This window comes from Hemitrygon akajei, chromosome 6 (genome assembly GCF_048418815.1).
Source record: "Hemitrygon akajei chromosome 6, sHemAka1.3, whole genome shotgun sequence".
Taxonomy (NCBI): Eukaryota; Metazoa; Chordata; class Chondrichthyes; order Myliobatiformes; family Dasyatidae; genus Hemitrygon; species Hemitrygon akajei.
Genome location: NC_133129.1, coordinates 12,686,901 through 12,758,989, shown reverse-complemented (window position 1 = coordinate 12,758,989; position 72,089 = coordinate 12,686,901). Strand labels below are relative to the sequence as shown.

Genomic DNA, 72,089 nt, shown 5'->3' with positions numbered 1-72,089 from the left:
GAATGGCGGAGCAGGCTTGATGGGCCGGATGGCCTCCTCCTGCTCCTATTTCTTATTTCTCATGTTCTTAAACAAGCTACAAGCCCATGGTACTATGGGAAAGACTCTAGCATGGATAAAGAAGTGGTTGATTGGCAGGAAGCAAAGGGTGTGAATAAAGGGACCCTTTCCTGGTTGGCTGTCCGTGACTAGTGGTGTTCCACAGGGCCTGTATTGGGACCAATTCTTTTTATGTTATGTCAATGATTTGGATGATGGAATTGATGGCTTTGTTGCCAAATTTGTGGACGATATGAAGATAGGTGGAGGGGCAGGTAGTTCTGAGGAAGTAGGGAGGCTACAGAAGGAATTAGAATTGAAGAATGGGCAAAGAAGTGGCAGATAGAACAGTGTCAGGAAGTGTATGGTCAAGCACTTTGGCAGAAGAAATTAAAGGGTTGACTATTTTCTAAATGGCAATAAAATACAAAAATCTGAGATGCAAATGCACTTGGGAGTCCTTGTGCAAGATTCCCTAAAGGTTAATTTGCAGGTTGAGTCTGTGGTGAGGAAGGCAAATATAATGTTAGCTTTCATTTCAAGAGGACTAAAATATAAAAGCAAGGATGTAATGTTGAGACTTTATAAAGCACTGGTGAGGTCTCACTTGGAGTATTGTGAGCAGCTTTGGGCCCCTTAGAAAGGATGTGCTGAAACTGGAGAGGGTTCAAAGGAAGTTTACCAAAATGATTCCAGGATTGAACAGTTTGTCACACGAAGACCATTTGATGGCTCTGGGCATGAATTCAGAAGAATGAGGGGTGACCTCATTGAAACCTATTGAATGGTGAAAGGCTTTGATAGAGTGGATGTGGTGAGGAGGAGGTCAGCAGCCAGACGGTGTTCGGGCCTGGGTTGGTGGTCAGTCTTTACGGAAGGAGAGAGTTCGTACGGCTGCTCTCCTTGTATGCAGATGAATAAGTTTCTGATATTCTGAGATTTGCGTAGTTATTGGACTGTAGTTTATATTGGTTTCCTTCAGCTGACTGGGGGGGGGTGATCTGTTAATGTTTTGTGAGTAAGGGGGGGGTTTGGGGCTTTGGTGCTACTGTCGCTGTTCTTTTCTGCGAGTGAGGGCGTTGGGGATGGTTACTTCCACTGCGTGGGAGGGGGGTATTTTTGGGGTTTGCGAGTTTTGTTTCTTTTCTTTTTCGAGCTGGTGGGGGGGGGGGGGTTTGATGTCTTTTCTTTCATCAACACCAAAGTCTTTCTGTATTTCGTGGCCGTCTAGAGAAGACAATTATTGGATTTGTATTGTACATGTGTACTTCGACAATAAAATGAATCTTTCAACTTTTTTTTGTTTCCTATGGTGGGAGAATCTAAGACCAGAGGACACAGTCCCAGGATGGAGGGCTGTCCTTTTAGAATGGAGACAAGGAGGAATTTCGAGTGGTGAATCTGTGGGATTTGTTGCCACTGGTAGCTGTGCAGGAAGAGTCTTCATATATATTTAAGGCAGAGGTTGCCGGGGCAGGAAGGAATACAGGAAAAGGGGAGGAGATTGGGGCTGAGAGGAAAAAATGGATCAGCCAAGATGAAATGGCGGAGCAGACTTGATGGGCCAGATGGGCTAATTCTGCTCCTATATCTTATGGTTTTATGTACAAATGGGACTTATACAATGTTAGACAGGCCCTTTGGCCCAAACTCATCCATGCCAACCTACTTGAGCTAGTCCCATTTTGAAGTTCAAGTTTGTTCATCACGTGTGCATCGAAACAGACCATGAAATGCGTCATTTGTGTTAACAACCAACACACCTAATGATGAGAAGGGGGCAGCCCACAATTATCGCCACACATTCCGGCACCAACCTGCAGCAGCATCCAGCCAATGTTCAACAGACCAAACTAGAACACAACAAGCAACGAAACAACAACAGCAAAACAATTTTCAAAGCACATATATGTTACCATATGCTAGCCTGAGATTCATTTTCTTATGGGCACTTACAAGAAAAAAGACATACATTAGAATTTACGAAAAAGCTGTGCATAAACAGTCAAACAACCAATGTGCAAAAGAAGACAAACTGACTGAAAAAATACTGGGAACCTGAGTCGTAAAGAGTCCTTGAAAGTGAACCTTGGACTCTGTTCTAATCTCTCTCTTTCAAGCTTGCACTAAGGTCATTATGTTTATATTAAATGCAAGAGATTCTGTTGAAGCCAGAAACCTGATCAACACTAACAAAATGCTGGCCAATCTCAGCAATGGCATTGCTCCCTTCCTGTTTCTGGCTTCCATCCACACTAATTTGGTGGACAATGTCTCTGATTTTATATACCTCAAGAACATCGCCCCTCAATCCTTTACACTCCAAGGAATAAAGTCCTAGCCCTATAAGTCAAAGTTAATTCAGAGTGAATTTATTATCAAGTTGTATGTATGTTACCATATACAACCCTGAGATTCATTTTCTTGTGGGCTTTCACAGTGATTACAAGGAAACACGACAGGATCAATGAAAAGCTGCACTCAGTAAGACAGACAAACAACCAATGTGAAAAAGGCAACAAACTGTGCAAATACAAAAAGGGGGAAAAAGCAGACAAAATAATAGTAATGAATAGATAAACATTAACTATCAAAAACATGAGACGAAGAGTCCTTGAACGTGAGTCCGTAGTTTGTGTTAGGGTGAGTGAAGACGTCACCAGCCTGCTGGTTGAGAGGTATTAATTGTTGCTGAACCTGGTGGACTGGGTCTTGAGGCTCCTGTACCTCCTTTCTGATGGCAGCAGAGAGCATGGCTTGGTTGGTGAGGGTCCTCGATGATGTTTTAACTCAGTCCTACATGTCCCGGAAACACCCTTGCAAATTTTTTTTTGCGCCCTTTAATTTTAACTGCACCTCAGGACACGTGACAATAACTAACCAGTTTATAATTTACAATATGAGCCAGGACCATAGATCCAAGGAAATTTCCCTCCAGTGGTGACCCAGAATTGTAATTTGAACCAAGAGCAAGGAAGAATTCGTTTTGCATCGTTCATGTCCATGGATTGTGCTGGGGTTTCGTTGCCACCAATAAGATTCCTGCAAAGCTATGTTGCCATAGTTACCATGGGCACTTCCTCCACACAAAGGAACCATAACTGAAACAATGATGAATATATACTCAGTGGCCACGTTATTGGGAAATATTGCACCGAATAAAGTAGCCAATGAGTGTATGTTTGCGGTCTTCTGCTGCTGTAGCCCATCCACTTCAACGTTCGAAGTGTTAAGCATTCAGAGACGCTCTTCTGCACACCACTGTTATAACACATGGTTATTTGAGTTACTGTTGGCTTCCTGTCAGTTTGAAGCAGTCTGCCCATTCTCCTCTGACCTCTCTCATTAACAAGGCATTTTTGCCCACAGAACTGCCCCTCACTGGATTTTTTTGCTCTTTACACCATTCCCTGTAAACTCTAGAGTTTGTGCACGGAAATCCCAGGAGATCAGCAGTTTCTGAGATACTCAAACCACCCTGTCTGGCACCAAGAATCATTTCATAGTCAAAGTAATTTAGATCACATTTCTCCACCATTCTGAAGCTTGGCCTGAACAACAACTGAATCTCATGACCATATCTGCATGCTTTCATGCATTGAATTGATAAGCTGATTTGATATTTGTATTAATGGGCATGTGTACAGTTGTACCTAATAAAGTGGCTGTTGAATGTATTTATACCTGGTAAAGTTAGAGAAACAGCAAACAGCAGAAAGGTTTAATGTGATGAAGGAGTTATGTAAAATAGCAGGGCAAGGCATGAATCATTACGGAAAGCTAAGGGCCCCAGTGGATGTGCAGAAGTTCAAAGTATGTGGCTTTGTCTTCCTTCGGCAGATTTTTTATGAAGCATTTGCCTCAATATGTTGCCTGCAACAGGAAGCATTCTGTACATGATTTGGATTTCATTCGGTAGGAATTGCAAAGATCTTCACCAGTGGTCTAGAATGAAGCTCGATACAATTATTTGAATCTGCAAATTTTATTGCTAGACAAATTTATTCTCATAAATAAGTAAATCGACAACATTAAGCATTATGACGTGCAATATAAACATGCCAATCAAGCACCTATGTGATGTATGGAGTGGAATAAACAGTCGGCGTTCTATAAAACTCGAGCCAGCTGCTCTAGTTTCCTACTGGTCAGGGTCAGTGAGCTGTGGGCATCAGATATGTGGTGGCACTTGCAGAATGCCCAGCACAATCCTTGTTGAATTGATTTGATGCAAATGAGGCACTTCACTGTATGCTTCAATGCAGATGCGACAAATAAAACTAATCTGTTTACAGTCACAGAGGAAGAGTAAGCAGGTAAATGAGGGGTAAGGCCATGATGAGATAGCTTAAAAGATCAAGTGTACGTCTTTATCACACCAGAGGATCTTTTGAGTGTGTTAGAACAGCGGGATAGAAGCCGTTCCTAAGCCTGGTTGTACGTGCTTTCGGGCTCGTCAGGAGCGGGAGAAGAGGGAACGGCCGGGATGGGTGGCTGCTTTGCTCAGGCAGTGGGAGATGTAGATAGTCAATGGATTGGAGGCTGGTTTTCATGATCGGCTGGTCTGCAGAGCCTCTTGTTCCTCTGACAGATGTGATAGAAGTCTGATAGCAGTGGGACCCTCCTTTGCTACCTCTTTCATGATCCAAACATAATTAGCTGAGTACTGGGGGTTGTTGGAGAGGTCAGGCATTTCACAAGGAGCTATGTAGACTGAAATCTCTGTCTATTCATCTGCCTTGACTTTCTCCATAAGTAGGACAGCAGAGTGGTACAGCGGTTAGTGTTCCTCCTACACACCTCCAGGGACCTAAGTTCAATCCCAGCCCTGGAGCTCCTCTGTGTGGAGTCCTTGTGACTACGTGGGCTCCAAGTTCATCCCGCAAAACCACTGGCGGCTGTAAATTACTCCTGGTGCAAACGGATGGCAAGAGCATTGGAAGAGTTGGTCAGGGTTAGAGAGAGGGAAAAAGTTGCAGGAATAGAGAAAAAAAATATACAAAGAAAAACACCTCAAAATGCTGCAGGAAATCAGCAGGACAGGCAGCATCTATGGAGGGGAATAAACAGTCAACTTTCCAGCCGAGACCCTTCATGTCACGATGTGCGGAGGAAAGACAGACCCTGATGTAGAGACGGTGATGAGAGTTAATTCATGATAATTCCTAAAGAACGTTGATGGCTCGGCCGAGCAACACAACGAGAGGAACATTCGCAAAACTTGGACCCCATGATTAGAACTAATTTGGTGTCCGCGTAAACAATACAAGAATGTTGGAACCCTCAAGGCTATCAAAATAAACATAACATGTTTAAACAGAAAACACTATTACAAGGAGCGAGTTGCTTGAGAAAAAACACAGAAAAACTCTAAACAATTAATCACTCTTATTAAACAATAATTAACCAATTTGGGTGCTCTAAAACCCTTGCTCTCTGGCGCCAGGCACAGGCCAGAAGAGCTCATTACACTTCATCAGGATGGGAGAAGTTCGAAGCAAATTCATTGTCAAAGTACGGACTATATACGTCACCATATATTACCTCAAGATTTGTTTTCTTGCAGGCACAGTAGAACAATAGAATCAATGAAAAAAAACTACACACAAAGACTGGCACAGAGCCAATGTGCAAAAGAAGATAAGCTCTGAAAATAACAAAAAAGGAATAATAAATAAATAATACTGAGAATATGAATTGTAGAGTCCTTGAAAATGAGTCCACAGGTTGTGGAATCCATTCAGAGTTGGGAGGAGTGACAATATCCACACTGGTTTGGGAGCTTGATGGCTGAAAGGTAATAACTGTCGCTGAACCTGGTGGCGTGGGACCAAAGGCTCCCTGCGGAAGGAGGCTGATATCTTTCTATACCTGTATGCCAATTCCTGTGATTTATTTTAATGTTTGATTTTAGTGTTTCAAATATTATGGCACACATAAACTGACTCCACTTGGACAATATTCTGCTTGGATCCATGGGGACAGTTTCTCTCTGCCTAGGATTGAGTTGGTTCTGCGGTAAGTGACTTGAGCAGGACTCAGAGGTTTGGGCTTATGGCCTGGAGAAATGTGGTAAAATCCCAACACAGCAGCCAGGGAGTTAAATAAACCCAGAATGAGAAGCAATTAGCAGCAATGATTGTCGAATACCCTGCTTACTTTCATAAACAATGACTTTATGGAAGAGTTCCAGCTACTGTAAAGCCCTCGGCAATGTTATACCCTACTCTACCAAGGATGTGAAGCTTAGGTCAAAGTGTAGAGGAGATTTGCTAGGTGGTCTTGAGTTGGCAGATGAAGTTGGTGTCATTCACCCTGTTGTGGAGACAGATGAGATCTGCTTGAAGGTTCAAGCCCAAGATGAAGAAGGGTTGGGACAAGAGAAGTCAAGATCAACTGTTTCCATTAACAGAACAAGAATGGGAGGTGACTCGATAGAGGTGCACAATATGATAAAAGGCATAGGTTGAATTTATAGCCAGAGGCTTTGCCCAGGGTGGAAATGGTTAATGGGGGGGGGGGGGGGAACACACATAATTTTATGGTGATTGGAGAAAACTGTAGGCAGGAATGTCAAATGTAAGTTTTTTACACAGAGAGTGGTAGATATGTGAAACACCCTGCCGGGGTTGGTGGTAGAGACAGATGTCTAGAACATGCAGTGGATTTGGCCCTGTCCATCATGGATAAAGCCCTCCCCCCCAATGAGCACATCTACATGAAACACTGTCGCAGAAAAGCAGCATCCGTCAGCAGGTACAACCCACATGTTCCCTTTTCACTGCTGCCATCAGGAAGATGGTACAGGAGCCTAGGACTTACACCACCGGGTTCAGGACCATTTATTACCCTCAGCTATCAGACTCTTGAACCAGAGGGGATAACTTCACTTGCCCATCACTAAACTGTTTCCACAACCTATGGACTCACTTTCAAAGACACGTTATCTAATTTTCTGGATAATTATTGCTTATTTATTTAGTATTATTATTTCTTTCTTTTTGTTCTTGTACAGTTTGTTGTCTTTTGCACTCTGGTGAAATATCCAGTTGCTGTGGTCTTCCACTGATCCTATTATGGTTATTATTCTATTATGGATTTATTGGGAATCTCATGGTTGTGTATGGTGACATACATGTACTTTGATAATAAATTTAATTTGAACTTTGACGCATTAACAGGAAAATAAAGATTGCAATAGAATTAACTGTGCATGAATAAAGATAAGAGGTGATGCCTCAGGGAGGTGACATCTGTCATCAAGGACGCCAGCATCTAAGCCATTCCGTCTCTTCCATCAGGCAGGAGGTATAGGAACCCAAAACCACAACTTCTTCCCCACTGCCCTATACTAACCACCGTCTGTGTGAGGAAGCTGCCTCTCAGATTTCCTTTAAATCTTTCCCCTCTCACTTTACACCTTAGGTTTTGATTCATCTTCCACATGAAAAAGACCGTGAGCATTCCACGAGGGGAAAAAATGCTTGGTTTGAGAAAGGGCCATGGATTGGGACTGACTGGATCTTTCTTACATCTGCCTGGAATTGACCTGATGGGCCAAATAGCCTCCTCTGTATTGCAGCAAATCTATGGCACCACAGGATACACAACAGGAGAAGAGATTAAAATTCCAATAACTCTCTTTTATGTTAACAATGTTTAATTTGCTTCATTAATCATATTGCTCAATCTGGATAATTATATTTTAATTCATTGTATATTATGCATAAAACATTGACAAAGATCCAGACTTTGATGATACATAATTACCTGATGAAATTAAGAGCTTTTAAGTGAGTGTCTGGTGGGAGACCCTTGGGATACATAGGGTTGATTAGGATGCAGTAAGTTTTCCCACTCAGTGATTTCATCCCTGAAGAATAACAGCCAACATAACAGTCTGCAGTAAGAAGATGCAGGACTTTCCCATAGTCTAAAATGTAGCTTTTTGTAGCTACAACAGTGAGTATTACTTGCCTGTAGTCTACATCACCAGAGCCTGTCCTGGTCTAAACATGTTGATGTTGTGGCCAAGAGAGCTCACCAATTCCTTAGGAGAATAAAGACATTTGACATGTTCTCTTTGACCCTCACCACAGAAAATATTTTATCCCAGGGGTTCCCAGCCTGGGGTCCATGCTTAATGGTATTGGTCCATGGCATAAAAAAGGTTGGGAACTTCTGTTCCATCTGGATGCATCATGGCTTGGTTATGGCAACTGCTCTGCTCATGACTGGAAGACACCGCAGAGTTGTGGATACAACTCAGCATATCATGGAAACCAGCGTATCATGGAAACTCTGTGGAGTCGGTCTACACTTCTTGCAGTCTCAGTAAAACAGCCAGTATAATCAAGGACCCCATCCCATCCTGGATATCCTCACCTCTCCTCTCCCACTGGGCAGAAGATACAAAAGTCTGAAAACCAAAACCACCAGGCTCAAGGACAGCTTCTACCCCATTGTTATCAGATGCTTGAATGGCCCTCTTGCAGAATCCGATAGACTCGACCTCACCATCTGTCTCATTCTGATCTTGCATCATTCTTTGCCTGCACTGCACTTTTACACTTTATTCTGCATTGTCATTGTTTTACCTTATGCTCAATACACTATGCCTTCACCCATGGCAGGGCATTCCTCACATCCACCACTCCCTGTGGAAAAAACCTACCTCTGACATTCCCCCTAAACTTTCCTCTAATCACCTTAAAATTATGCCCCCTCATATTAGGCATTTCAGCCCTGGGAAAAAGTCTCTAGCTATTCAATTGATCTATGCCTCTTATCGTCTTATACACCTCTATCAATTCACCTCTCATTCTCCTTTGCTCCAAAGAGAAAAGCCCCAGCTCACTCAACCTGTCTTCATAAAACATGCTCTCTGATCCAGGTAGCATCCTGGTAAATCTCCTCTGCACCATGTCTAAAGCTTCCAAATTTAAGCAGGATTAATCTCTAAGGTCACTCAGTTATTCATTACCTTCACTTGCCTGCTTGATATCCAGTTCTTCTAACAGCCCAGAGTTGTCAGCAGTGAAATATTCAACAACTGTTCATCTCAGCTCCTGAGGGGCGACTTCCAATGGTTCAAAACCATCTGTGCGGAGAAATCTCTCCTCAGATAACTCTTCAGTTCTGTTCACTTCAATATAGGAATGATGTGGAAGATTTGGAGAGGGTGCCGAGGAGATATACCAGGATGCTGCCTCCTCCAATTTGCCCACCTACAATTAAAAACTTTCCCATTCTGTCTGCTCCTATCTCTCTCCACGTTCAGGGCACTGTCTCCAAAAAAGCTCTGTCGCTGAGAGATCTGACAGCTGACCTGGTTCAACACTTAGCATCAAATCCAAAAAGGCTTCTCCTCTAGTGGCTCTGTCTGCTTATTGAGTCAGGAATCCTCCCTGGAGAAACAAAAGAATTCTGCCCCATCCAAACCCTTTGCACGAAGGAGGTGCTAATCAATATTCGGGAAGTCGAGGCTCCCCCATGACAATGACATTTTTGCACTTTTCCAAAATCTGATTCTTGGTCTCTTCCTCAGTGTCTCTGTTGCTGTTGTGGAGTCTATAGCATACTCGTTCCCTTCCTGTTTCTGACTTCCACCCACACTGACACAGTAGACAACCCCTCCCTTTCTGCCGCTGTAACACTCTTCCTGATTAGCAATGCCACTCTCCCACCTCTCCTACCTCACTCTGTGTTCCCTCTGAAACATCTAAACCCCAGAATTTCCAGCAGCCATTCCTGCCCTTGTGACAGCCAAGTCTCCAGTGGCCACAATGTCATAGTTCCATGTACAGACCCATGCTCTAAGTTCACCACCATTGTTCCTGATTCTTCTTGCATTAAAATAGACACACTTCATCTGCAATTGTGCCCTATCAACTCCCTGTATTTCCTCTCTGACTCACTACATGCTGCATTGGCCTGTACATCAACTGTCCTATCACTCTGGTTCTCATCCCCATGCCAAATTAGTTTAAAGCATCCCCAACAGTTCGAGAAAATCTGCCCACAGGGATATTTGCAAATAGCGGTGAGGTTATCTCAGTTACCCGTGTTCTGAGGAGATCTTCAAACGGACTTTGAATTTATGCTGAGTTACAGACAACCTTGTCCTATTACAGCGCCCGCTAGAAGCTGGGTTTGAAATGGTTCAGTCACCCTCTATGTGTGTAATGGTCTGGGAATAATTCTGGATTCAGCCAAGTGAATTTGAGTCTTTCAAAACTGGAGATCTGTCATCTAAGCTTCAAGTAGCACTCTGAAACATAAAATGTGAAAACGCTAGGGCTTACCAGGAGGGAGTAGAGTGTGTCTGTATTCAGGAACTTGCCACTACATTAGGTCTGTCAGCTGTGCTTAGGTTCTTGGTGGAAGATTCGAACACAGATTGACATCCTAGCAGAGTGGTGAAATCACCCAATGTTCTCCTAAGAGGTTGTCTATTGGTGGCTGTAGAGGCCGATCCGAGATCCACATATCTATCGAGATATGTGGTGGAATAGGCCCTTCTGGCCCTTCAAGCCACGCCACACAGCAATCCCACAATTTAATCCTAGCCAAATCACGGGACAATTTACAATAACCAATATCCCACCAACTGGTACGTCTTTGGACTGTGCAAGGAAACTGGAGCAGCTGGAGGAGACCCATGCGGTCACAGGGAGAGTGTACAAACTCCTTACAGGCAGCAACAGAAATGGAACCCAGGTCTTCTGTACTGTAAAACATTGTGCTAACCACTATGCTACTGTGCTGCCCCTATCCTGGTGCATTGTGGGCACGCTGGCTGCAGTTAGCGGCTGGGTCTTCTGATTGTTCCTTTTGCAGCACAATGGAGATCACTCTCCCGTAGTGCAGCCCCATCTTGAACAAATTTCGTCCAGGTGTATCTATTGAGTGCAATGTCTTCCCTGATTTCAATAGGTTTCAAAGATACACCTAATGTCAGAGAAATGTATACAATATACATCCTGAAATTCTTATTCTTCGCAAACATCTACAACAACAGAGGTGTGCCCCAAAATATGAATGATGGTTAAATGTTAGAACCCCAAAGCCCCCCCCAGCTCCCCCCTCCCACGCATATACTCACTGGAATTTAGAAGATTGAGGGGGGATCTTATTGAAACGTATAAAATCCTAAAGGGATTGGACAGGCTAGATGCAGGAAGATTGTTTCCGATGTTGGGGAAGTCCAGAACGAGGGGTCACAGTTTATGGATAAAGGGGAAGCCTTTTAGGACCGAGGTGAGGAAAAACTTCTTCACACAGAGAGTAGTGAATCTGTGGAATTCTCTGCCACAGGAAACAGTTGAGGCCGGTTCATTGGCTATACTTAAGAGGAAGTTAGATATGGCCCTTGTGGCTAAAGGGATCAGGGGGTATGGAGAGAAAGCAGGTACAGGGTCTGAGTTGGATGATCAGCCATGATCATACTGAATGGCGGTGCAGGCTCGAAGGGCCGAATGGCCTACTCCTGCACCTATTTTCTATGTTTCTATAAGCAGCAGCAAAGTAATGATACCCCCTCCCCACCAGCAAAAAAAAACATCAGTGCCCTCCACCAAGCACTCAAGGGTGCAGCATCAATTTTTTAGATGTAATCTTCGATTTCTTCGGATTGATTTTGATGTTCCTTTGCCCACCAGGAGCTCGCTGGTTCATTTCATTAGGAGTGAAGGATCTATTTGGGAAGATGTGAGTTATTCATCGGAGTTGATGTTGTTTTATCACAGTGCTGGAGATGCTGTCCATGTTGGCCTCTTTCAGTACACCTGTGTTGGTCTGGCTGCCCTTCCAGCTGGTCCCTAAAGTCTATCACAAGACTTCCCGAAGATCTGGACATCCCAGTGTGGACGATGGAAAGAAATGACTCGCTGCTGAGGCTCACTATGAAGCATTTGGACGAAGGCGTTGAGAAGATCAGCCAGGTGTGTCATCAATCAATAATAAACAACAATAAATATTATTGGTTATAAATAAACAATAACAGAAATAATAAACCTTCATCTGACTGGCAAGAAAACAGAAGAGCTGATGGCTGGCTTCGGGAAGGCTCCTTCTCCGCCCACAGTGTTGACGTTGAGACGTTTAACAGCTTCATATTCCTAGGACTGAATATCACCAATAGCTTATCCTGATCCCATCACATTGATGTCACGGGCGAGAAAGCTCACCAACTCTTCTACGTCCTCAGGAGGGCAAAGAAATACAGTTTTTAACTGACGCACCGCAGAAAGCATTCTGTATGGATGAATATCTGTCTCCAGCGACAGAGGATGAGAGGTGACCTGACAGAGGTGTATAAGATGATGAGAGGCATTGGTCATGTGGATAGTCAGAGGCTTTTTCCCAGGGTGGAAATGGTTGCCACAAGAGGACACAGGTTTAAGGTGCTGGGGAGTAGGTACAGAGGAGATGTCAGGGATAAGTTTTTTACTCAGAGAGTGGTGAGTGTGTGGAATGGGCTGCCGGCAATGGCGGTGGAGGCGGATACGATAGGGTCTTGTAAGAGGCTTTTAGGTAGGTGCATGGAGCTTAGTTAGATATAAGGCTATAGGCAAGCCTAGTAATTTCTACGGTAGGAACATGTTCGGCTCCACTTTGTGGGCCGACGGGCCTGTATTGAGCTGTAGGATCTCTATGTTTCCATATCGGCTTGGTGAGGCAACGGCTCTGTATGTGATCGCAAGAAACTGTAGACTTGCGTGGACACAGCTCAGCACACCATGGGACCCAGCCTCCCCTCTATAGACTCTGTTTATGCTTCTCACTATTAAGCAGCCAGCATAATCAGAGACCCCACCCTCCAGAGACGTCCTTCCTCCCCCCTCTCGCATCGGCCGGGCGGTACAAAAGCCTGGAAGCGCTTACCGCCAGGCTGGTTTCTGCGGTGCGCTGAGCTGTGACCACAAACCTGCAGCATTGGGCAAGAGCAGCAACCTAGCACATCTAGCCTCGGCACATCTAGATAAGGCGTTTTCAAAGCTTCCTCTCAGATCCGATTTTATTCTCCAAACTATAAGATAGAGCTCATGATTAATTCATGTTTGGAGGAACTACAGATCGTCAGGTTCCCTCCCAGATGGTTTTGAGAGATTGCTGCCTGCTTAGGGACTTGAGCCAACAATCCCTCCGTTTGCGGACTGCGTCAGATCCCAGCATCTCACTGAAAATACATCCAGCAGATTGCCAGAGTTCCTCAACGCACAGCCCTCACGCGTAGGATTAGAGGTGTAGCGAAAGGCAAACACATGACCTTGAGTTGCTAATCATTAGATTCAGATTTAATATTTCCAAAGGTTATTTCCAACTCGCTCGAGCTCAACGCTGTCGAGGCGCCACAGTAGCGCGGTTGCAATTGCAGAGTTCTGGGCTGATTTGCTACTCTAAAGGGCCACTTTCTGAGCTGCATCTGTGACCGAACCTGCTGGTCTTTAGGAGCTTCATGTACAGCAAGGAATAGTCTCCACAGCTTATGGAGCTTCTGGGAATTTGTCACGTAATTTCACCGGCAGCTTGTCAGAACACACTGAGTGACGGTCAAAAGGTAACCACACCGAGTGCTAGCTTGGAGTCATGTGTGAACAGAAGTCAGAATCGGGTTTATATCGCTGACATGCACTCAGTGGCCACTTTATTAGATACCTCCCGTACCTAGTAAAGTGGCCACTCAGTGTGCGTTTGTGTCTTCTGCTGCTGTAGCCCGTCCACTTCAAGGTTGGACATGCTGTGAGTTCAGAGATGCTCTTCTGCACTCCACTGTTGTAACGCCTGTTTTGTTTTGAGTTACTGTCGCCTTCCTGTCAGCCTAAGCTAGTCTGGACAACCTCCTCTGACCTCTCTCATTAACAAGGCATGTCTACCACTGTCACTGTTTCATTTTTTCCCCAACATTCTCTGTAAACTCCAGAGACTGTTGTCCAGGAAAATCCCAGGAGATCAGCAGTTTCCAATTTACTCAAACCACTCGTTTGGCACCAACAATTATTCCAATGTCAAAATCACCTAGATTACTTTACTTCCCCAGTCCGATGGTTGGTCTGAACAACAACCGAACCTCTTGACCATGTCTGCATGCTTTTATGCATTGAGTTGCTGCCACGTGATTGGCTGATTAGATATTTGCATTAATGAGCAGGTGTGCAGGTGTACCTGATAAAGTGGCCACGGAGTGTTTGTTGTGAAATTTGTTGTTTGTGGTAGCAGTACAGCGCCATACATAAACAATTTTTTCCTGGGTAAAAATGGCATTAGGGGATACGGTGAGCGAGCAGGTAAGTGGACATGAGGCTAGGTTTAGATCAGCCATGTGATCTCCTGGACCAGTTTTCGATAGCCTGGATGGGTCGGAGAGGAATTTTCCAGATTTTTTCGCCTCAATTGGCAACTCGGTTTTTTTCCCCCGGGTGATCACATGGGTTTGGGCGGGATGAATAATAAAATAAAATGGGCGGCATGGTGCCCTGTTGGTTGGCACTGTTGCCTTGTGGGATTCGGTGAAAACTAGAGTTAAGATTGGATCAGCCATGATCTTGTTGAATGGCGGAGCAGGCTTGAGGGGCCGATTGGCCTACTCCTGCTCCTATCTCTTACGTTCTTATGTTCAAACTATAAATGAAAGTAAGAATTATATAAAATAAAAGGTAGTGGAAAAAGGGAGCAAAAGGTGAGGTAGTGTGCCTGGTCTGTACAGAAATCTGATGGTGGGGGAGAAGCAGCTGTTTCTAAAACATTGAGTGGGTGTCTTCAGGCTCCTGCACCTGTTCTTTGACTGTGGGAATGTGAAGAGGACATGTCCAGGCTTTTATTGGCCAGAACTCCATGACTTCCATGCCACAGTGTTTGGGTACTGACAACATGGAATCACAGAATTGTACAGCACAGAAACAGGTCCTCACAGCTGCTCCAGCCATGATATCTACCTATGCAAAACCCACTTCCCCATCTTTGGTCCATAACCCTCCACTCCACTCATATCTATGTACCTGTCCAAATGCCTTTTAAACATTGTGCTTGTATCTGCCTCCACCACCTCCTCCAGCAGCTCAGTCCAGATATCCCTTCCCGTCTGTGTGACAAACCGGCTCATCAGATGTAACGGTGATCCTGGGCTGTGACCTAGAGCTGACCACAGGCGCAGCGGACCGCGGCCTCGTTCTGCACTGCAAAGTTCGACGTTTCACCTTTGCAGAATCTAGATACATTGTGAACTGAAACTCAAAGTCTTTGGAGAGCTGGGAAAGGGTCTCTCTTGTGAAACTCTTTTTCTCTCTTCACAGATGCCGACTGACTTGCTGAATGCTTCCAGCATTTCTGTCTTTATTTAAAATTAAGTTGCATCCCAGAACTCTAAGTTGCTGGATTGGTAGCTGAAGCTTCAGCACAGCTCTCTCCATGTAACTCGCAGTACAGAACAGCCCATGATGTCTGTGCTGGCCCTGATGTCAAACTAAATTAATTCTCTTGTGCCAGTAAGTGATTCATATTCCTCCATTCCCTGCATATTTACATGTCTCTTTTAAATGGCACTTCTGTATCTACCTCCATCACCATCCCTGGCAGCCCATTCCAGTCACTATGTCACTCACTGTGTTAGAAACATACCCCACACACCCACTTTTACATTCCCCCCTCCCACCTTAAAGCTACGCCCTCTGGCATTCCTACTCTGGGGAAAAGATTCTGACAGTTCATGTGCCTCGTAATTGAATACACTTCTCAGCCTCTGGCACTTCAGAGCAAACTATCCATTTCTTGCCAACCTCTCCTTCTGGCTTTCTAGCTAGGTCCGCAACTCTGAAGAAAGAGCAATCAAGTAAATCACAGCTGTTGGTTTCTGTTTGAACTGCAAGTTAATATTAATGCCCACTTGGGAACTTTTATATGAGTCATGCAATTGGATTATAAAGTTAGTTACAAGACAGACACATCTGCCCTGATTCATTATGTGTATGCAGTGAGACGTCTTCCCCAAAGTAATGTCAACGTAACATTATAAAAGGCTCTGGTGCACAATTTGGAACAGGTTCTTTTTTGTGACATTAATTTGTGGATTTCTGAGATGTAAATGAATCATGTATTTGTAGTATTCAGTAGAACCCAGGGAAGAGGCTAGAAATCCATACAAAGTACAAGGGAAGCAGAATCTGAATCAGAATTAGGTTTATTATCACTGACATACAAGACATAAGATATACTATAAATTACAATAAGATTTATATGTATAATTAAATTAAATAACTTGTGCATAAAGAGAGCTAAAATAGGGGGGTAATGTTCATGGGTTAGTTCACTGTCCATTCAGGATCAGAATCAGAATTAGGTCTAATATCACTGGGTTATGTCGTGAAATTTGTTGGGGAGGCTAGTCCCCATGATGGAGCTGACCGAGTTCACAACTTCCTGCAGCTTTTTATGATGCTGTGCAGTGACGTCTCCATGCCAGATGGTAGTGCAACCAGTTAGAATGCTCTCCACAGTATATCTATGGAAACCTGCAAGAGCTTTAGGTGTCATGCCAGATCTCCTCAACTCCTCATGAAGTATGGCCGCTGGCATGCTTTTGTCATGATTGCATCGATATGTTGGGCCCAGGATAGATCCTCTGAGATGTGTGACACCCAGGAATTTGAAACTCCTCACCCTTTGCACTGCTGACTCCTTGATGAAAGGTCTAGTAGAGTGGAAATGGAGAGGATGTTTCCTATAGTGGGGGAGTCTCGGACCAGAGGACACAGATAGAGTGGATGTGGAGAGGATGTTTCCTATAGTGGGGGAGTCTAGGACCAGAGGACTCAGATAGAGTGGATGTGGAGAGGATGTTTCCTATAGTGGGGGAGTCTAGGACCAGAGGACACAGATAGAGTGGATATGGAGAAGATGTTTCCTATAGTGGGGGAGTCTAGGACCAGAGGACACAGATAGAGTGGATGTGGAGAGGATGTTTCCTATAGTGGGAGAGTCTAGGACCAGAGGACACAGATAGAGTGGATGTGGAGAGGATGTTTCCTGTAGTGGGAGAGTCTCGGACCAGAGGACACAGATAGAGTGGATGTGGAGAGGATGTTTCCTATAGTGGGGGAGTCTAGGACCAGAGGAAACAGATAGAGTGGATGTGGAGAGGATGTTTCCTATAGTGGGGGAGTCTAGGACCAGAGGACACAGATAGAGTGGATATGGAGAGGATGTTTCCTATAGTGGGGGAGTCTAGGACCAGAGGACACAGATAGAGTGGATGTGGAGAGGATGTTTCCTATAGTGGGGGAGTCTAGGACCAGAGGACACAGATAGAGTGGATGTGGAGAGGATGTTTCCTATAGTGGGGGAGTCTAGGACCAGAGGACACAGATAGAGTGGATGTGGAGAGGATGTTTCCTGTAGTGGGAGAGTCTCGGACCAGAGGACACAGATAGAGTGGATGTGGAGAGGATGTTTCCTATAGTGGGGGAGTCTAGGACCAGAGGACACAGATAGAGTGGATATGGAGAGGATGTTTCCTATAGTGGGGGAGTCTAGGACCAGAGGACACAGATAGAGTGGATGTGGAGAGGATGTTTCCTATAGTGGGGGAGTCTAAGACCAGAGGACACAGATAGAGTGGATGTGGAGAGGATGTTTCCTATAGTGGGGGAGTCTAGGACCAGAGGACACAGATAGAGTGGATGTGGAGAGGATGTTTCCTGTAGTGGGAGAGTCTCGGACCAGAGGACACAGATAGAGTGGATGTGGAGAGGATGTTTCCTATAGTGGGGGAGTCTAGGACCAGAGGACACAGATAGAGTGGATGTGGAGAGGATGTTTCCTATAGTGGGGGAGTCTAGGACCAGAGGACACAGATAGAGTGGATGTGGAGAGGATTTTTTCTATAGTGGGGGGAGACTAGGACCAGAGGACACAGATAGAGTGGATGTGGAGAGGATGTTTCCTATAGTGGGGGAGTCTAAGACCAGAGGACACAGATAGAGTGGATGTGGAGAGGATGTTTCCTATAGTGGGGGAGTCTAGGACCAGAGGACACAGATAGAGTGGATGTGGAGAGGATGTTTCCTATAGTGGGGGAGTCTAGGACCAGAGGACACAGATAGAGTGGATGTGGAGAGGATGTTTCCTATAGTGGGGGAGTCTAGGACCAGAGGACACAGATAGAGTGGAAATGGAGAGGATGTTTCCTATAGTGGGGGAGTCTAGGACCAGAGGACACAGATAGAGTGGATGTGGAGAGGATGTTTCCTATAGTGGGGGGAGACTAGGACCAGAGGACACAGATAGAGTGGATGTGGAGAGGATGTTTCCTATAGTGGGGGAGTCTAAGACCAGAGGACACAGATAGAGTGGATGTGGAGAGGATGTTTCCTATAGTGGGGGAGTCTAGGACCAGAGGACACAGATAGAGTGGATGTGGAGAGGATGTTTCCTATAGTGGGGGAGTCTAGGACCAGAGGACACAGATAGAGTGGATGTGGAGAGGATGTTTCCTATAGTGGGGGAGTCTAGGACCAGAGGACACAGATAGAGTGGAAATGGAGAGGATGTTTCCTATAGTGGGGGAGTCTAGGACCAGAGGACACAGATAGAGTGGATGTGGAGAGGATGTTTCCTATAGTGGGAGAGTCTAGGACCAGAGGGCACAGATGAGTGGATGTGGAGAGGATGTTTCCTATAGTGGGAGAGTCTTGGACCAGAGGACACAGATAGAGTGGATGTGGAGAGGATGTTTCCTATAGTGGGAGAGTCTCGGACCAGAGGACACAGATAGAGTGGATGTGGAGAGGATGTTTCCTATAGTGGGGGAGTCTAGGATCAGAGGATACAGATAGAGTGGATGTGGAGAGGATGTTTTCAATAGTGGGGGAGTCTAGGACCAGAGGACACAGAGAGAGTGGATGTGGAGAGGATGTTTCCTATAGTGGGGGAGTCTAGGACCAGAGGACACAGAGAGAGTGGATGTGGAGAGGATGTTTCCTATAGTGGGGGAGTCTAGGACCAGAGGACACAGATAGAGTGGAAATGGAGAGGATGTTTCCTATAGTGGGGGAGTCTAGGACCAGAGGACACAGATAGAGTGGATGTGGAGAGGATGTTTCCTATAGTGGGGGGAGACTAGGACCAGAGGACACAGATAGAGTGGATGTGGAGAGGATGTTTCCTATAGTGGGGGAGTCTAAGACCAGAGGACACAGATAGAGTGGATGTGGAGAGGATGTTTCCTATAGTGGGGGAGTCTAGGACCAGAGGACACAGATAGAGTGGATGTGGAGAGGATGTTTCCTATAGTGGGGGAGTCTAGGACCAGAGGACACAGATAGAGTGGATGTGGAGAGGATGTTTCCTATAGTGGGGGAGTCTAGGACCAGAGGACACAGATAGAGTGGAAATGGAGAGGATGTTTCCTATAGTGGGGGAGTCTAGGACCAGAGGACACAGATAGAGTGGATGTGGAGAGGATGTTTCCTATAGTGGGAGAGTCTAGGACCAGAGGGCACAGATGAGTGGATGTGGAGAGGATGTTTCCTATAGTGGGAGAGTCTTGGACCAGAGGACACAGATAGAGTGGATGTGGAGAGGATGTTTCCTATAGTGGGAGAGTCTCGGACCAGAGGACACAGATAGAGTGGATGTGGAGAGGATGTTTCCTATAGTGGGGGAGTCTAGGATCAGAGGATACAGATAGAGTGGATGTGGAGAGGATGTTTTCAATAGTGGGGGAGTCTAGGACCAGAGGACACAGAGAGAGTGGATGTGGAGAGGATGTTTCCTATAGTGGGGGAGTCTAGGACCAGAGGACACAGAGAGAGTGGATATGGAGAGGATGTTTCTTATAGTGGGGGAGTCTAGGACCAGAGGACACAGATAGAGTGGATGTGGTGAGGATGTTTCCTATAGTGGGGGAGTCTAGGACCAGAGGACACAGATAGAGTGGATGTGGAGAGGATGTTTCTTATAGTGGAAGAGTCTCGGACCAGAGGACACAGATAGAGTGGATGTGGAGAGGATGTTTCTTATAGTGGGAGAGTCTCGGACCAGAGGACACAGATAGAGTGGATGTGGAGAGGATGTTTCCTATAGAGGGGGAGTCTAGGACCAGAGGACACAGATAGAGTGGATGTGGAGAGGATGTTTCCTATAGTGGGAGAGTCTCGGACCAGAGGACACAGTCTCAGAATAGAAGGACATCCCTTTCGAACAGAGATGAGGAGGAACTTCTTTAGCCAGAGGGTGGTGAATCTGTGGAATTCACTGCTGTGGAGACCAAATAATTTGGTATATTTAAGGTGGAGGATTATGGCTTCTTGATTAATAAGGGTGTCAAAGGTTATGAGGAGAAGGCAGGAGAATGGGGTTAAGAGGGATAATAAATCAGCCATGATGGAATGGCAGAGCAGACCTGATCAGCTGAATGGCCTCATTCTGCTCCTATCAATCAATCCCTTGGTGTTGCTAACATTGTTGTTGCAATGCCACTCAAGCAACCAATCTATCTCATTGCTGTAGACCTCCTCATCATCATCTTTACTGGCAGCCAAGCAAGATCTTGGTGCTTCTTTGGGAGTTCTGGTGATGAGGCTTCCCGCTGAGCATCTTTGACGGACCGTGCAATCCTTTCAAGATTCAAGATTGCTTAATGTCACTTCCTGTAGGCAAGTGTAAAGGAGAACGAAATGCTATAATTGTGACTCTGGATCTGATGCAGCAAAAAAATTCCCTCAGAAGATAAAGAGTACAAAAGCAATAAATAGAAATCAATAAGATACTGTATACGCATAAATAAAATAGAGTACCTGGCCAAGTATTGAAGACCTGTGCTGAACAACTGGCTGGGGTACTCACAATATCTTCTGTCTCTGACTCCGGCAGTGTGTGGTACCCACCTCCTTCACATCATACCGGTGCCCAAGAAGAGCGTGGTAACCTGTCTAAATGACTATTGCCCAGTGGCACTTACATCCACTGTGATGAAGTGTTTTGAGAAGCTGGTGTTGAAGTATATCAGCTCCTGTCTGAATAGTGACTTGGATCTGCTCCAATTTGCCTATCAAATCAACAGGTCTGCAGCAGATGCCATCTCATTGGCTCTTTACACAACCCTGGAACATCTGGACAGCAACGATGCGTACATCAATAAAGAGCATTGATTACAGCTTGGCATTCAACACCATCATCCCCTCAAAACTAATCAGTAAACTCCAAGATCTAGGCCTCAAAACCCCCTTGAAAAATTGGATCCTGGATTTCCTCACTTGTAGACCCCAGTCAGTTTGGATTGGCAAAAACATCTCCTTCACAATCTCCATCAGCACAGGAGCACCGCAGGGATGTGTACTTAGCCCCCTGCTCTACTTGCTTTACACCTATGACTGTGTGGCTAAGTACAGCTCCAACACCATGAACAAGTTTGTTGATTTTACCACGGTTGTGGGCTGTATCAAAGAGGGTGATGAATCAGCATACAGGACGGATATTGAAAATTTGGCTGAGTGGTGTAATATCAACAACCTCTCACTCAATGTCAATAAGACCATGCAACTGATAGTAGACTTCAGGAGAGGGAAACCAGAGGTTCATAAGCCAGTAATCATTGGAGGATCAGAGGTGGAGAGGGTCAGTAACCTTAATTTCCTGGGTGTCACTATCTCAGAGGTCTTGTCCTGGACCCATCATGTAAGTATAATTGTGAAGAAAGCACGACAGTGCTTCTGCTTCCTCAGGAGCCTGTGGAGGGTTGGCACGTCATATAAAACCACGGCAAACTTCTATGGAAAGTGCGCTGATTGGCTACATTACAGCCTGGAATGGGAACACCAATGCCTTTGAGTGGAAAATCCCACAAAAGGTAGTGGATTTGGCCCAGTACATCACGAGTAAAACTCTCCCAACCATTGAGCACATCTACATGAAACATTGCCTTAGAAAAGCTACATCCATCCTCAAAGATCTTCACCACCCAGGCCATGCTCTTTTCTCACTGCTGCCATCAGGTAGAAAGTACAGGAGCCTCAGGACTCCCACCACCAGGTTCAAGAACGGTTACTACCCCTCAACCATCAGGCTATAGAACAAAAGGGGATAACTACACTCATTTAAGGACTCTTTTATCTTGTTATTTCATGCTCATTATTTATGTTATTTATTTATTAATTATCTGTATTTGCACAGTTTGTTTACAATTAACAGTTGCTGATGTTTACAGTTACTGTTCTATAGGTTTATTAAGTATGCCCACAGAAAAAGAATCTCAGGATTGTAGGTGGTGACATATATATACTCTGATAATAAATTTTACTTTGAACTTCAAATAAGATAACTTATACGCATAGATTGCTGGTATGTTCATAAAGTGACACTAGGCTGTATATAAGGTGTCTGATGGGAGAGAATAAAGTAGTGGTGGAGTTAATAGGTGGAGGTGTTGATCAGCCTTACCGCTTGGGGGAAGTAGTTTTTGGGTCTGGTGGTCCTGGCGTGGATACTGTGTAGCCTCCTCCCTGATGGGAGTGGGACAAACAGTCCATGAGCAGGGGGAGTGGGGTCTTCATGATATTACTGGTCTTTTTCTGGCACCCTTCTGTATATATGTACTTGATGGTGGGTAGGCTGGTGCCGGAGATGCGTTGGTTAGTTTTGCTTACCCATTCACGGGTGATTAGGGATAAGTATCAAATGCTGCCAGTGATGTCCACTTTGTGTGAATATATTAATAGAGCAGGATGAATAACATCTCAGTGGGAACGACTGAAATACTGTTGTGACTCTTGCAGAAACACATTGTTCCATACCCTAGTGAGATCATATTTAAATATTCATGACTACTTCCATGCTAAGTACTGCTGACTTGATGTTGCAACTTTATAAAACTTTATAAAACTCTGATTAGGCCACATCTGTAGTATTGCATACAGTTCTGATCGCCCCTCTATGGGAAGGATGTGGAGGCTTTGGAGAGGATGCAGAAGAGGTTTACCAGGATGCTGCCTGGTTTAGAGGGCGTGTGCCCTATCACGAGAGGCTGGGTTGCTTTCTGTGGAGCGCTGGAGGCTGCGGAGAGACCTGAGAAGAGTTTTACGAGATTATGGGAGGGATAGATAGAGTGGACAGAGAGTATCTGTTTCCCAGCCTTGAACTCTCTAATGCCAGGGGGCATACATTGAAGGTGAAAGGGGGATGTGAGGGGTAAGTTTTTTACTCAGAGAGTCATGGAGTGTGCTGCCTGGTGTGGTAGAGACAAGTACATTGGAGGCTTTTTGGATCGGCACATGGATGTGAGGAAGATGGAGGGATATGGACATGGTGTAGGTAGCAGGGATCAGTGTTTGGGTGTTTTAGGTTTGTTTTTTGGCTGGTTTGGCACAACATGGTGGGCTGAATGGCCTGTTCTTGTGCTGTATTCTTTGATGTTCTATGTGACTCTGACACAAAAAGTGCAAATGAAACTACCACATTGCATTCCCCTTAAACAGATTACAGCTGATGAGGGAGTCGTTTCATTGCAGATAAATTTACACTGGGATAATATTTGTGTGATTTAGTGGTTGAATAAACACTAGATGTTTTATTCTTATTGCCTTGTTGCCACATCTACATGAAATGCTGTCACAGGAAAGCAGCATCCATCTTCAGGGACCCCTCACCACTGAGGACATGCTCTCTTCTCATTGCTGCCATCAGGGAGGTGGTACAGGAGCCTCATGACTCACACCACCAGGTTCAGGAACAGTTACTGCCCCTCAGCCATCAGGCTCTTGAACCGAAGGGGATAACTTCACTCATCTTCACTTGCGCCATCATTGAACTGTTCCCACAACCAATGGACTCACTTTCATGGACTCTTCATGTCATATTCTCGATATTTATTTATTATTATTATTTCTTCTTTTTGTATTTGCAGTTTGTTGTCTTCTAGATGGGTGGTTTTTCAATGATTCTGTTATGGTCATTATTCTATAGACTTATTGAGTATGCCTGTAAGACAATGTCTCTCAGGGTTGTACATGGTGACATATATGTACTTTGATAATAAATTTACTTTTACTTTACTTTAAAATTTCAATTATCTGCTGACTGTTCTCTCAATGTCAGCAAAACATCTGGTGACTGACTTCAGAAAGAGGGGTGGTGGTCACGCACGGGTCTGTATCTACAGTGTTGAGAAGGTTGATAGCTTCAAGCTTCTAGGAGTGAACATCACCAATAAATAGCCTGTCCTGGTCCAATCACATTGATGCCACAGTCAAGAAAGCTCACCAACACATCTACTTCCTTGGGAGGCTAAAGAAGTTTGGCAAGTCCTTGTCAATTTACAATTTTTTATCAATTCAGCATAGAAAGCATCCCATCTGGATGCACAACGGCTCTGCCGTGACTGCGAAAAACTCCACAGAGATGTGAACACAGCTCAGTACATCATAGAAACCAGCCTCCCCTCTGTGGCCTCAGTAAAACATCCAGCAAAGACCCCACCCAATCTGGACATTATCTCTTCTCCACCCTCTTCTCAGGCAGAAGATCCAAAAGGGTGAACGCTGGCTTGAGGAGAGCTTCTATCCCACTGTTACAATAAGCTGGACTCTTGACCTCACAATCGACTTCAGTGTGATCTTGCATCTTATTGTTTACTGTTTATTTGTTTCTCTTGATCGTTTAGCCAAACATCTCCTTAGAAAGCTTGGTATTTGCATTTTATAATGGTAAACTCTTGATCTCACAATCTACCTTGTGTGGCCCTTTCATCTTCTTTCCCTTTGTCCTACCTCAGTGTACTCTTGATTATGGAATAATCTGTGTGGAAGGCATGCAAAACAAACGTCTTGCTGCATCTCAGTACTTGTGACAATAATAAATCAATTAATATTCCTAATGATTGATTGATGGATGATTGGTTGTCCATTGTATTCGATGGTCACAGTGCAGCCCATGTGGGAAAGTATTTAAAGGGGAAAACAGGTTCCACTGGGGCAGCTCCGCTTCCTCGACCTCAGAAGCCGGAGTCCAGTAGGCCGAGTTGCCGTCACAACTGGGGTCTACCTTGGCTGCAGTGGATGAGCGTTACTACTTCCCTTCGTGCCTTGTCATGCCCTTCGCTCTCCGTGGAGCGCTGCAGGGTCACTTTCCTGGCCGTTGGATCTCACTGCCGGTCTCATCTGCCCAGTCTGTCTGCTCGGACAGGCGGGTCCCTATTTCTCCAGGGTGTCAGGCCCCCCCGGTTTATACCAGGGCGTGGTCACTGTCACGTGCTCGGACAGGCGGGTCCCTATTTCTCCAGGGTGTCAGGCCCCCCCGGTTTATACCAGGGCGTGGTATCTGTCACATGCTCGGACAGGCGGGTCCCTATTTCTCCAGGGTGTCAGGCCCCCCCGGTTTATACCAGGGCGTGGTCACTGTCACGTGCTCGGACAGGCGGGTCCCTATTTCTCCAGGGTGTGAGGCCCCCCCGGTTTATACCAGGGCGTGGTCACTGTCACGTGCTCGGACAGGCGGGTCCCTATTTCTCCAGGGTGTGAGGCCCCCCCGGTTTATACCAGGGCGTGGTCACTGTCACGTGCTCGGACAGGCGGGTCCCTATTTCTCCAGGGTGTCGGGCCCCCCGGTTTATACCAGGGCGTGGTATCTGTCACATGCTCGGACAGGCGGGTCCCTATTTCTCCAGGGTGTCGGCCCCCCCCCGGTTTATACCAGGGCGTGGTATCTGTCACATGCTCGGACAGGCGGGGTCCCTATTTCTCCAGGGTGTGAGGCCCCCCGGTTTATACCAGGGCGTGGTATCTGTCACATGCTCGGACAGGCGGGTCCCTATTTCTCCAGGGTGTGAGGCCCCCCGGTTTATACCAGGGCGTGGTATCTGTCACATGCTCGGACAGGCGGGTCCCTATTTCTCCAGGGTGTCGGCCCCCCCCCGGTTTATACCAGGGCGTGGTATCTGTCACATGCTCGGACAGGCGGGTCCCTATTTCTCCAGGGTGTGAGGCCCCCCGGTTTATACCAGGGCGTGGTATCTGTCACATGCTCGGACAGGCGGGGTCCCTATTTCTCCAGGGTGTCGGACCCCCCGGTTTATACCAGGGCGTGGTCACTGTCACGTGCTCGGACAGGCGGGTCCCTATTTCTCCAGGGTGTGAGGCCCCCCGGTTTATACCAGGGCGTGGTCACTGTCACGTGCTCGGACAGGCGGGTCCCTATTTCTCCAGGGTGTCAGGCCCCCCCGGTTTATACCAGGGCGTGGTCACTGTCACGTGCTCGGACAGGCGGGTCCCTATTTCTCCAGGGTGTGAGGCCCCCCGGTTTATACCAGGGCGTGGTCACTGTCACGTGCTCGGACAGGCGGGTCCCTATTTCTCCAGGGTGTCAGGCCCCCCGGTTTATACCAGGGCGTGGTATCTGTCACATGCTCGGATAGGCGGGTCCCTATTTCTCCAGGGTGTGAGGCCCCCCGGTTTATACCAGGGCGTGGTCACTGTCACGTGCTCGGACAGGCGGGTCCCTATTTCTCCAGGGTGTCAGGCCCCCCGGTTTATACCAGGGCGTGGTCACTGTCACGTGCTCGGACAGGCGGGTCCCTATTTCTCCAGGGTGTGAGGCCCCCCGGTTTATACCAGGGCGTGGTCACTGTCACGTGCTCGGACAGGCGGGTCCCTATTTCTCCAGGGTGTCAGGCCCCCCGGTTTATACCAGGGCGTGGTATCTGTCACATGCTCGGATAGGCGGGTCCCTATTTCTCCAGGGTGTGAGGCCCCCCGGTTTATACCAGGGCGTGGTCACTGTCACGTGCTCGGACAGGCGGGGTCCCTATTTCTCCAGGGTGTCAGGCCCCCCGGTTTATACCAGGGCGTGGTCACTGTCACATGCGAACAGCTACTTGGAGCCACAGGTGGGAGCTAGGTGTCCAGTGGGGACCAAAGGTGAGTGAGCTGCCCCAGAATGGACATGACAGGACACTCTGGCCAGAGGTGCTACCCTTTCCTGGACACTCCATACCCTCAATGTTCCTAATATTAGAAATATACAGTCCCATACACCTTGAGCCTGTTTTATTCGATACATCATGGATATACCGAGTTTGGCCAGAACTTCACTTTCCTGAAATTTTCAACAAAACACGTTCCTCCTCATCTCTGATTTAAGTGGGAAGGGACTTACCCAGCGATGTAGTTTGAGAATCGTAGAAATAGGGATGATGCGTAATGTAGTGATTATAGTGCTGTGACCCAGGTTCAACTCCTGCCACTGTTTGTACGTCCTCCCCGTGACAACGTGGGTGGTCTGGATTCCTGTCACATCCCAAAGACCGATGGGCTAGTAGGTCACACACGTGTGTAACTGGGCGGCAAGGGCTTGTTTGGCCAGAAGGACCTGTAGCTCTAAATATAAATAAATAAAACAAACAGGCTATTCGACCCACAGAGGCAGTACTAACTTTCAAACACCCATTACACTAATCCTACCCCAGTCCCATTTCCTTTCTATTTTCATCACAATCTTGTCAAACTTTCCCCCCGAATTCTACCACTTGCCTATTTTAGAGTGGGCAATGGAAGCTAGCAACCTGCATGCCTTCGGGATGTGGGAGGGAACCGGAGCACCTTGGGGAAAGCAATTGACAGGGAGAAACGTGCAAACTGCACACAGACAGCATCAAAGGTCAGATTGAGCCCAGATCTCTGGTGTGGTGGGGCAGTGGCTCCACCAGGTGTTTTGCTGTGCTGTCATAAGCTCTAATTCTAGGTTCCTGGGCAGGAGCTCATGGGGTAACTGTATTCTCTTCATTAACAAAAAGGCTAGCCAGACGATGTACCTTCTGCGGCATATGGTAAAATCCCACCTTCCCCGGAACATACTGGTGTAGCTCTACACTGCCATCACAGTGAACATCTTCACATCGGCCATTACTGTCTAGTTTGGTGCAGCATATCCTCTCGCAATGTAGGAAAATCTACAGCTAGCTGTCAGGTCAGCTGAAAAAGTCATTGGCTTCACTGTATCATCACTTGTAAATGTCCAGGACAAAGAAACAGGAAAGAAATTCACTCTGGACATCTCCATCCAGCAAACTGCTTTTTCCCCAAAAACCCCTGGTGAAAGTGAAGGGAGCTACTAATGGATCTATAGGGCTATTAAAACAAAATCTTCACACCATACTAAAAGTTTCTTCCCCCAGGCTGTTAACCTGACCAACCATTCTCGATATCCCCCACCCACCTCTTTCTATTAACTCTGCACTGGAAACACCTTAAACCACTTTTTATAATGATGTTTACTTTGTAAATACATGCTGGTATTATGTATTTATGCACAGTTATTACCTGTATTACCTATATTTAAAGCAGGAGTTGCTAGGTTCTTGATTAGTAAGGTTATGGGGAGAAGGCAGTTGTATAGAGTTGAGAGGGATGTAGCAGACTCGATGGGCTGAATGACCACATATCTTATAGTTTATGTCTTGTGAAGGGAACAGTCCATCAGGTTAGCTTTGATCTGTCAATCCAACCCACTCCAGGTGATCTCAGGAAATGCCTCGGACTGCCGGATATAAGAAATGGCTATGGGACTGGAGAACATCCCAGTCCGTATATCAAAGTCGCAATGCAACTTTATGTGGTTGTTAAGAAGGCTTATTAGTCAGGCGATTGAGTTCAACAGCCATGAGATAATGCTATAGCTCTATAAAACTTGGTTGGATCACACTTGGAATATCGTGTGCAGTTCTGGTCATCTCATTATAGGAAGAATGTGGAAGCTTGAGAGAGGGTGCCGAGGAGATTTACCAGGATACTGTCTGGATTGGAGAGCTGTGTTATGAGGAAAGCTAGGGCTTTTCCTTTCGGAGAAAAGGAGGATGAGAGGTGACTTGATAGGGTTGAATAAGATGATAACGGGCAATGATAGAGCGCATATCTAGCCTTTTCCCAGCATGTAAATGGCTAATATGAGAGGGCATACCTTTAAGGTGATTGGACAAAAGTATAGAGGGCTGTCAGAGGTAAGCTTCAGAAAGTGTTCAGAGGAGATTAAATTTTAGGGAAACCTGTGCTAGAATTCAGAAGTCCCTTTGCATCTTTGCTTTCTGAATTTGCTCCCATTTAGAAAATATAATGAGATTGAGAGTTCATCTTATTGTACTGGGGAACCAATTGCCTCATAGTAGTAGGAGAGAGGCTGTCTCTGAGGCTGACAAAGTTTCTAGTCAAAAGCTTGTTATCAGAATCAGTTTAGGAATATTGTTTTTCCTATAATTAAGAATTTTAACTTACTGTTATGATTGAGCTGAATTAAGTTAGAAGTTGATTTGATAAAACCCAAAAATAACACATGGCCTGCTTCAGTCTATTTGTCAGATCTAATCACTAAATGTAAAACTCTAATGCTATTTTCAAAAATAACAACATGATACATTGCGGCAATAACTACTAAAATACCATTAAAGCATTTTCTATCAAGATTGATGTCTCCTTTAGCCAATCATATTTGCTCAAATGCCATAATTATGATAAAGAAAAGGTGTAGGACTCCAACCAATTTTACACAGGAGTGTTATACAGTACTGCATTTGCTTAAGCATACTCATTTTTCAAATATGGGTCCATTTTCAGAGTCACTAAGTTGTACAGTGCAGAAAGTGGCTCTTCAGCGCACCATGCGCACATCAACCATCAACACATTTACCAGCACTCGATCTGTAGCCTTCTATGCCTTGGGGAATCAGGCCCTCACAGAGAAACCTCTTATATGTCGAGTCTCTGCCTCCACCATCCATTGAGATTCCAAACCCCCTCTGGTGCAAAGAATTGGTTTAAGATTGTCTCATGTACCGAGATACAGTGAAAAGCTTCTCTTGCATACTTGTTCAAAGTAAACTTATTACCAAAGTGCATATATGTCCCTACTTCTCTGAGATTCATTTTCTTGCGGACATTCACAGTAAGCAGAAACACAATTGTAGAGCTTTGACCAGAGGCCAGTCTGGACAGGAGAGGACTTCAATCAGATCCACTTCCCCCAGGGTAAAAGGCAGGAGCAGTTTGTGGCAGCATAATAGAACCTTGACCAGTGGCCAATCAGCATTCGGGATTAGCTAGTAAGAGCAAATGAAAGAAAGGCAGGGGCAAGTGCAGCGGCCTTTGTCTGAGTGGACATAGAGTGGTGATCTCAAGATCTAAAGGCTTCAGTGAAGAGAGGCTCCAGTCAGAGAAATAACAGGAAAGAAAAGTTCAAGCTTTTTCCTTCTCTTCCTCATATCTGCTCAGCAGGGACAGTAGAGATGTCAGGCAGGATGGATATGGAAAAGCAGAGAGACCTCCAGTATCCCTAATCACTACAGCTATGAGAAGTGCATCCAGCTGCAACTTCTAACAAACTGCATTAAGGAATTGGAGCTGGAAATGGATTAACTTTGGATCATTCGGGAGACTGAAGGGGTGAGAGATAGGACGTACAGAGAGGTAGATACGGGACAGAGGAAACTGGGTGACTGTCAGGAAGGGGTCGAGGTTAGGGAGCCAGTGCGGAGTACCCCTGTGGCCGTCCCCCTCAACAACAGCTATATCACTTTGGATACGCTCGGGGATGACCTAACAGAGGAAAGTTACAGTGTTGGGAATCTGGCACTGAGTCTGCCTCTGTGACACAGAAGGGAAGGGGGAAGAAGAGGCACGCTGTGGTGATAAGAGATACGTATGTTAGGGGAACAGACAGGAGGCTCTGTGGGCGAGAATGATTTCCATATGGTATGTTGCCTCCTGGGTGCCGCCCATGTAGATACCAATGACAAGGGTAGGACGACTGACGAGATTCTGCATAGGGAGTTCAGGGAGTTAGATGCTAAGGTAAAGGGCAGGATCTCCAAGGTTGTGATCTCAGAACTGCTACCCATGCCACGCGTTAGTGAGGCCAGAACTAGGAAGATTATACAGTTTAATACATGGCTAAGGATTTGGTGTAGGAGGAAGGGCATAACATTTTTGGCTCTCTCTTTCTTTCCAGGGGAGGTGGGACCTGTACAGTTTACACCTGAACTGGAGGGGGATTGATATTCTGGTGGGAAGGTTCATTGGTGCTGCACAGTGGGGTTTAAACTAGAGTTGCAGGGGATGGGAACCAGAGAGCCAGAACAGAGGCACGAGAGAGGAGTTGGCCAGAAATGACTGGAAAAGCACACTGGCAGGAATCATGGCAGAGCAGCAATGGCTGGAATTTCTGGAAGGCACAGGATATACACGTCCAAAAGAGAGAGGCGTATTCCAAAGGGAAGGCATACAATACAGCAAAGATTAATAGGAAGTTAGAGGATACGGAAGCTTTTAAAAACCAACAGAAGGCAACTAAGAAGTAATTAAGAAGGTAAAGATGGAATACAAAAGCAAGCCAGCAAATAATATTAAGAGAATACCAGAAGTTTTTTCAGATATATGAAGTGTAAGAGAGAGGTGAGAGTGGATATCGGACCTCTGGAAAATGATGCTGCAGAGGTAGTAATGGGGGACAACAAAATAGCGGCTGATCTGAATGACTATTTTGCATCAGTCTTCACTGTGGGAGACACTAGCAGTATGGTGGAAGCTCCAGGTGTCAGGGGGCATGAAGTGTGTGAAGTTACCGTAGCTAGAGGGAAGGTTCTTGGGAAACTGAAAGGTCTGTAGGTAGGTAAGACACCTGGACCAGACCGTGTACACCCCAGAGTTCTGAAAGAGATGGTTGAAAAGATTTTGAAGGCATTAGTAATCGTCTTTCAAGAATCACTAGATTCTGGAATGGTTCTGGAAGATCGGAAAATTGCAAATGTCACTCCTCTCTTCAAGAAGGAGGAGAGGCAGAAGAAAGGAAACTATAGACCAGTTAGTCTGATCTGAGTGGTTGGAAAGATGTTGGGAGTCAATTCAGCCTGAAACGTTGACTGTACTTGTTTTCTAGATGCTCCCTGGCCTGCTAATTTCCTCCAACATTTTGTGTGTGTTGCTCAGATTTCCAGCATCTGCAGATTTTCTCTTGTTTGAGACTACAGAAGGACTTAGACAGATTAGGAGAACAGGCAAAGAAATGGCAGACGGAACACAGTGTCAGGAAGTGTATGATCATGTGCTTTGGCAGAAGAAATGAAAGGGTTGACTATTTTCTAAATGGAGAGAAAATAGGTTGAGTCTGTGGTGAAGAAGGCAAATGGAATGTTAGCATTTATTTCCAGAGGACTGGAATATGAAAGTAAGGATGTAATGTTGAGATTTTTTACAGCACTGGTGAGGTTTCACTTGGAGTATTGTGAGCAGGTTTGGGCCCATTACTTTAGAAAGGATGAGCTGAAACTGGAGAGGGGTCAAAGGAGGTTCACGAAAATGATTCCAGGATTGAACGGCTTGTCATATGAAGAGCGATTGATGATTCTGGGCCTGTTTTCACTGGAATTCAGAAGAATGGGGGTGACCTCATCGAAACCTATCGAAAGGTAAAAAGCCTTGAAAGAGATGGATGTGGAGAGAATGTTTCCTGTGGTGGGAGAGTCTAAGACCAGAGGACACTGCCTCAGATTAGAGCGGGGTTCTTTTAGAATGGAGATGAGGAGGAAATTCTTTAGCCAGAGTCTGGTGGATCTGTGGAATTCTTTGCCACAGGCAGCTGTGGAGGCCAGATCTTTATGTATATTTAAGGCAGAAGTTGATAGATTCTTGATTAGTCAAGGCATGAAGGGATACAGGGAGAAGGCAGGAGATTGGGACTGAGAGAAAAATTGGATCAGCCATGATGAAATGACAGAGCAGACTTGATGGACCAGATGGCCTAATTCTGCTCCTATATCTTATGGTCTTAAAAACCACAGGTGACAGAGGCAGAGAAAGAACCAAATATGCAAACTGTGCAAATACAAAAAAAAAGAACAAACAAACCTGATGATGATGATGCTTCTCAATAGAGGGGAGGGCTTTACGCAAGATGGACTGGACTGTATCCACTACTATTTGTAGGATTTTCCATTCAGTAGGATTGGTGCTTCCACACCAGACTGTGATGCAGCCAATCAGTACATTCTCCACTACACATCCATAGAGGTTAGTCAAAGTTATAGATAACATGCTGAATCTTTGCGAGCTTCTATTGAAGTTGAAATAGACAGCTACTTCCCATCAATCATTCGGTTCCTGATCTCCTTTCTAGTGAATCCCTCTTTAATATCACTGACATGTGTCTCGAAATTTACTGTTTTGTTGCTGCAGTTCCGTGTAATACATAACACATACATATATAAAATATTTTTTCTCACCCCTTACGTATGTATATTTTTTCCCTCACTCTCAGGTCCGCTACCAGAGGTCTGGGAGCTTGAGGGGTTTGGTGCAGTATCCTTACAGTTCCTAGTAGTGCGCTCTTCTGAGCCGAGATCTCAGGTGTTGTACCTCAGATTTGTTGGAGCCACTCTCCCAGTCCAGGTATCTCAGCCTCTGGTGCTCCTATCACCACTGGGATTAGAACCATAGAACATTACAGCACAGAAACAGGCCTTTTGGCCCTTCTTGGCTGTGCCAAACCATTTTTCTGCCTAGTCCCACTGACCTGCACCTGGCCCATATCCCTCCATACACCTCTCATCCATATACCTGTCCAAGTTTTTCTTAAATGTTAAAAGTGAGCCTGCATTCACCACTTCATCTGGCAGCTCATTCCACACTCCCACCACTCTCTGCGTGAAGAAGCCCCCTCTAATGTTCCCTTTAAACTTTTCCCCCTTCACCCTTAACCCATGTCCTCTGGATTTTTTCTCCCCTAGCCTCAGTGGAAAAAGCCTGCTTGCATTCACTCTATCTATACCCATCATAATTTTATACACCTCTATCAAATCTCCCCTCATTCTTCTACGCTCCAGGGAATAAAGTCCTAACCTATTCAACCTTTCTCTGTAACTCAGTTTTTCAAGTCCCAGCAACATCCTTGTAAACCTTCTCTGCACTCTTTCAACCTTATTAATATCCTTCCTGTAATTCAGTGACCAAAACTGCTCACAATACTCCAAATTCAGTCTCACCAATGCCTTATACAACCTCACCATTACATTCCAACTCTTATACTCAATACTTTGATTTAAAAAGGCCAATGTACCAAAAGCTCTCTTTACGACCTGTGACGCCACTTTTAGGGAATTGTGTATCTGTATTCCTAGATCCCTCTGTTCTACTGCACTCCTCAGTGCCCTACCATTTACCTTGTATGTTCTACCTTGGTTTGTCCTTCCAAAGTGCAATACCTCACAATTGTCTGTATTAAACTCCATCTGCCATTTTTCAGCCCATTTTTCCAGCTGGTCCAGATCTCCCTCACTGTCCACTACACCTCCAATCTTTCCATCATCAACAAATTTGCTGATCCAATTTACCACATTATCCTAGCTTTAACCTTCTGCATCCTCTCTATCTGCTTTTTCAAGCCCTGGTGTTTCTCCAGCTTCTCATATTCTTTCTTCCTGATGCTACTGTCATTTGGGATAGCCACATCTACTACTATTGCTTTCTTCGGTTCCTTGCCCAGTATTACCGTGTCTGGTTGATTGGCCAGTACCTGCCTTTCAGTCTGTATTTGGAAGTCCCACAGGACCTGAGCTCTGTCATTCTCCATTACCCTCTCGGGTGTTTCCCATTTGGACTGGGGAATGTCCAATCCAATCGCAGATGTTCCTGTACAGAATTCCTGCAACTTGGTTGTGCCGTTGAGTGCATGCTGTCTCTGCCTGCATCTTGCACCCTGTGACTATAGGTTTCCGCAGATTCCTTGCACAATGTCTGGTGTGATAGACCCCTGTTTCTATTGCTCTTCTGCAGCCATGAGCAGTGTCTTTGTGCTCTCTCGCTGCCCTACCATTTCCAGCCATTGGTGGGACTTTCTAATGTCAGTCACCTCTGATCTGTGGTGATGATACATCCTGTGTAGTGACTTGTCCTGCCATGGTCTCTGGTCCTTTAGTTCTGCTTCACCCACTTCCATTTCCATGTCCCCTGCCTGCTGTCTGAGGTATTCTCCTAGCAGGTTGTCCTGAGGGGCCATCTTCCTGAATACTCACGGATGTTTCGCATTTCTTCCAGGACTGCGGCTTTGACTCTTCCAAGTCCCCGTCCTCCTTTATTCCGGCGGATGTATACTCACTCGACTTTGGGACTTTGGATGGAATCCTCCATGTATTGTTAGTAGTTTCTGGGTCTTGATGTCAGCGGCTTCTAGTTCATTCCTTGGCCAGCGCACTATTACGGCTGGGTATCTGATGACTGTGTTGATGGGCTCCGATCTTGTTCTTCCCACTCAGCTGGCTTTTTAGGACCGGTCTCACTCTTTGGAGACACGTGGATGTTGCAGCCTTCATTACGCCTGCAGGATCCCCAGGTATTTGTAGCTGTCCTGTACATCCGGTATGTGGCCTTCAGGTTACTCAACTCGCTCAGCTTTGATGAGTCTGGACAGCATGATACAGTTCCTCCCTGCACCTTGTCAGATGCATCATGAGGTAACTGCTGTTTCGTAGGCGTTTTGTATGTCTTATGAGCTTGATACACAACCCAGCACAGATGGAAATATATTTCATTTAAAAAATATGTATTTGATACATATAATACATTTACAGTGAATTCTGGTAAACTGGGATCGCCACTTATTTGGGATAACTCATGAAGAATAAAAACAATTCAAGAAAATAGCTGGATCCCCTTTGTTTATTTGGGACACTGCCACTTAATTGAGGTGGGAGACTGTTACCAAACAGTTTCTAACTCGCTGTTAAATGCTACACTGTGTTTAGAGTGAACAGTTTTTAAATGGTGTCAGTTGTGTTCAAAAAGCAGTCACTGACAGTTGGTGAGAAATAGCAGTGAGACAATACAGAACTATTTTGCTCACTGTGGTTTCAGCCATTCAGGCTTGGAGATGCCAGAAATAGCTGAGGGGTGAAAATGAACCGATTTCTCTACTTGAACCAGTTAGGAGCTATGAAGAATTTGGAGGTGTCGACTTCCATCTTGAATGTTATCTTTGGTACACGCTCATCTCTCACCTGCAGCTCCAATTAGCATGTGATAACGGCCACACCCCAGTACGTCACTTTGATAAGCAGGCTAAAGCAGGTGAGGGTAGCTGGCAGATCTCATACCCCGGTGAGGTAGGGCCATGCCTGTCCTAGCACGTGAAGTCAGCTCCAGTGGACTGGGGGATGAGATCTACAGTGTGATCCAATGGCCAGGAAAGCAGTTTTGCAACACTCCATGGAGAGCAAAGAGCGTTACGAAGTCATGGCTATCCCACAATCAGGGAAGGCACCAGTTGTGACGTCTACTTGTACCACAGGATCTGGACTTCAGAGGTCGAGGGAGTGGAACTGCCCCAATGCAAAAGCTTTTCTACTTTAAAAACCACAGGTTTCCTGTCATCGTCTAATATGACTGACAACCACCAGTTGTTAACGGTCGTGCTCTAATTTATTCTGTTTTTCATTTAAATACATAATGTGTTACTCAGTTGAATAGAAGTTGGTCTTCTTTATATCTTTTAGCTGTTTCTGTGAAACTTTAGCTAATTGCGGCAGCCACTTAATTGGTGCTGGTGTGTCCTAATTAACTGGAATCCACTGAATATATATTTTACCTACTTTTACATAATATATTAAACAAGTTGTGTAAAAATCCATGTGGCAGGATGGAGATCTCTACCAAAGGAGGGGCAAGGTGCTCTTCCCTCCTCTAGCCTGAAGGTCACCCTTGGCAAGGTGTAGCACCCCATCTCCCCCATCCCCCGATCAGGGTCATCTGAAGCCATGGGAATAGGTGGTGGATGCTTGTATGAGTATCACAAGTCCTGGTTATGTGACCACTGACGCCAGGCAGACAATCTCTGAAGATAATGGCTGGGGTCACCCATCTTGTAAAGATACTGCCCAGAAGAAGGCAAACGACTTCTGAGGAAAAATTTGCCCAGAACGATTATGGTCATGGAAAGACAGTGATCGCCTGTAATACGACACGGTGCATAATGAGGATGAGAGAAAAATAGTGAGGCTGTGTTTGTGGGTTCATTGTCCATTCAGAAATCTGATGGCAGTGGGGAAGAAGCTGTTTTAAAAGGTGTGTGTGTGTGTGTGTGTGTGTGTGTGTGTGTGTGTGTGTGTGTGTGTGTGTGTGTGTGTGTGTGTGTGTGTGTGTGTGTGTGTGTGTGTGTGTGTGTGTGTGTGTGTGTGTGTGTGTTTGTTTGTTTTCAGGTTCCTGTACCTTCTCCCTGACAGTAGTAATGAGAAGAGGGCATGCCCTGGGAGACGGGGGTTGGTAATGATAGATGCCGTCAATATGCATGATTAGATCGTCTGGAACCAGATCTCCTTGTCAGACTGAAAGCTGAAATGATCCGCTAAAGAGTCTTGGCCACACTGAAAAGCTGTTGTCCATTTCCCCACGTATTCTCACTCTACTGCCATCACCTATGAGTAAATCACTTCCTTTGATGTTCCGTTATCTGTGAACATTCCTTTAATTATTCTGCACATCTTGCTCTATCTTCATACCACAATCTTTTCCCAGCAGGGTTACAACCAGAACAGTAAGTAAAACCATTAAGGATTGCTATAATCTCTGTTTGTCATTTTTATGTTCGAGCAGAACCATATCTCCTTTGATTAATCCTGTCATCACTTCAGCTCATTGCCGGCTTTGCCTTTACTGAGTAGTTTGCATGGAGGATATTCCTGGTGGTAATATTGCCCTTGACAGAGTCTGGGTTCTCTGAGGTGGCATGGTAATGTAGGGGCTATCATAGTGCCAGTGACCTGGGTTCATTTCCCGCCGCTGTCTGTAAGGAGTTTGCACGTTCTCCCTGTGTCTGGGAGGGCTTTCTTCAGGTGCTCTGGTTTGCTCCCACATTCCAAAGATGCACAGGTTAGTAGGTTAATTGTTCATGTGGGTGTAATTGGGCAGCACTGGCTGTATCGCAAAGTAAAAAATAAAACTCACCTCTTACCTCTGACGTTATGGAGTCCCACAAAGACTCCCCGTTCGGCCTGTTTTGGTGATCCAGAACTCTACAAGAAGTCCAGCTATGATCTACAGAAGGCTATTTTAAGGGCAAAAAAAACCAATTCTGACTTGGATGCATGTCAGCTCTGGCAGGGGTTGCAGGCCATTACTTCCTACAAAGTGAAGCCCAACATCATGAATGGCGGTGATGCTTCACTCCCAGACAGGCTCTACGCCTTTCATGCACACTTTGAAAGGGAGAATAAATCTACACCTGTGCGAATCCCTGCAGCCTGTGACCTCTGTCTCAGCAACCAACGTCCCAAAAGGCTGGGCACTCACAAGGTGTCAGGCCCTGATGGTGTACCTGGTAGGGCTTTGAACACCTGTGCCAACCAACTGGCAGGAGTGTTTAAGGACATTCTTCATTCTCTCAGTGCCTCAAAAGGCTAGTGTCCAGTCATACCAGCGGGGTGAGCTGCCTCAACTATTATCACCCAGTGGCACTCACACCTACTGTGATGAAGTGCTTTGGGAGGTTGGTCATGGCCAGAATCAATTCCTGTTCAGCAAGGTCTTGGACCTGTTGCAATTTGCCTTTTGTCACAATGGGTCTACAGCTGATGCAGCCTCACTGGCTCTCCACTCAGCCTTGGATCACCTGTACGACAGTAATACCCATGTCCGGTTACTTTATATTGACTACAGCTCAGCGTTTAACCCAATCAGTTCTAATCAACAAGTTTCAGAACCTGGGCCTCTGTAGCTTCCCCTGCAACTGGATTCTTAACTTCCCCACTGGGAGACCACAGTTACTGCAGGTCGGAAGAAACATCTCCTCCTCGCTGACATTCCTATGCTTCCCTCCAATCACCTTAAAATTATGACCCTTCGTATTAGCCTCAAACTTGCTGGAATTCAGAAGGACAAGAGGAGATCTTATGGAAACATATAAAAAATTATGAAAGGGATAGATGAGATAGAGGCAGGAAAGTTGTTTCTACTGGTAGGTGAGACTAGAACTAGGGGACATAGCCTTGAGAGTTGAGGGAGAAAAATTTAGGATGGAGATGAGGAGGAAGTGCTTTTCCCAGAGGGTGGTGAATCTGGAATGAAGCAGTGGGGGCTACTTCAGTAAATAAATTTAAGATAAGGTTGATCAGATGTTTGCGTAGTAGGGGAATTGAGGGCTACGGGGAAAAGGCAGGTAGGTGGAGATGAGTCAATGGTCAGAATGGCAGAGCAGGCTCGAGGGGCCAGGCGACCTACTCCTGCTCCTATTTCTTATGTTCTTATGTTTCACAGTAGCCATTTCCACCCTGGGAAATAGCCTCTGGTTGTCCACTTAATCTATCCCTCTTATCATCTTGTAAACCCTTTTCAAGTCACCTCTTATCCTCCTTCACTCCAAAGGGATAAGCCCTAACTTGCTCAGCCTATCCTCATAAGACATGCTCTCTAATCCAGGCGGATCCCGGTAAATTTCCTCTGCACCCTCTCTGAAGCTTCTACATCCTTCCTAAAATGAGACCACTAAAGACAATATTCCAAGTGTGGTCTAACTAATGATTGAGCTTGTGAACTCAATCCTCCAACTAACGAAGACCAGCATAGCATATGCATTCCTTAACAATCCTATCCTTGTGTGGGAAATTCGAGGAATCTATGGATGTGGACCCCAAGGTCCGCCTGTTTGTCTTCGAATGAGCCCAAGCTGGGAGTGCGATGGAATGCTCTCCATTTGCCGGATGAGTGCAGTTCCAACAATAGGAATGATAGAAAACATATCGCAGTACAGGAGGAGGCCATTCAGCCCATTCAGTGGAGAGCACACATTTTGACTATTTGCACATTCCGGAACGAATCTGCAGAGTGATGAGGGACTTGTAGGACTTACCTATCCTACGTTGTTCCTCTGGCAGTAACCCTGCGTTAGTTGTGTTTGTGTGGTCAGAGGTCCCAGTCTTCCCATCCACTATTAGAGCTCTTTACTTGATTAACAACAGTAGCTGAAGAGTCTGGGCCTGTACTCACTGGAGTTTAGAAGAAGGAGGGGAAATCTCAGTAAAACATATCGAATATTGCAAGGCCTAGATAGAGTGGATGTTGAGAGGTGTGGGGAAGTCTAGGACCAGAAGGCACAGACTCAGAATAAAAGTACGCCCCTTTAGAGCATAAATGAGGAGGAATTTCTTCAGCCAGAGGGTAGTGAATCTGTGGTATTGTTATCATTGCCACAGGCAACTGTGGAGGCCATTACATTTAAAGTGGAGTTTGATAGGTTCATGATTAGTAAATTTCAAAGATTACAGGGAGAAGGCAGAAGAATGAGCTTGAGAGAGATAGCAAATCAGCTGTGATGGAATGGTGAAACAGACTGAACGGCCCAACTCTGTTCCTCTGTTTTACAGTCTCAACACAGAAAATTTACCCCACCAACCCCACCACCAGTGCATACACATCAGCCAGCATCACTTTGTGTACATACATTCAGTCAATGTTACTTGTACATTGTGTTTTATAGAATTACTTTTATAGTAATATCTATTGTGTGTTTTTCTTATTTCTTTATGCATACTGTGCTTTATTTATGCTGCATCTTATCCAGAGTAACAATCATTTTATTCTCCTTTACACTCATTCACTGAAAAGTGACAAGGAACAATCTTGAAACTTATTTTTTTTATTATTTAGTGATACACCTCAGAAACAAGCCCTTCCATTCCAACGGGTTTGTGCTGTCCAGTTATAGCCATGTGAGCAATTAACCTACTAATCCATATATGTCTGGAACATGGGAGGAAACCGGAGCACCAGGAGGAAACCCACACAGTCACGGGGAGAACGTGCAAGCTCCCTATAGACCCCGGCAGGAATTGAACCCGGGTCGATACTGTAAAATATTGTGCTAACCACTACACCTTCATTCCGTCCCGTACACGACTGAAGTTATCGTGTAATTTCACACCGCCAAGAAAAATACTTTTATCCTTCACATTACGCACAGGATTATCTCTGAACACCTCTCGGCTTACTCATATCAATGGTAACATGAGCTGCTAAGCTAATTCCAGTTGAATTATCCTTGAAAGAGACTCAACAAGCTCATCAGGAAGTCAGATAGCATTTTAAAGTCATTTTTCTTTCCCTTGGATTTATAGCAATGCTGAACTCATTTTGCAAAATTACTCTTCTGACATGGCTGAGTAATCCTCTGGCTTCACTTTTTTTTGGTGGGGGGGTAGTTTTTTATTGGCAGGTGGAGGGTGGCAGCTCACATGGGTTGGGAGGGTGATGTGTCATAACACAAGAGTATTAATGTACTGGAACGCCTTACAGTCAGAGTCAAACAGCATTAAGACAGGCCCTTGGGCCCAACTGGCCTCATGCTGACCAAGATGATAAGATTCACTGGCATTTTCAGTTTCTACCTCAGGTTTCCAGCATCTGTAGTTTTTTAAAATATTTTTTTTTAACCCATCTCGAGGTATACAAACCTTCTATCTACCAAAAGCAATGTGTGGAAAGAGAATCAGTCAGGACTTTCATAAACAAATCAGATAATTGGGCTGGAACCTTACCAGAAGTCCACAGGGAAAGAGACCCTTCAACCCAACTCGTCCATGAAACCAAGTTGGTCCCATTTGTCTCTGTTTGGCCCATATCCCTCCATACCAGGGGTTCCCAACCTTTTTTTTTAAGCCATGGACTCCTACCATTAACCAAGCCCAGGTTGGGAACCCTTGCTCTAAACCTTTCCTCTCCAGATACCTGCCCAAGTGTCTTCTAAATGTTGCTAATAATCTTAGAAAGGGTGTAGGAACAGGATTGACTGTATTGCTCTTTGAATGGTCAACATAGATTCAACGGGCAGAATGGTCTCTTTCTTTGAGTCAGTAATTCAACCCTGACCCAAAACATTCCTTCAGCTGTCATAGTCCACATGTCATGTCAAGGTCTTTGGAATAATGACCCTTTCTCACCCTTCCAACAGATCCTGCCTGCATGGCTCAAATACTGAGAGAAATACCAATACGCTTTGCCTGGGAACCCTTCATGGTGATCTGTGATCAAGAAAAAGATTTGAAAATTTCCACCAGAGCCCCAGCAGTCTCCTCCCACATCTCCAGCAGTGAGATAGATCTGGTGCAGACATCAGCAGTTCCTTTCCTCTCAATGATGCTGCCCGACTTGCTGAGATCCTCAGCATTTTGCGATTTCCAACATCTGCAGAATCTCTTGTTTTTATGATCTGCTGGAAGAAGTCAGAAGGTCAAGCAGCATCTATATAGGGATATAGAGAGAGAGGAGGTCAAAACATTCAAATTTCAAAGTAAATTTAGTTTCAAAGCAAATTTAGTATCAAAGTATGTATATGTCACCAAATAATACTCCGAGATTCATTGTCTTGCGGGTATTCACAGTAGAACAACGATAACAGAATCAATGAAAAACTACACACAAACACTGACAAGCAACCAATGTGCAGAAGAAGACAAGCTTTGCAGATTATAAAAAAAATTACAGTGTATTCCAGTTAGTCGGGACACATTGGGACTAGTACATCTTGGCTCAATGATATGGTGACTCAATTAGCTGAAGTTTCATGGAAATAGTTAAAAGAGTATTAAAAAGACAAGCTACTGTATAACTGAGTATTTAATTGAAATGCCTAACAAATTACTAACAGTACTACAGTACTATAAAACTGTGTATTAGTTCCTAATAGTTATTGACTGATGAATTCATCCAGTGTACTCTGCCATGTTCATTTGATTGACTGGAAATGAGCAGAAGTAGCACAGACATATAGTGTGATAATGCACAGCCTTCATGCGCTGCTTTTGATGATTACATACTCCAAGTCTTCATTTTCATTATAGCATTCAAGATGTTTGTCAGAGCGAAGGGCGCTGAGTAGGCTACAGTCAATTATGGATAACTCTGAACATCCTCTACATAGCACCATCCAGAGACAGAGAAGCAGTTTCAGTGACAGGTTACTATCGATGCAATGCTCCTCAGACAGGATGAAGAGGTCAATACTCCCCAATGCCATTAGGCTTTACAATTCTACCGCCAGGACTTAAGAACTTTTTAAAAGCTATTATTAATGCTTTTTGAGACGGTGATTTAGATGCATATCATATTTTTTACTGAGTTAAGTATTGTATGTAATTAGTTTTGCTACAACAAGTGTATGGGACATTGGAAAAAAAGTTGAATTTCCCCATGGGGATGAATAAAGTATCTATCTATCTATCTATCTATCTATCTATCTATCTATCTATCTATCTATCTATCTATCTATCTATCTATCTATCTATCTATCTATCTATCTACCTTGAAATTCATTGTAGACCCTAACCCTAATTGTTTCATTTTCACTTCCAGCCAGTTCTGGCATCTCCAAGCCTGAATGCTTGAAACCTTTAAGAGCAGAACAATCCTGAGCTGCCTTACTGCTTATTTCTTGCCAACTATCAGTGACAAAACCACTGCTTTTTGAACACAAGTGCAGGCAACTGACACGATTTAAAAACTGTTCGCGCTAAACATGTGTTGTGTCTAGCGGCCACGTGTCTAATGCGAGTTAGAAACTTGCCGCAACCGTCTCCTGCCCCAATTAAGTGGCATAGTGTCCCAAATAAATAAAGGGAATCCCGGCTATTTTGTCGATTAGTTTTTGTTCTTTAAGAGTTGTCCCAAATAAGCGGCTGCCCTGATTAACCTATGGACCAATTAACTGTAATCTACTGCAATAACAAACAAATAAATGAAATATTGAGAAAATCAATAATTCTGAGAACTTCGCCAATGCTTTGGGTCAAAACCCTGTATCAGGACCATCTCACTTTGAGAACAAAGCGACCTGGGAGAACAGATCTTTGATTCCATGAAAGTGGTATCACAGGAGAGGGTGATTGTGCTTTCGAGATTTATGAGGATGTTGCCAGGAAGTGAAACCTGCACATGATGAGAGACTGCCCAGTCTTTGCTCATTTTCTTTGTAATCGGAGAGACTGAACCGAGATTTCTTTCAGGGCTGGATGTGGTAAGTGTGGGCACAGGTGTCACTAACCAGGGGAGTTGGAGGGGGGACACCATAAGGGCAAGGTCATTGGCAGAGTTCAGGAATATAGGCTGATACAGTGGGTGCAGGTGGTTAGGACTGGAGCACAAGAGAACAAGGAGAGAGCATATAGAGAGTTTTCTCCCCTCAAATTGGGTGACACTAGGACATAGGCTAAGGATGAAAGGTTAAATATTTATAGGGAACCTGAGGGGTAAGTTCTTCACTCATAGTGTGAAATGGACTGCCAGCACAAGTGGTGGATATGGATTCAACTGTAACAGATAAGAGAAGTTTGGATAGAGTATGGAGTAAAACAGTAGCACGTTCAATTGCACTGGCTTCTACAGGGTTAACTAAAGGTGTTATTATCTTTTTTAAACATATTTTTTATTATCACAGGACCCTACTGGTCATTAAGAACTTAAAGGACTGCAGGTCTACAAGCTGGACTTGTGGATTGTGCTGCTGTGTGCAGCAGGGAGACGTCGGAGGAGCCGTGTGGAGACTAACAGTGATTGATCATCTTAGTCCCTCATGATCGCAAGACCCTGTTGGACATTGTTAACGTGGAATGCTGCAAGTCTGACTCACTGAGTTATGGGTGGACTGTGGGGGAGCTGCCTGGCCCTGGTCAGAGCGAGGAATAGGCTTCAACCCTTGATGTTGCCTGTTTACTGTTGCCCAGGAGAGGGGTTGTGGAGTTGGTGCACTCCACCAGGGTGCCGGGGGCAGTGTTTATTTTACTAATTTTAGTGATACTTATTTTAGTGACTATTTTACTGATATTTTATATGTGCTAGATGTATAGCTGTGTGCTGTGTGTGACTGTCGGTATTGTACTCCGCAACTTGGCCCCAAAGTAACGCTGCTTTGTCTGGCTGTATTGATGGGTAATCATGTACGGTTGAACAACAATTAAACCTGAATTAAACTTGAACTTGAAGATGGAGGGACATGAGGGGGAGCTTCTATAGATTGCGAGTGTGAAACAAGCGCTGCTGGAAGTGGTAAATTCAGGTACAAAGTATGCCCACAAGAATGAATCTCAGGGATGTATATGGTGACATGTATGTACTCTGACAATAAACGTACTTTGAACTATGTTAATCTACAACACAGATTCATTTGCTTCTGGGCATTCACAGTAAGTACAAAGAAACACGACAGAATCAATGAAAGGCTGCACACAAGACAGACGAACGGCCAATGTGCAAAAGACAACCAACTGTGCAAATACAAAAGGAAAATAATAATGAAAATAAATAAACAATAAATATTGAGAACATGAGATGTAGAGTCCTAGAAAGTGAGTCCATAGGTTTAAGGGAACAGCTCAGTGTTGAATTGAGTGACTCTGGTTCAGGAGCCTGATGGTTGAGGGATAATAACTGTTCCTTAACCTGGTGGTGTGAGTCCCGAAGCTCCTGTACCGCCTTCCTTTAACAATATTTAAGATAAGTTTGGATAGGTACATGGATGGGAAGGGAATGGAGGGCTATGGTTTGGTCCGGATAGATGAGACTAGGACGATGATTAGAACATCATGGACTAGATGAGCTGAGGGGCCTTTTCTGTGCTGTAGAGACTGCTGTGATTCCAACGGAAATGTTCATATTTTCTCTGGTGACTGAAGAGGTGGCAGATGACTGGAAGAGAGAAAATGTGAGACTTTTATTGAAGAAGGACTATTCCAGGTAGCTGCATCCCTGTGAGCTGAGTTGAAGGGGAATTATTAGAACAAACTGTGAGGGACAGGATTAATTTCCCTTTGGAGAGGCAGAGACTTGCTTGCTAAGGAAAGGTTTATAATGGGAATGAAGTTCAAACTGCAAAGACACAGGAAGAACATGGAGAGCTTATTGACATGTTGTCATGGCAACACTGTCAACAAAGGAAAAGAGCAGGTTATTGGTTTCAGACGGGAGGGCTGTGCACATGCTCGTGTCTTTATCTGCAGTGTTGAGAAAGTTCAGAGCTTCTAATTCCTAGATGTGAACGTCGCCAGAAGCCCGTCCTGGTCTAATCACATTGATGTCATGGCCAAGAAAGCTCGGCAGTGCCACTGTTTCTTCAGGAGAGTAAAGGAATTCTCTCGACTCTTACCAATTTTGATAGATGCACCACAGAATGCATTCTCTCTGGTGCAGAATGACTTGGTACGGCAGCTGCTCTGGATGTGGCCGCATGAAACTGCAGGCGTTTGTGGACGCAGCTCAGCACATCATGGAAACCAGTCTCCTCTCTATAGACTCTCTCTATACTTCCTGCTGCCTCAGTTAAACAGCCAGCATAATCAAAGACCGGACCCATCCCAGACATTCTCTCTTCGTTCCCCTCCCATTGGAAAGAAGGTACAAAAGCCTGAAGGCTCAAGAACAGCTTGTAACTCACCATTATCAGACTCTGGAATGGACCCCTCTGATGACAAGATGGGCTCTTGGCTTTACAATCTACTTCATTATGATCTTACACTTTATTGTTCACCTGCACTGGACATCTTCAGTACTTTTTACACTTTATTCTGCATTGTTACTGTTTTGCCTTTTTCGAGCCCAAAGCACTGTGTAGTGATTTGATCTGCCTGAACAGTATGCAAGACAAGCTTTTCACTGTGTCTTGGTACATGTGACAGTAATAAACCAATTCCAATACCAATATTCAGCAAAAATGGAGTTAAACTGTTATGTACAGAATAGTATGCACAGCACTATGAATCTCTCTCCTATTTTTGCTGAACTTGCTGACATAGCATAAGCAGCTGTCACGAGAAATTGCTTATCTTATTGTATTCATAGTTATGAAGGAATCATTTCATTTTTACTCTTTAGACCTCTCCTTCGAACACGAGTGGTGCCAGAACACCAAGTTCTCCAAGCCAGCTGTCAGTCATCTCAACAGACTGCGACAGACTCGTTGTCTTATCAATACTCACAGTGATTTATTTTCACTAATTGCTTTATAAACCCTTTACTATCTTTTAATACATTTATTTTTGTAACTTACACTGCTGCAGTGTTATTGACCCGGATTGTTGAAATCGGCTTCATTTCATTCGCATAGCAGTGAGCACGAAGCTATTACAGCTGAGGGCGTCAGAGTTCAGAGTTCAATCCTGGCGCCCTCTGTAAGGAGTCTGCACGCCCTCCCTGTGGAATACATAGGTTTCCTCCTGGTGCTCTGGTTTCCTCCCACAGTCCAAAGACTTATCAATTAGCAGATTAATCAGTCGTTGTACATTTTCCCGTGGTTAGGTTAGGGTTAAATTGGGGGTTGTCGGGCGTTGCTGGGCAGTGCGTCTTGAAGGGCAAGGAGAATCTATTCCATGCTGTATCACTAAATAGATAAATAAGATAATTTATTACATAGAGGTACAGGTAGGTGGCACTGTTGCACAGTGGCTAGCATAACACCATCATAGTAACATTGATCCAGGTTCGATTCCTGCCACTGACTGTACGTTCTCCCCATGAGCCACGTGGGTTTCCTCCGGGTGCTCTGGTTTCCTCCCACAGTCCAAAGATGGTTAATTGGTCGCCTGGGTGTAATAGAACTGTGTGGAATTGTTGGGCCGGAAGAGTCTGATACTATTCTATATCTCTGAGTATTGACTGAGGAGTTTGATTGAATCGTTGAGGTGAGCAAGAGCACGAGTGAGGTTGGTGAGGCTGATATTGTCTACCTGAACTTCAGTAAGGTCCCACAAGAGGCTGGTCTAAAGGTATCGTGCCGTGGCATCTAGACTGCTGGTAAGCAGAATCCAAAATTGGCTTGGTGATGTGTAGGAAGAGGCCAATGGTGGAGGTATGCTTTTGTCACTGGATGCCTTGACTACTGGTGTACCATAGGCCTCCCTTCTGGCACACTTGTGTTTGTTATATACTGGAGTTTAAAAGTCTAGATGTGAGTAACATCTGACTTCCTGTGATTTCTGCCCCTCCCCCTGCTCTCCTTTTGCATTCCCCATTCTTCCTCCCCTTTCTCCTCTTTTCTTCTCCTCACTTGACTATCACTTCCCTCTGGTGCCCCTCCTCCTTCCCTCTTTCCGAACATTTCTTACCAGATTCTTCTTCAGCCCTTTGTCTTTTCCACCTAGCACCTCCCATTTATTCCCTTCTTCCCCATCCACCCACCTCCCCCCTCACCTGGATTCACCTACCACGTACCCCTTCCTCTCCCACCTCCTTCTTATTCTGCCTTCTTCCCCCTTCCTTTCCAGTCCTGGTCAAGGGTCTCAGCCCAAAATATCACCTGTTTATTCCCCTCTATATAAGTTGCCTGACCTGCTGAGTTCCTCCAGCATTTTGTTTCAATAGGTTCAATAGGAACATTTAATGTCAGAGAAATGTATACAATATACATCCTGAAATTCTTTTTCTTTGCAAACATCCACGAAAACAGAGAAGGGCCCCAAAGAATGAATGACAGTTAAACATTAGAACCCCTAAGTTCCCCCTCCCATGCATAAGCATGCGCAAGGCACTGCCCCCCACCCCACCACCAAAAATGCATCAGCAACCCCCCCCCCCACCGAGCACTCACGCGTGCAGCAAAGCAACAATAAAGACACAGACTTGCAGTACCCAAAGACTACTCGTTCACCCGGTATTCAACATACCACAGGCTCCCTCTCTCCCCAATAAGGAAAAAGAGGTTTCACAGTGAGAGGGGAGACATAACAAACAACTCACTGATTTATGATGTTAAAAGTCTGTTGCATCGCTTTCTCCGAGCTCTACGCCCAGAGCGTCAGCCCCGAAATGGCTCAGGTCTCTGGACACACACGACGTTTTCTGTTTTCCTGCGACGGCCTTGAATCAGCACATCTCCAGAGCCATGAAAATTCGGAATCCTGAAGGTGCGCTCGCCTTCCAGGCAGCACCCTTGGGATATCAAAAAGCAGCTGGTCATGAGGCCCTGAGAGCGGGTCCCACTCCCGCAAAGAACCAAAGTCAGAGTGTAACTCTGGGTCAGGGTCTTCGAAAGAACACTGAAAAAGAAAAAGAAGAGATATTAAAGATAGAAATAGAGCTGTTTCCAAAGATGCAAGCATCTTTAGTGGCATCATCACTTTTCTCCACCCCCGAAGTTTTGCATGTATTACTCTGGATTTCCAACAGCTACAGAACCTCTTGTGTTAATGCTGAACACCGACCGTCCACGTTTTTGGATGTGAATGTAGAAGGGAGGTTGCAAACAAAACAATGATTAGTGGTCATAGAGTCACACTGCATGGAAACAAGCCCTTCAGCCCATCTGGCCCATGCCAACCAAGATTCAAATCTAAGCTGGTCCCTTTTGTCCACATTTGACCCATAACCCTCTTAACTTTACCAGTCCAAACACCTTTTAAATTTCCATGTATACTCAACATTTTAGGAATAGATTCTTTCCCCCTGCCGTGAATGGTGGTGGACCTGTGGCATCCGTTGTCATGGGTGGCTGGGGAGTCCAGGTTGTGGAGTGTATTTAAGGCGGGGTTTGCTAGGTTCTTGGTAAGCCAGGGTGTGAAAGGTTACGTGGAGAAGGGAGGAGAGTGGGGTTGAGAGGGAGTTGGATCGGCCATGATCAAATGGCGGAGCAGACTCGATGGGCCAAATGGCTGAATATCTTTTGGTCATGTGGTCTGTGGCCACCAGATTCCTGAACAGTCCATGAACTATGTATTTATTTAGAGTCCTAGAGCACTCTAGCACAGAAACAGGCCTCTCAGCCCTTCTAGTACATGCAGAACTGCGGTTCTGCCTTGTCCTGTCAACCTGGACGTCGTCCATACCCCTCCCGGTACTCAAATCCTACAACAAATGTGCTCTTTTGTTCTGTATTTCTATTGTAACTTACAGTAATTTGTTATGGTTACACTGTACTGATGCCATGGAGCAACAAATTTCTCGACTTCTGGTCGTCCCGTTATAGGAAGTATGTTGAAGCTTTGCAGAGGGTGCAAGAAGAAGTTTACCAGGATGCTGCCTGCTTTAGCGGGCATGAGCTACCAGGTGAGGTTGGACAAACTTAGGTTGATTTCTCTGGAGCTGCGGAGATTGAGGGGAGATCTGATGGAGGTTTGTAAGATTATGAGAGTCATAGATAGAGTAGACAGACAGCATCTTTTTTCCAGGGTTGAGATGTCTAATACCAGAGGGCTTTTTTAGGTGAGAGGGGGTAATTTCAAAGGGGATGTGAGGGGCGAGTTTTTTTTTACACAAAGAGTGGTGGGTACCTGGAATGTGCTTCTCGGGGAGGTGGTGGAGGCAGACATATTAAAGACTTTTAGAAGATGTTTAGATAGGCACACAAATGTGAGGGAAATGGAAGGATATGGCTATTGTGTCAATAGACAATAGACAATACACTGGAATTTAGAAGGATGAGAGGGGATCTGATTGAAACATATAAGATTATTAAGGGATTGGACACACTGGAGGCAGGAAGCATGTTCCCGCTGATGGGTGAGTCCAGAACTAGAGGCCACAGTTTAAGAATAAGGGGTAAGCCATTTAGAACAGAGATGCGGAAATTTTTTTTCACCCAGAGAGTGGCGGATATGTGGAATGCTCTGCCCCAGAAGGCAGTGGAGGCCAAGTCTCTGGATGCATTCAAGAGAGAGTTAGATAGAGCTCTTATAGATAGCGGGGTCAAGGGACATGGGGAGAGGGCAGGAACGGGGAACTGATTATGTATGATCAGCCATGATCACAGTGAATGGCGGTGTTGGCTAGAAGGGCCGAATGGCCTACTCCTGCACCTACTGTCTATTGTCTATTGACAGGACCTCTTTACTCCTAAACTCAATTCCTCTTGTTATAAAGGCCAGCATGCCATTAGCTTTCTTCACTGCCTGCTGTACCTGCAAGCTTGCTTCCATTGACTGATGTACAAGAACACCTAGATCTCGTTGTACTTCCCCTTTTCCTAACTTGACTCCATTTAGATAGTAATCTGCTGAAGGGATTAGCTTAGTTGGCCTGCTTCTGTGCTGTACTGTTCGATGTTATTGACAATAAACCTGATTCTCGTTCTGACCTGCCTCACCACTTTCTCCGGCAGCTCATTCCACACATGAACCAGCCTATAGAATAAAAAGTTGCCTCTCAAGTTCCTGTTAAATCTCTCCCCTCTCACCTTAAAACCATGCCCTCTAGATGATTTTATGCAGCTTATAAGAGCAACCTCATCACCCATGTTTCAATGAAAATGTCCCAACTAGCTCGACCTCTCTCCATAGCTCAGCCCCCGAGTCCCAGCAACATCTTTACAAATATCTCTGCACTGTCCAGCCTGTTGGCAGGGTGACCAACACTGAACACAATATTCCAAAAGTGACCTCCTCAACACCTTGTACGGAGGATCCCAAAAATCCTGCCCCACTCCCAGCAGGGAACAGGCTACGCAACATCTGCGACAGGACCATCAGACTCAAAAACAGTTACTTCCCCCAAGTTGTCAGGCTGATCAACACCTCCAACCATTAACCCATCCCAAAACCAGTACTTTATCAATGCCTCTCAGAGATACTCCTGTACCTAGCATCACCTTATGGACATACAATCAGTCTATTACTAAGCCGTATCATTATGGATGCAATTGAAATGGAAAGTGACAGCCGAATTAAAATACACACAGTGGCCTCTTTATTAGGTGCAAATGCTCGTTAATGCAATTATCCAATCAGCCAATCATGTGGCAGCAACTCAGTGCATTAAAGCATGCAGACATGGTCAAGAAGTTCTGTTGTTGTTCAGACCAAACATCAGAATGGGGAAGAAATGTGATCTAAGTGACTTTGATTGTGGAATGATTGCTGGTGCCAGACGGGCTGCTTTGAGTCTCCTGGGATTTTCACACACCACAGTCCCTAAAGTTCACACAGAATGGGTCGAGAAACAAAAAACATGCAGTGAGCGGCCGTTCTGTGTGTATAAATGCCTTGTTAATGAGAGAGGTCAGAGGGGAATGGCCAGACAGGAAGGCGACAGTAACACAATTAACTATGCGAAGAGCATCTCTGCATGCAGAATACGATGAATCTTGAAGTGGACGGGCTACAGCAGAAAAGCACAAGCATACACTCAGTGGCCACTTTACTGCATACAGGAGGTACCTAATAAAGTGGCCACTGAGTGTATAAGCTAATCTTATGTACTTTATATTTATTATGTTTTTATTGTTTTCTTAATGCCTATCTTTATTTACGCTGCATCAGGTCTGGTGTAACGATCATTAGTGTAATGAACAATGACAACACACAATCTTGAATCTTGAACTGCCGCCTAATATCACAGCTTCTGTGCTCAGTATCTGGACCGATGAAGGCCAGCATTCTTGTGCCAGCAGTGTTGCTGACAGTGAGAAGAATAGTATTTGGCTACAGAACAATATTGATCAGTCGGCACGCTACCCATGGCTATGCTTCCACTACCTCCCCATCATCTCCCTCCTGTGCTCCTGCTCCTTCCCGTTCTCCCATGGTCCACTCTCCTCTCCTATCAGATTCGTCTTTCTGTAGCCCTTTACTTCTTCCACCTTCTTACCTCATTCCCTCTCCCCCAGCCACCCACTTTCCCCCTTACCTGGCCAGTTTGTACTCCTTCCTTTATCCCTATCTTCCTATTCTGGCTTCAGTCCCCTTCCTTTCCAGTCCTGATGAAGGGTCTCAGCCTGACATGTCGATTGATTTCTCCTCTCTGGCCTGCTGAGTTCCTCTAGCATTTTGTGTGTGTTGCTCTGGAAAACTTCTCTTATTAATGCTTCCACTTCTGCCTCTGGTAACCCATTTCTGGCGCCTGCCACTCTCTGCATAAAATCTTGCCCCTAAACTATTCCTCCCCTGCCTACCATCTTAAAAGCAGGTCCTCTGGGGTTTGACACTTCCACCCTGGGGAAAAGATTCTGACTGCCTACACCAGGGTTTCTCAGCCGGGGTTCCATGGAGCTCTAGTGCTCCATGAGAAGTTGCTAGAGGTTCCGCGAGAGATCGAGATGAAATAAAATGAACATTGTATCTTCAACTTTGTACAACACTAGTGCTCGCAGTGGAGGGCAGTGACCGAGCAGTCCAGATAGCAATTTTGTTAGAGGTCTAAAGGTCGCAAGGTGCAAAATCAGTTCATCCCCCAGAGAAGGAAGGATTCAAAGGGGGGAAAGGGGCCTCAATGGTTGAGAAAGGAAGTCAGAGACTGCATAGCATTAAAAAAAAGGAAATATGACAGAGCTAAGGTGAGTGGGAGGACAGATGATTGGGAAGTCTTTAAGGAACAGCAGAACTTAACTAAAAAGACAATACGGGGAGAAAAAATGAGGTACGAACGCAAGCTAGCCAGGAATATAAAGGAAGATAGCAAAAGCTTTTTTAGGTATGTGAAGAGAAAGAAGATAGTTAAGAACAATGTTGGGCCCTTGAAGAATGAATTGGGTGAAATTGTTATGGGAAACAGAGAAATGGCAGAAGAATTTAATGAGTACTTTAGATCTGTTTTCACTAAGGAAGACACAAGCAATCTCCCAGATGTATGGATGGGCCAAGGACATAGGGTAACAGAGGAAATGAAACAGATTGACATTCGGAAGGAAACGGTGATGAGAAGACTGATGGGACTGAAGGCTGACAAATCCCCAGGTCCAGATGGTCTGCATCCTAGGGTACTAAAGGAGGTGGCCCTGGAAATTGCGGATGCATTGGTAATCATTTTCCAATGTTCCTTAGATTCAGGATCAGTTCCTGAGGATTGGAGAATGGCTAATGTTATCCCACTTTTTAAGAAAGGAGGGAGGGAGAAAACAGAGAACTATCGACCTGTCAGCCTGACATCGGTAGTGGGAAAGATGCTAGAGTCCATTATTAAGGATGAAATAGTGGCATATCTAGATAGCAGTGATAGGATTGGGCTGATCCAGCATGGATTTACCAAGGGTAAATCATGCTTGACTAATCTGTTGGAGTTTTTCGAGGATGTAACCAGGAAGTTAGACGGGGGAGATCCAGTGGATGTAGTGTACTTCGATTTTCAGAAGGCATTTGATAAGGTCCCACATAGAAGACTGGTGGGTAAAATCAAAGCTCAGGGCATTGGGGGGAAGGCATTGACATGGATAGAAAACTGGTTGGCAGATAGAAAGCAAAGGGTAGCAGTGAATGGGTGTTTCTCAGAATGGCAGGTGGTGACTAGTGGGATGCCACAGGGCTCGGAATTGGGACCACAGCTGTTTACCATTTACGTTAATGATTTGGATGAAGGTATAGAAAATAACATCAGCAAATTTGCTGATGATACTAAGCTGGGTGGCAGTGTGACATGTGATGAGGATGTTAGGAGAATTCAGGGTGACTTGGATAGGCTGGGTGAGTGGGCAGATACTTGGCAGATGGCGTTTAATGTGAATAAGTGTGAGGTTATCCACTTTGGGAGTAAGAACAGGAAGGCAAATTATTATCTGAATGGTATAGAGTTGGGTAAGGGAGTAATACAAAGAGATCTCGGAGTCCTTGTTCATCAGTCACTGAAGGTGAATGAGCAAGTGCAGCAGGCAGTGAAGAAGGCTAATGAAATGTTGGCCTTTATTACAAAGGGAATTGAGTACAAGAGCAAGGAAATCCTCTTGCATTTGTACAGAGCCCTGGTGAGACCACACCTGGAGTATTGTGTACAGTTTTGGTCTCCAGGGTTAAGGAAGGACATCCTGGCTGTAGAGGAAGTGCAGCGTAGATTCACGAGGTTCATTCCTGGGATGTCTGGACTATCTTACGCAGAGAGGTTAGAGAGACTGGGCTTGTACACGCTGGAATTAAGGAAATTGAGAGGGGATCTGATTGAAACATATAAGATTATTAAGAGATTGGACAAGATAGAGGCAGGAAATATGTTCCAGATGCTGGGAGAGTCCAGTACCAGAGGGCATGGTTTGAGAATAAGGGGTAGGTCATTTAGGACAGAGTTAAGGAAAAACTTCTTCTCCCAGAGAGTTGTGGGGGTCTGGAATGCACTGCCTCGGAAGGTAGTGGAGGCCAATTCTCTGGATGCTTTCAAGAAGGAGCTAGATAGGTATCTTATGGATAGGGGAATCAAGGGATATGGGGACAAGGCAGGAACCGGGTATTGATAGGAATTGATCAGCCATGATCTCAAAATGGCGGTGCAGGCTTGAAGGGCCAAATGGTCTACTTCTGCACCTATTGTCTATTGTCTATTGTCTCTCAGTCCATTATTGCAGTGCGTAGTAGGACCGCGTTTACTTGGTTGAGTCCATTCTCAGTTTTTGATGTGAGATAGATAATTGGTGTGTGCTGTTTTGCACAGAGTGGAGGACAGTTGGCTGGTGAGGAGCATGAAGTGCATTTCCTAAGCATTGAATAGACTCACCCAACTTAGGCTGTGATGTCAGCCTCTCCCTCCCAGTAAGATTTACTGACCTGCACCTGGACAAGTTCTGGATTTCTGTGAAAGAATGGCATCCTGCCATTCAGAGGAAAGCAATGAACATTTTTGCTGCAGTTTTCAACTTCTTACATGTGTGAGCAAGCTTTATCTTGTTTAACAAGCATGAAGAGCAAGGATAGAGATTTCAGTTGAAGGTGAAATCCATGTGTGCTGATCTCAAGTTCAACCCGAGATGAGTATTTGTGCAGCAAAACGCAAACACAGGTCTCACATGCTAGGCCTATATTTGAGCCTGATCATGTCACTTGGTAAGAAAATGTTTTTTGAAAATCTTGTATAAAATTGTCTTAGGCTGTATTTTTATACATATTCCTTTTTAGTTCTGGTTTTTAGTAACTTTACTATTCAGCATTGTCAATAAATTTTCATGTTGTAAATTAGCATTAATTAAAATCAATTTACAACCTTTATTTAAATTAAATCTACTGAGCCTACCTTTAGAAAAATTAAATCCCATTTTGGCTTAAACCAGTTATTAACAGAAATTTATTATGTTTGCCTTATGAGTTTTTGAAATTTATGAAAGAAAGAGATTAATTTCAAGCAAGGTAAGCTAACCTTATCTACCCATTTTTTTCAAGAATGGATGGCTAAAGTTTATTCTCTACTCGAAAGAGTGCTGAGAATGATTTTTGGATTATTATATCTACAACTTACTGATCACGCTAATGTACCATGAGCTGTAGATATAATAAGTTCCCTGAGACCTGAAAATTATTTCAAGGGTTCCTCCAGGGCAAACAGGTTGAGAAAGGCTGGTCTACACTATCTATGCATCTGATATTTTTAGAAACTATCAGGCCTCTCATGGAGTCATAGAACACTCATCATCATCATTATGCACCTTGTCGTCTGATGTAGCGATCATGGTCTTGACCATGATTGTTCTTGGCAAATTTTTCTATGTAAGTGGTTTGCCATTGCTGCCTCCTGGGCAGTGTCTTCACAAGATGGATGACCCCAGCCATTATCAATACTCTTTGGAGATTGTCTGCCTGGCGACAGTGGTCGCATAACCAGGGCTCGTGATATGCACCGACTGCTCATGCAACCATCCACCACCTGATCCCATGGCTTCACATGACCCTGATCAGGGGGCTAAGCAGGTGCTGCATCTTACCCAAGGGTGACCTGCAGGCTAACAGAGGGAGAGAGCACCTTACACTTCCTTTGGTAGAGATGTGACTCCACCCTGCTAACCGTCATTGAACACCTCAGCACTGAAACAGGCCCTTCAGCCCATCTAGTCTATGCCAAATGATTGATCTGCCTAGTTGCATTGTCCTGCATCTGGCCCTCCATTGTCTGCTCTGAGAAGGTCACATCACAAGCACCTGAATGCAGTGGACTAGGACAGATCGGAACCTATGAAGCTCTCCCTCTTTTGGAAGGGCTGTATAGGACCCAGGAATGTGGTGAAAGAGCAGGTGTCAGGACAACTATTACACGTCCTATAGTTGCAGGGTAAAGTGCTAGGGAACTAGGTGGTGGCAAGGGATAAGTGGACGGAGGAGATTGGTTTAGAGATCCATGGAATCCTGAAGACAGCAGCACAACTTGTCCAGGTTGTAAAACATATAAGAGCATGAGAAGTATAATTAGGCTATTCAGCCCGTGAAGTTTGATCCACCATTCCACTTCCGCTAATTTATTATCCCTCTCACCCTCATGTTCCTGCCTTTCCTTTAAACCTTTGCCACATTTACAAATCAAGAACCCATCAACCTCTGCTTTAAATATACCTAATGACTTGGCCTCCACACCCATCTGTGCCAATGAATTCCACAGATTTGCCACACTCTGGCAAAAGAAATTCCTTCTCATCTCTGTTCTAAAAGGGCATCCTTCTGTTCTGAGGCTGTGCCCTCTGGTTATAGAATCTGGGATTCTTCACTTCTTTAACAAGAGCACAGTATAAGAGATACATACATAAGAGTATAAGAGATAACATACAGAATAAGGGATTCTGCAAAGGCTGAAACTCTTGAACAACACACACAAAAGGAACTCAGCACATAAGGTAGCATCTATGGAGGGGACATTTTTGGCAGAAACCTTTCATCAGGAATGGAAATAAAGGGAGAAAGAAAGTGGAGGGAGGGGGAAAAGTACAAATTACATGGTGATGGGTGAGACCAGGTGAGGGGCAAGGAGTGTGGGTGGAGGAAGAGGGGATGAAGCTGGGAGATGATAGGTGGAAGAGGTAAAGGGCTAAAATAAAAAAGAAGAAACACTCTGGTAGGTGTCTTGAGCCCTGTGGCTCTGTGCACCTGTATTTGTTAACTGTTGTCTTATCTAGAGGTGCTAAGCCCTTGTGCTTTCCATTTCATCTTGTCAAGTTTATTTTAACTGGCTCGGGTTTTCTGAAGATTGTGATTATTTAAAGGGGACACCTGATTAGTGCTTATCGTGGGGTTCCTGTGTTTCGAGAATGATTCCTCTCATAGCCACATGTTCAGCTGGAATTCCTATGAATAAACTCTTGCTTCTGTCCCTACATGGGAGTCTGTCGTTCCTCCTCAGCTGGGTTCACTCATTTGTCAGTACAGACCGAGACAGGTAGGAGAAGAGAGCGGTCCATGAAATAAAGGGAAGGAGGTGGGAGGTGATGGACATGTCTGGAGAAGGCTGAGAGGGGAACCATCATGGTGAATGGAAAGAAGAGAGAAATTAAAACATAGAAACATAGAAAACCTACAGCACAATACAGGCCCTTCGGCCCACAAAGCTGTGCCGAACATGTCCTTACCTGAGATATTACCTAGGCTTACCCATAGCCCTCTATTTTTCTGAGCTCCATGTACCTATCCAGGAGTCTCTTAAAAGACCCTATCATATCCACCTCCACCACCATTGCCAGCAGCCCATTCCACACACTCACCACTCTCTGCATAAAAATATTACCCAAAGATAAACATTTAATTGGGGTAGGGGGAAATACGATGCTATTAGGCAGGAACTTGGGAGCATAAATTGGGAGCAGATGTTCTCAGAGAAATGAATAGCAGAAATGTAGCAAATGTTCAAGGAACATTTGCATGGAGATCTGCACAGGTATGTTCCATTGAGGCAGGGAAAGGATGGTAGGATTAAAGAACCATGGTGTATCCAAGGATGTAGAAAATCTAGTTAAGAAGAAAAGATAGATAGATAGATAGATAGATAGATAGATAGATAGATAGATAGATACTTTATTCATCCCCATGGGGAAATTCAACTTTTTTCCAATGTCCCATACACTTGTTGTAGCAAAACTAATTACATACAATACTTAACTCAGTAAAAAAATATGATATGCATCTAAATCACTATCTCAAAAAGCATTAATAATAGCTTTTAAAAAGTTCTTAAGTCCTGGCGGTAGAATTGTAAAGCCTAATGGCATTGGGGAGTATTGACCTCTTCATCCTGTCTGAGGAGCATTGCATCGATAGTAACCTGTCGCTGAAACTGCTTCTCTGTCTCTGGATGGTGCTATGAAGAGGATGTTCAGAGTTATCCATAATTGACCGTAGCCTACTCAGCGCCCTTCGCTCAGCTACCGATGTTAAACTCTCCAGTACTTTGCCCATGACAGAGCCCGCCTTCCTTACCAGCTTATTAAGACGTGAGGCGTCCCTCTTCCTAATGCTTCCTCCCCAACACGCCACCACAGAGAAGAGGGCGCTCTCCACAACTGACCTATAGAACATCTTCAGCATCTCACTACAGACATTGAATGACGCCAACCTTCTTAGGAAGTACAGTCGACTCTGTGCCTTCCTGCACAAGGCATCTGTGTTGGCAGTCCAGTCTAGCTTCTCGTCTAACTGTACTCCCAGATACTTGTAGGTCTTAACCTGCTCCACACATTCTCCATTAATGATCACTGGCTCCATATGAGGCCTAGATCTCCTAAAGTCCACCACCATCTCCTTGGTCTTGGTGATATTGAGACGCAGGTAGTTTGAGTGGCACCATATCACAAAGTCCTGTATCAGTTTCCTATACTCCTCCTCCTGTCCATTCCTGACACACCCCACTATGGCTGTGTCATCAGCGAACTTCTGCACATGGCAGGACTCCGAGTTATATTGGAAGTCTGATGTGTACAGGGTGAACAGGACCGGAGAGAGTACGGTTCCCTGTGGCGCTCCTGTGCTGCTGACCACCGTGTCAGACCTACAGTCTCCCAACCGCACATACTGAGGTCTATCTGTCAAGTAGTCCACTATCCAATCCACCATGTGAGAGTCTACTCCCATCTCCGTTAGTTTGTGCCTTAAGAAACTAGGTACTGTTAGAGGTCTAGAAAATTACAAGGTCGTTAGGAAGAAGTTTAAGAATGGAATTAGGAATGCCAGAAGGGGCCATGACAAGGCCTTGGTGAGCAGGATTAAGGAAAACCCCAAGGCGTTCTACAAGTATGTGAAGAGCAAGAGGATGAGCCGTGTGAGAATAGGACCAATCAAGTGTGATAGTGAAAACATGTGCATTGAGTCAAAGGAGGTAGCAGAGGTACTTAATCAATACTTTGCTTCAGTACTTACCAGGGGAAAAAAAACCTTGGCAATTGTGGGGATGACTTACAGTGAACTGAAATGCTTGAGCATACAGACATTAAGAAAGAGGATGTGCTGGAGCTTTTGAAAAGCATTAAGGTAGATAAGTCACTGGGACTGGATGAGATATACCTCAGGCTACGGTGGGAAGCGAGGGAGGAGATTGCTGAGCCTCTAGTCATGATCTTTGCATTATCAATAGGACAGGAGAAGTACCACAGGATTGGAGGGTGGCAAATGTTGTTCCCTTGTTCAAGAAAAGGAGTAGAGTTAAGCGAGGAAATTATAGACCAGTGAGTCTGACTTCAGTGGTGGGCAAGCTGTTGGAGAAGATCCTGAGAAGTAGGATTTATGAGCATTTGGAGAGACATAATCTGATTAGGGATAGTGAGCAAGGCTTTGTCAAGGGCAGGTCATGCCTTACGAGCCTGATTTAATTCTTTGAGGGAGTAACAAAGCAGACTGATGAAGGTGGAGCAGTGGATGTAGTGTATATGGATTTCAGTAAGGCATTTGACAAGGTTCTTCATGCAAGGCTCCTTCAGAAGGTAAGGAGGAATGGGATCCAAGGAGACCTTGCTTTGTGGATCCAGAATTGGCTTTCCCACAGAAGGCAAGGGGTGATTGTAGTTGGTTCGTATTCTGCATGGAGGTCAGTGACAAATGGTGTTCCGCAGACATCTGTTCTGGGACCCCCTCCTCTTTGTGATTTGGTATAAATGACGTGAATGAGAAGTAGAAGGGTGAGTTAGTAAGTTTGCTGATGACACAAAGGCTGGGGGTGTTATGGATAGTCGGGCGGTTTGTCAGAGGTTACATCAGGACATCGATATGATGCAGAACTGGGCTGAGAAGTGGCAGATGGAATTCAACCCAGGTAATTGTGAAGTGATTCATTGTGGGAGGTCAACTTTGAAGACAGAATATAATATTAAAGGTAAGACTCTTGGCAGTGCGGAGGATTTGAGAGATCTTAGGGTCCGTGTCATAGACATTCAAAGCTGTTGTGCAGGTTGACAGTGTTGAAAAGAAGGAGTATGGTGTGTTGGCATTCAGCAACCATGGAACTGAGTTCAGGAGCTGTGAGGTAATGTTACAGCTATATAAGACCTTGGTCAGATCCCATTTAGAGTACAGTGTTCAGTTCTGGTCACCTCACTACAGGAAAGATGTGGATACTATAGAGAGAGTGCAGAGGAGATTTACAAGGATGTTGCCTGGATTGGAGGGCGTACCTTATGAGAATAGGTTGAGTGAACTCGGCCTTTTCTGCTTGGAGCGACGGAGGATGAGAGGTGACCTGATAGAGGTGTATAAGATGATGAGGGGCATTGATCATGTGGATAGCCAGAGGCCTTTTCCCAGGGCTGAAATGGCAAACACAAGGAGGCATAGTTTTAAGGTGCTTTGAAGTAGGTACAAGGGGGATGTCAGGGGTAAGTTTTTCACACAGAGAGGGGTGGGTGCGTGGAATGCACTGCCAGCGACGGTGGTGGAAGCGGATGCAATAGGGTCTTTTAAGGGCCTTTTAGATAGGTACATGGAGCTTAGAAAACCAGAGGGCTATGCAGTAGGGAAATTCTACACCGTTTCTAGAGTAGGTTACATGGTCGGCACAACATTGTGGGCAGAAGGGCCTGTAATGTGCTGTAGATTTCGATGTTTTATGTTCTGTGTTAGAGAAATCAATGTTTATGCCATCAGGTTGGCGGCTACCCAGAATGAATATGAAGCGTAGAATGTAAAAACAGGGAGGTTATGGCATCACACACAAAGTGCCAGAGGAACTCTGCAGGCTGGGCAGCATCTGTGGAAAAAAGTACAGCATCTGCAGATTTTCTCTTGTTTAAGGTTATGGCATAACTGTAGAATCCATTAGTTCAGCCACAGCTGGAGTGGTGTGTGTGCAACGATTATACTGCAGACATCAGTCAATGAAAGCAAGCATGCAGGTACAGCAGGCAGTGAAGAAAGCTAATGGCATGCTGGCCTTTATAACAAGAGGAATTGAGTATAGGAGTAAAGAGGTCCTTCTGCAGCTGTACAGGGCCCTGGTGAGACCCCACCTGGAGTATTGTGTGCAGTTTTGGTCTCCAAATTTGAGGAAGGACATTCTTGCTATTGAGGGAGTGCAGCGAAGGTTCACAAGGTTAATTCCCAGAATGGCGGGACTGTCATATGCTGAAAGATTGGAGCGACTGGGCTTGTATACACTGGAATTTAGAAGGATGAGAGGGGATCTGATTGAAACATATAAGATTATTAAGGGATTGGACACGCTGGAGGCAGGAAGCATGTTCCCGCTGATGGGTGAGTCCAGAACTAGAGGCCACAGCTTAAGAATAAGGGGTAGGCCATTTAGAACAGAGATGTGGAAATTTTTTTTCACCCAGAGAGTGGTGGATATGTGGAATGCTCTAACCCAGAAGGCAGTGGAGGCCAAGTCTCTGGATGCATTCAAGAGAGAGTTAGATAGAGCTCTTATAGATTGCGGGGTCAAGGGACATGGGGAGAGGGCAGGAACAGGATACTGATTGTGTATGGTCAGCCATGATCACAGTGAATGGCGGTGCTGGCTAGAAAGGCTGAATGGCCTACTCCTGCACCTACTGTCTATTGTCTATTAATTCATCAGGTTCTGGGCAGCAAAGGAGTATTGCATTTATGAAAAGGAACAGGACAGTCTGGGTCTGATTTCCTTTGAGTAGAAGAGATTGTGATGGGAGCTGAGTGAGGCATTCTAAATGTTGCTTAGCAAGAATGGATGGATGATGAGACACTCTTCCCTCTAGCAGAGATGTCTATGACCATAGACTATAGGTAAAACAGAGGGATCCGGGAATATAGATCCATAATTCTTTGAAGTTGGCATCACAGGTAGAGAGGGCTGTAAAGAGAGCTTTTGGCACATTGGCCTTCATAAATCAAATTATTGAACACAGGAGGTGAGATGTTGTATAAGATGTTAGTGAGGACTAATTTGGAGTATTGTGCGCAGTTTTGGTCAGCAACCTGCAGGGAAGGTATCAGTAAGAATGAAAGAGTGCAGAGAAAACTTACAAGGATGTTGCCACAACTTGAGGACCTGAGTTATAAGGAAAAGTTGAATAGGTTAGGACTTTATTCTCCAGTGCTTAGGAAAACGAGGGGAGATTTGATAGAGATATACAAAATTGTGAGCAGTATAGATATGGTAAATGTAAGCAGACTTCTTCTACTGAAGTTGGGTGGGACTACAGGGGTTAAGGGAGGGCGAAAGGTGAAATGTTTAAGGGAAGCGTGAGGGGTTAACTTTTTCACTCAGACGGTGGTGAGAGTGTGGAATGAACTGCCAGTGGAAGAGGTTTGATTTCGATATTTAAGAGAAATTTAGATAGGTACATGGATGGGACGAGTATGGAGGGCTATCGTGCAGGTGCAGGTCGATGGGACTAGGCAAGTTAATTGTTTAGCATGGAGTAGATGGGCCGAATAGCCTATTTGGTGCTGTAGTGTTCTAAGACCCCATGACTATATAGGTGTCCATGACCAGAAGGGGATACATTGAATGTAGGTGGCACAGAGGGCACAAGGAAGATTGTTCCCACCCAGAGGGTGGGTGGAACATTTGCCAAGCACTGCCAGATGATCTACTGTAGAGGCAGATTCTCACAACGTTTGAAAGGTATTAGGGGTGCACTTGAAGAGCTGAGGCATAGGAATTGGACTAATGCTGGGAAATTTGATTAATCTGTTAAGCACTTAAAAGTTGGCAGTAGACTTGATGTCTAAAGGACTGGTTTCCATGTCCTTGACCTACTGGAAAGATGTCTCCTCATCTCTGTCCTTATTGTCAAAGAGTGCCCCCAGTCTCAGACTTCAGTCAGTGGGAACGCCCACCTTTAAACCGGGTCTCCTCCCGAAACGTGGAGTCACCGCTTTTTGTCTCCATAGATGCTGCTTAACCAACCCCCCCCCACCCCCGCTGAGTTCTTCCATTTTTTGCCCTTACTGCATTCTCTCTGTGAGAACCCTTTCTGATTTTTTATTTTGGTGAGATCTTCTCTCACCCTTCCTAGAGCACAGAAAGGTACAGCATAGGCTATTCGGCCCTTGATCTCTGTACGTCGCCGAATTAATGTAAACCCTCTTTCCCGTGCACGATCAATACCCCTTCACTCCCTGCCTGTTCATGTTACCTCTAGATGCCGGTTAAATGCTACTATTCTGTCCGCTTCCCCCATAACCCCGTCTAGAGAACCCATCAAGTTACATTCTAGTATTGCAAAGCCGCCATATCCGGAATCCGCGGTGTGAACCTAGAATGTTCCAATCATAGCGAGTCTGACGACACAGAAACGGGCCTTTCGGCCCGCGATGTCCATGCTGTACATAGCCCTCATACATACTCATCTCATTTACACCACATCAGGTCCGCTTTCTTCTACGCTTCGGTGATTCGAGTGCCAGTGTCCATCTTTGGCAGATACATTAGATGCGTTTAAGAAACTCTTACCGAGGCACCTGGATGATAGGGGTTAGTATGATCTTAGAGCAGGTTAAAAGGTGGGCACAACATCGTGGGCCGAAGAGACTGTACTATGTTGTAACATTCTGTGCTCTACGCTTCTTAATTGCTAAGAGCCTCCGCCCGCACCTCCCTTTCCACACTAAGAAAATACCTTTTGCAGCGGCGGGACTGTCGGGAGACCTTGCCCCATGATAGACAAACTTTACTAAGAGATAAACACGAGAAAGTCTGCAGATGCTGGAAATCCAAAGCAACACACACACACACACACACACACACACACACACACACACACACACACACACACACACACACACACACACACACACACACACACACAATGCTGAAGGAACTCAGCAGGTCAGGCAGCCTATGTGGTCTCGGCATGAGACGTCGATCGTTTATTAATTTTTACACAGATGCTGTCTGATCTGCTGAGTTCCTCCAGCATTTTGTGTGTAAAACTTTCCAAGACAGCACCAGCAGCGGCTGGAACACTCAGATACCGTTCAGTTTTCTAAGGGGTCTCTCTCTCTCTCACTCTCTCTCTCTCTCTCTCACATTCTCTCTATCTCTCTCTCTCCCTCCCTCCCTCCCCCCCTCTCTCTCTCTCTCTCTCTCTCTCTCTCTCATTCTCTCTATCTCCTTGCAAAGCAGAATCTGCCCTCCAGTGGATTAAGCTGTTCGCTGTATTGCAACGAACATCGCTGGGTTCTGTTCCAACTGACCTTATTGCGTTGTCTTTACAAATTGACATTAAGAAAGAAACAATATTAACTGCGGCAATAACTTACATTCAATCCTATTTAATACGTCTGGAGAACAGCGCTTGGCGTCTCGTCATTCACGAGCTGATTGGACCTACCTGAAGAAGGAGAAAAGGAAGGCGGGGAGGGAGGAAGAAAAGGGGCGGTGCTCTTCTGTGATGGGCGCAGAGGAGAGCCAATGGGCAGGAGGCACCGGACGAACCGGGCGAGGCGGCCGCCAATGGCTGAGGGAGGAGGGGGGTTTGAGTGGGTGGGCGTGACTCTCCGGCCGGAGCTGGCAGTGCCCGCGGAGCGCTGAGGTGCCCCGACGCTTCTGCATGCCGGTGGTAGGCTCGACTCCCACAAGAGGTGGGAGCCCCTCAGAGCTTGGAGTGAAGAGAGAAGCCCACCCAACCCTCTTCCCCACTGTGCTGTGGGAGAGTGGAGTAGAGGAGGAGTGAATGGTCAACCACCAAACCGGGTGGGGGTCCCGACCATGAGAGGGGGTCCCGGCGGCTCCCTGAAGTTACTCACTCGTTGGCGGGAGGTGACAGCCCCGGCCTCCCCCTGACCATGGAGGCTGGGGCCAACTCCAGCAGCCCTCTCCTCAACGCCTCCCGCCCGCGGCCGGCGCCCGATCTCGGCCGCTACTCGCCGGAGGCCGTAGCTGGGCTCTCCGCCCTGGTGGGGCTGCTCATCCTCTTCACGGTGGCGGGCAACGTGCTGGTGGCGATCGCCGTGTTCACCAGCCGCGCCCTGCGGCCACCCCAGAACCTCTTCCTGGTGTCGCTAGCCAGCGCAGACATCCTGGTGGCCACTCTGGTCATGCCCTTCTCGCTGGCCAACGAACTCATGGGCTACTGGTACTTCGGCACGGCGTGGTGCGACATCTACCTGGCCCTGGACGTCCTCTTCTGCACCTCGTCCATCGTCCACCTCTGCGCCATCAGCCTGGACCGCTACTGGTCCATCATCAAAGCCGTGGAATACAACCTCAAGCGGACACCCCGCAGGATCAAAGCGGCCATCGTGACCGTGTGGGTGATCTCGGCTCTCATCTCCTTCCCTCCGCTCCTGTCCCGGGACCGCACGCTGGAGGAGGACCAGACTTATCCGGCTTGCCGGCTGAACGACGACACCTGGTACATCCTGCTGTCCTGCGTGGCCTCCTTCTTCGCCCCCTGCGTGATCATGGTGCTGGTGTACGTCCGGATCTACCAGGTGGCCCGTCACAGAACCAGGGGCATGTCGGTGCGGAGGGACCCTCCCGAGGGCTCGTCCCAGACTGAGGAGGCGGCAGGAGGTCCCAGGGCACCGGACGACAGACAGAACGGGCACTGTAGCCGACCGGGCGAGGAGCCGCCCGATGTCGAAGTGGACGAGAGCTCTACCTCGGAGGAGAAAGGTCGCCGGAAACAGGCGGCCAAGAAGGACTCCTTCTCCAAGCGCTCCAGCCGCCTCTCCCGGTCGAGCAGCCGCTCTTTCGTGGTGTTCTCCACCCGCAAGAGACGCCGGAGCAGCCGCGCGTCCAGGAGCAAAGTGTCTCAAGCCAGGGAGAAGAGGTTCACCTTCGTCCTGGCCGTGGTGATCGGTGTGTTCGTCGTCTGCTGGTTCCCGTTTTTCTTCAGCTACAGCCTGTACGGCATCTGCCGGGAGCTGTGTCAGGTGCCGGAGACCCTCTTCAAGTTCTTCTTCTGGATCGGCTACTGCAACAGTTCGCTCAATCCGGTCATCTACACCATCTTCAACCAGGACTTCAGGAGAGCTTTCCAAAAGATTATCTGTAAAGCCAGGAAGAGGCACTTTTAACGCTAGTCCAAACCGGGGTTTAGCTTTCCAAACCAGTGAACTGTTGGGTTGGATACAAGTTTACATTGTATTCCGTGTATATAGTATGTATATTGTATGTACATAATATATACAGTGTATGTATGTGTATGGTGTGTGTGTATATATATAATATGGTATGGATCTAAAATGTAAGTATATGGATATACTGTACTTATTTTCAGTAATTTTTAATTGGATATATTTATTTTATATTGGTTTGATCTACAGAGTTTGGTTTTATATATGAAATGGTGAAATTTTAAATATATTATGTGTATCACTTTATATATAATTGATTTTGTATATAAAAGGTGATTTTTATATAATGCTTGAACCACTTCATATATAAAATCAATTATAGACATAAGAGTTTGATCAAAGATGGTTTTATATATAAGTAAGTTGCTTTATTTGTACACAAGATTGCATATAATGTATAATTTTATCAAACCAGCCAAGCTATGGAAGAGTTAAAGTCCAGTTATCTTTCAGTCACTACATTTTCTGATGCTCCTGTGTTCTCAATGTGTTATCTGACTGTCTTCCCCACACCAAACCCCCTAACCATCCCACCCCCACCCCTCACTAGCGAAAATAAATGGCTGGAAAGATCACACTGTTCACCAGAACTAAGATGATTTTTTTTAATGTAAAAGTTGGTGGCTATTTTGGGTGTTCACTTATTGGTCAGATTGCTTCTTCAGATACACACAAGCCATTGATGGCTTGTAGGAAGCAAGGGTTAAGACATAAAAATCAGAAATAAAGCGCATTTTCTTTTGTTGGCAGAAAATTGGCCTGCAGTGTAATGTAAGTGTCTTTTTTTAAGCCAATTGATCCAGGCATAGTTGGTCTTCACTGTTGGCTCCAAATTCACCATTACAATGATTTCTCCCTGTGTGATTCACAAGCCATAAGCGAATCCCTTCAGAAATTTTGCAGTGCCCCAGAGGGCAGTACTGAATTAGGTTGTAACCAGTATATCATTATGTAAGTTTTTCAGCTGCTAAGAAGTTGAAACAGGTGCTGCATGAGCATTTGAATAAGTACATGAAATCAGAATCAGGTTTATTATCACAGATTGGGTCATTAAATTTTCTGTTTTGGGGCAGCGGTATGGTGCAATTCATAAAATATACTATAAAATACCATAAGAAATATACGCTGTGGCCGCTTTATGAGGTTCACCTGTACACCTGCTCGTTAATGTAAATATCTGATCAGCCAATCATATGGCAGCAACTCGATGCATAAAAGCATGCAGACGTGGTCAAGAGGTTCAGTTGTTATTCAGGACAAACATCAGAATGGGGAAGAAATGTGATCTGAGTGAATTTGACTGTGCGGTCGGTGATTGTTGGTGCCAGACGGGGTGATTTGAGTATCTCAAAAGCTGCTGATCTCCTGGGACTTTCACACACAACAGTCTCTGGAGTTGACTGGAGAGAAAAAAATCCAGTGAGCAACAGTTCTGTGGGCACAAATGTCCTGTAAATGAGAGAGGTCAGAGGAGAGTGGCCAGAATGGTTCACGCTGACAGGAAGGCGGCAGTAACTCAAATAACCATATTATAGGAGTGCACTACAAAACGTCGAACTTTGAAGCGGATGAGCTACGGCAGCAGAAGACCACAAATGTACTCTCAGTGGCCACTTTATTAGGTACAGTGGGTACCTTGTAAAGTGGCCACTGAGTTGTGTATATATAGAAAAATAAATAGTGAGGTAGTGTTCATCGTCCATTCAGAAATCTGAACAGAGAGGGAGGGATGTGGGTTGCAGGCAAGTAACTTGCTAGCTGAGCTACTTGGTCAGCATGGAGTTGTTGGGCTGAAGGGCCTGTATCTGTGCCGTATTGTTCTATCTTTAACTCCGACTTGTAAAGTAAACACACTGATGGTTTTTACACCATGAATTGTGTGTGTGTGTTAGAGAAAAATTGCCTTTGGATAGTGTTCAAGTTTCAGCTGTCCCGGTGGACTGAGGTGAGAGAAAGTAATAAGCTCATATGTCTGCTAAAGGTGATGAACAGAAAGGATCCAAAACTTGGAGGCTCAAAGGAGGCAAACAACTAGAGATGCTAAAAATCTGACAGGACGGTACAACATAGAATCTGACCATCAGCTCACCGTTTTCATACAGAAGTTGTTGTCCACTGCACTAATCCCACTTCCCCGCATTAAGTCAAGTTTATTGTCATTTCACTACATGTATGCTGTCAAACAAGACGTTTCTCTGAACCAGGGTGTAAAGCACTGTAGTATACGTAACACACAATAACTTACGAAAGTCAGAATGAAGCTACAGATTCGCCAGTGAGTTATGCGAAAAGGTTAAACATTCTCTGGAGCATAAGAAAATAAGGGCAGATTTGATAGCAGTCTTCAAAATGATGAGGTGTACCGACCTTAAGACAGGGGAACAGAATTAGACTATTAGGCCCATTGAGTCTGCTCCACCATTTGATCATATCTGATTTATTATCTCTCTCATCCCCATTCTCCTACCTTCTCCCTGTAACTGTAACTGTAATCATACTCTCATTTCTAATCAACAAGGTCCAAAACCGTCCTTTGTACCTCCCTCTGCAACTGGATCCTTGACTTCCTCACTGGGAGACCACAGGCTGCAGATCGGAATTAACATCTCGTCCTCTCTGACTATTGACACAGGTGCACCTCAAGGATGCATGCTTAGCTCACTGCTGTACTCTCTATACCATGACTGTGTGGCTAGGCACAGCTCAAATTTCATCTAGAAATTTTCTGACGACACAAGCAGTATTGGCAGAATTTCAGATGGCAGCGTGGCGGCGTACAGGAGCAAGAAAGACCAGCTGATTTAGTGGCGTTGCAACAATCTTACCTCAACATCAGTAAGTCCAAGGAATGGATTGTGGACTTTAGGAAGGGGAAGTTAAGGGACCACACACCAGTCTTCTTCAAGGGATCAGAAGTGGAATGGGTGAGCAGTTTCAAGTTCTTGAGTGTCAACATCTCTAAGGATCTATCCTGAGCTCAATATATTGATGCAGTTACAAAGAAAGCACCACAGTGGCTACATTTCATTAGCAGTTTGAAGAGAATTGCTGTTTCACCAAAGACACTTGCAAATTTCTAGATTTCTACAAATTTCTACATGGAGAGCATTCTAACTGGTTCCATCACTCATTTGGTCTGGAGGGGCATGCACAGGATCAGAAAATACTGCAGAAAGTTGTGAACTTTTCCAACTCCATCATGGGCACTAGCCTCCCCTTCCTTCATGACAAAAGGCAATGCCTCAAGAAGGCGGCATTCATCATTAAGGTTCTCCATTACCCAGGATATGCCCTCTTCTCATTGCTGCCATCAAGGAGGAGGTACAGGAGCCTGAAGATACACACTTAATGTTTTAGGAACAGCTTCTTCCCCTCTGCCATCAGATTTTTGAAAGGACAATGAACCTAAAAACACTAGCTCAGCATTTTCTTTCCACTCTTTTTGCGTTTCTTACTTCATTTTTTATATATATTTATTGTAGTTTATAGCTTTTTTATTATGTATTGCAATGTACAACACATGCCAGTGATATTAAACCTGATTCTGACCTTTGACCCCCTGACTAATCAAGAACCTATCAGCTTCTGCTTTAAATATACCCAATGATTTGGCCTCCACAGCCGTCTGTAGCAATGAATTCCACAGATTCACCATCTTCTGGCTAAAGAAATTCCTCACCTTTGTTCTAAAGAGACATCTGTCTATTCTGAGGCCATGCCCTCTGGTTCCCAGTTTAGAAAATATCCTCTCCCTGCCCCATCCGTCTCTGTGTCCTTTCTATTGTCAGTACATTTCAAAGAGATCCCCCCCCCCCCCAATTCTTCTAAACTTCAGTGAGTACGGCCCAGAGACATCAAATGCTTCTCATATGTTGCCTGGATGATTCTCGTGAACTTCCTCAGGACCCTCTCCAATGCCAGAACATCTTTTCTTGGATAAAGGGCCCAAAGCTGCTCACAATAATCTGTGCAGACTGATCAATTCCTTATAAAGCCTCAGCATTACATCCCTGCTTTTATATTCTAGTCCTCTTGAAGTGAATGCTAACATTGCATTTCCCTTCCTTACTGCCAACTCAAAGCGGAGGTTGATAGGTTCTTGATTAGTCAGGGCATTAAAGGTTATAGGGAGAAGGCGGGGAAGTGGCATGACTTAAAGCAGAGGGTGATACGTTCTTGATTTATTCAGGGTGTCAAAGTTATGGGGAGAAGGCAGGGGAATAGGGTTGAGAGGGAAAATAAATCAGTCATGATCGAATGGTGGAACAGAATTGATGGGCTGAATAGCCTAATTCTGCTCCAATGTCTTTTGGTCTAATTGTTGTAGCGGGCATGATGCAACCAATGTTAGAAGGAACTATTTCCCTCCAGTGGTACTGACATTCAGCTGCCAGATGTCTCTGAGTGCCGGCAAACAGGTGCAGGAGCTGTTAAAGCTGCCAGAGTTTCAGAATGGAAGCATCTCCCTTCTCTAGAGTTGGCTTCAGGAACACACAACACTCTGGAAAGATGAAATCAAACAGAAGATGTTGGCAACACCCAGTGTCAGCTGGAATCACTGAAGAGGTGAATGATGCAGAGAGAAGCGAGGGGATGGGTGGAGGGAACAGGAGAAGGTAGGCGTCATACCTGTGATGAAGCTGGAGCTAAGTACATCAGTGCATAATGAAAGAGTTCTGGAGGAGGTGTAATTCTGAATGTACAAGGAAATTAATAAAATCTCAAATTAGCTGGATTTAAAAATAAGTGAATGCTGGAAACTGGTGACGCTGATGATCTCCTTTCATTCAAGTCGCTGTTGAATCCAGAAGGCTGTAATGTACCTGGTCAGAAGGCTTGGGTGTTGAGATTAAGGTAAAAACTCGCAGCTTTGCGACAAGGCAGGTAGTGTACAAGGTGATTTCCTCCCCCT

At 45.2% G+C, this 72,089-nt stretch overlaps 1 protein-coding gene and 1 long non-coding RNA gene across 2 annotated transcripts; one reads left to right on the top strand and one right to left on the bottom strand.

Annotated features, from left to right (window-relative positions):
* Positions 1 to 40,585: 40,585 nt before the first annotated feature.
* Positions 40,586 to 65,420, bottom strand: LOC140728863 (uncharacterized). Its single transcript, XR_012099197.1, has 4 exons — positions 65,357 to 65,420; positions 48,768 to 49,066; positions 47,083 to 47,412; positions 40,586 to 42,287 (listed from the first exon to the last, which is right to left on the bottom strand). It is a non-coding gene; the product is annotated as an uncharacterized lncRNA (long non-coding RNA).
* A 215-nt stretch (positions 65,421 to 65,635) lies between these two features.
* Positions 65,636 to 67,918, top strand: adra2c (adrenoceptor alpha 2C). The gene has a single exon (XM_073047897.1). It carries the CDS (start codon positions 65,882 to 65,884, stop codon positions 67,115 to 67,117), a length of 1,236 nt encoding a protein of 411 aa, XP_072903998.1. The 5' UTR covers positions 65,636 to 65,881; the 3' UTR covers positions 67,118 to 67,918.
* Positions 67,919 to 72,089: the final 4,171 nt, after the last annotated feature.

What these genes read in the sequence shown, in the direction of transcription:
- adra2c (XM_073047897.1), top strand. Translation starts at nt 65,882, where the DNA reads ATGGAGGCTGGGGCCAACTCCAGCAGCCCTCTCCTCAACGCCTCCCGC.